This window comes from Lactuca saligna, chromosome 6, assembly GCF_052625555.1.
Source record: "Lactuca saligna cultivar CGN05327 chromosome 6, ASM5262555v1, whole genome shotgun sequence".
In the NCBI taxonomy this organism is placed as follows: domain Eukaryota; kingdom Viridiplantae; phylum Streptophyta; class Magnoliopsida; order Asterales; family Asteraceae; genus Lactuca; species Lactuca saligna.
In genome coordinates this window covers 1084199-1156287 of record NC_136422.1, presented here as the reverse complement: position 1 = coordinate 1156287, position 72089 = coordinate 1084199, and the positions used below count along the sequence as shown (strand labels likewise).

Genomic DNA, 72089 nt, shown 5'->3' with positions numbered 1-72089 from the left:
TTATGCGAAGCGTACTGTAATAGACTTAGTATACTTTTTGTACACTCAGGTTCCCTATAAATAAGGACTAAGGATAGAAGTAGAGGATAACTTTGGAACTCAAATATCCTTTCTGCTTATTCGTGTAATCAGTCTTTATTTACTCTTGGTGTTCTTACTTTTCAATCACTCAAATAATAATTGCTTTCATAATCTCGATAACAATTCGATTCAATTGGTATCAGAGCAGGATTCAAACTGCATCGATCTGATTTTCGTGTTAGAATCATTTGCTTTTTGAGTGGTAACTTTACTCAAAATTTTCCGAGCATTTTGGTTTTTGAAAATCAAATTTGATCTTCAGATTTGAATTGATTCTGTCTTTGAATTGTTTACTCGAGTAATCGATTAGCGATTTGTGATCAATTCAGTTGATCCATTCTCAAATTCATCAAGTTTTTCAAGCTTTCTGAAAATTTCTGTGTTCATCAATGGCGAACTTCAATATGAATACTATGACTTCCTTCTCTCACTTGCTTGGTTCCTCAACGAAAAATTCCAATGTTAATTCCTAAATACTATGATCAGTGGGCTGATAGAATGGAGGATTACTTAAATGGAATTGATGAAGAACTTTGGAATTCTATCGATGGAACAGTGCAAGCTCCTGCTAATGTTCAACCAATTGGACCATCAACTACATCTGCTGAAGTTGCTGAACATCAAAAACGTTTGAAGAATAATGAAAAGAGGTGCATGAGGGAACTAAGAGGTGCTCTACCTCCTGTGGTTAACAATTACATCCGTAGTTGTAAAACAACCAAGGAGATCTGCAACACTCTAAAAGAGAAGTATCAAGGTAGCGAAAAGACGAAGATCAACTCTGTGAAGCAATGTCTAGTTGAATTGAAGGAATTTAGATAAAAGGATACTAAAACTCTTCAAAATTACTATGATCGTCTGAATGAGCTTGTGTTTCACTGCAATAGGTACGGAATCACTAGGTCTCTCATGGAGTTCAATTTAACTTTCATCATGGGATTTCGCAAGGAATGGCGAAGCGTAAGTATGATGATTAAGAATCAACAGAGTTTTGATACAACTCACTTGAATGATCTCTACAACCAACTCAAAACACATGAAAGTGAACTTTCAGAAATGTATGAAGAATCAAAATAGAGTATTGGAGGTCCTTTGGCTCTTGTTTCAAAGGTATCAGAAGTTGATGTTAATGAAAAAGATGGTTCAGATAATGAAGGATTTTTGATGAACTCCGATGATGAAGTTGTGGCATTCTACTCAAATAACAGAGTTAAGAAATTTTTCAAAAAGCCTTTTAATACAAAAGGAAAGGCTAGTGATGCGAAGAGTGGAGTCACAAAAACTGAAGGAGAGGAGAGGAAGAAAATGGAGAAAGCTGATGAGAAACAAAAAGATGCGAAAGATGTGAAGAAGCTGAAAGGTGACTCAGGAATTTATTGTCACTACTGCAATGGTGCGAATCACTTCGCAACCGATTGCATGTTGCGAAAGAAAGAAGAGAAGAAGGAAAAAGTTAAAGACGAAGAATACTATTCAGAAAAGATTGAAGAGTTGTGCGCTAAGACAAAAGGAGTGTCTCTAGTTGCGAAGGGTGAATCTGATGATGAAGATAGTGGAACGTATCAGATCTGATCTTCAGGATCTGATGACGAAGAAATGAGGCATCCTACACATGGATCTATGTTTGCAAGTTTTGAAGATTGCGAAGAGGATATTTCAGGGAGGTGCTTTGTATCCAAATCTATGGACAAATCACCCATGACCACCAAGGTACGTGTTATACTTGAATCTTTTAATATTCCTTTATCTGCTTATGATGCTGAAATCACTTCATTTGATGATACTGTGGCTTATTTTGATTATGTTATTGTGTCTGCTAGTACTGAAGCTCAAAATTTTAATATGCAACTAGGTGAGACACGAAAGGAATTAGAAATAAAAAGGAGCAGAGTAGAAAAACTTGAATTACATATCAAAAATGTAAATTGTGATAGGGATAATCTTACAAACGATGTTAGGTTGTTGCTAGCACAAAGGAACATATACTGTAATTCTGCCAAACAAATGTATGCAAAATTAATTGCTTTACATCATTCTTCTGACATTAGCAAAGAACAACATAGGAAACTTTTACCTTTTCTTGAATATGAACGTGAAAAAATTGATGTTGTTTCTTTTGATTGCGAAAGCACAATTGATCATTTTGACAAAATACCTGATGATAGATATGTATATGGTATTGTCAAAATTGATGAATTTTTGAATGCTGATGAGTTGGTTAACATTGTCAATGAAATTTTGACAAAGAATGAACAAGTGAAAATCTTAAAGAAAAGAGAATCCTCAACTCTTGATTCTCAACTCAATTATGCTGATGTCAATGACAATTCAGATAATGTGAGTGAGATTAGTGAAATCGAAGAGGAAGAAGAGGTTGATTGTTCTAAATTGTCAATCATTAATATCACATCTAAGATCAAAGGTAAAGAAATTATAGTTGATTCAATAGTAAAGGATGAACTGAAAAACCCTCTACTTCGCAACATTGTAATTTTGATAATGTGGAAGTTGAAAGTTGGAAATCTGATGACACTGATGAAAACAAAGAAGATGTGAAAGATTAACATGAAATACCTCCACGAGTTGTGGTTGATCAAGTGTTTGAAAATACAAAAGAATTTGATAAAATTTTAAATGACAAAGGCGCACATTATTTGGAAACCAACACTGTGGTATATCCAAATTTTGTATGAACTGATAAAATCATTTTTCCAAATCAAGTTTTTGTCACTACTGGGAATGCTGAGAAAATTCATTCTGAATTCAAAAAAATGATTAAAAAAGATAATCAAAGATCAACTACTGAAGGTTTTTTCGCAAATCAAAACACAGAAGAAAACAATTTAACTCAAAATCCTTATGTGTTTCAAAAACAAAAATCATCACAAAAATGGATGGTTAAAGATGAAAAAGAAAACAAAGTTTTTGAAAAAGTTGAAAAATCAAAGGCTGAAGTAAAATTAAATTCTCATGAATTCAAATTGATGGTTGGAAATTATTCAACAGAAAATAATGTTTCAAAAAGAAAAGCAAGAAAAGCAATCTTTTGGCAAGTTGTGTCTAATGATAAACCAAAAGTTGAAAAAGAACAAATTTCAAAAACATCATCAAAATTTCAAAGCAAAAATAAACAAATAGATACAAGTTTTCACAAACCAATAAATTCTATTGACAAAATTCCATATGTTCGCAAATATGAGAACAATCGAAAATTTGAGACTTCGCAAAAATTTGTAAATAATCAAAAGTTTCAAAATGTTGGCAAATTCACGAATACTTCATCAAATTTGAAAAATTCAACTCAAGCAAAAGTGAAATTTTCACCAAAGCAACTAAATTTTCCAAATTCTTCAGTCTCAAAACCAACTAAAGTTTCGTATACAAAAGGAAAATCTGATGTAAGTACGATCAATCGTTGTCTTGAAGGGAAAGGAAGACAATATCAAAGGGGGAAGTTTTCAGAGCAACAAATAAAGAATGCATTTGACAAGTTCGCAAATAACTCTTCCACTGCTAATTCATCATCTCATAATTCGCAATTTTCGGTTCAAAAATGGAAACCAATTATCAAAGCTGCGAATGTTGTGAAGGATGAGATTACAATCAATGGAAATCCAAAACTATTGAACGACTATATTTCAATATCTAGATCAGATGATGTTGATATAATGGATTCTGTCACAAACAAAGTGAAAACATGGTTTTTAAATTCAAAGAATTTGTTTCATTCTACTAATGATGGACCCAACAAGTCTTGGGTTCCTAAATTTTTTCAATAAATGCAGGTGATATGTGACGAGCAATATGATGTGAAATGGTATATTGATAGTGGTTGCTCTCGTCATATGATTGGAAGAAAGAAAAACTTGCGAGATTATAGAAGCTTGGAAAATGCAGGAGTAGTCAAATTTGGGAATAATCACAAGTGTCAAGTGAAAGGCTATGGGAAAGTCACAAATGGACAATTCACTGTTAATAGGGTTGCTTATGTTGAAGGACTTTAACATAACTTGATTAGTGTGTCACAACTTGTTGTGGGTACTGGAAACCAGGTTGTATTTAATGAAGAAGGAAGTATCATTTCAAATGCGAAGACAAATAAACTACTTCTCAAATCCAAAAGATATGGTGATATGTTTACACTGGACATCAAACCAATCGTGGGAAAACCTGCTGTGTGTTTACTATCAAAGGCATCTAATGATGTCAACTGGCTTTGGCATAGAAGATTGTCACACTTGAACTTTCGTAATATTAACAAACTTGTCACTGAAGATTTAGTTTGAGGTTTACCTGTACTAAAATTTGACAATGATTCTCTGTGTGCAGCTTGCAAACAAGGAAAACAACATCGCAAAGGTCATCCAATTGTGATATCTTCAAAAATTGTGGAACCATTGGAACTTCTTCACATTGACTTATGTGGACCGTCGACTATTGCTACAATCAATAAAAAGCAGTACATTTTAGTTATTGTTAATGATTTTTCTCAATTCACATGGGTATTTTTTCTTAGGTTAAAATCTGAAGTTGCTCAGACAATGATTGAATTTATAAAAAAGATTGAGCTTAGTCTGAAAAAAAGTGTTCGCAAAATTAAAAGTGATAATGGTTCTGAGTTTAAAAATCAAATTCTTGATTCTTTTCTCACAAGCAAAGGCATTTCGCATAATTTCTCATCACCGTATACTCCTCAACAAAACGGTGTTGTTGAAAGAAGAAATCGATCTCTATGCGAAGCAGCCAGAACAATGTTAACATATGCGAATCTACCTCAATATCTTTGGGCTGAAGCAGTTTCAACTGCATGCTTTACTTAGAATAGATCATTTGTTCATTGCAGTTTCAATGTCACTCCATATGAAATCATCAACAATCAAAAACCTAATGTCAAATTTTTTTTTCATGTTTTTGGTTGTAGGTGCTTCATAATGAATCTCAAAGATAATTTGACAAAGTTCCAAGCTAAAGTTGACCAAGGCATATGCTTACGATATTTGCAAAATTCTGTAGCATATAGGGTGCTAAACAAGCGAACAAGAAAAGTTGAAGAAATTTTCAACTTAACTTTTGATGACTACTATCTTAAACAAATGGATAGTAAATTTGAACATAAACCAATTCTTGTTAATTCAGATGATAACATTGATAATTTATAAATAAATGATTTTGATTATGACTTAATTTTTGGAACTCCTGACAGGGCAATTGATGCAGAAACAAATACTCCTAATAATCAAACATTAGAATCCTCAAAACATAATGATGATTCAACAATCACTACAACATCGATAACTTGCGAAAGTGTGCCTGGAGTTAATGTGGTAGAGCAACCTTTCGAGGGGGAGAATGAAAATATGAATCATCAAGTTAAGGGGGGGCATTCGCAAAATCAACAGGAACATCATTTTGAGGGGGAGCATCAAGATGAACATCATGTTGAGGGGGAGCATCATGAAACAGAGACAATTAATCTTGATGAAAATGATGAGTTTCATGAACTAAATGATAATTTTTCTGTTGCAGGATCTGAAAATGAAGATATGTATGAAGATGCACCATTGGAATTAAATCCAGATTATCCGCCACTTGAGAAATGGACAAGAAATCATCCAAAAGAACAGGTAATTGGAAATCCACAAGATGGTGTGTTGACAAGAGCTCAAATTCGTGCGAAAAATGAGGTACTAAATGCGAACCAAGAACTGTGTATGTTTAATATCTTTATTTCAAAAATAGAGCCAAAGACAGTAAAGGATGCTATGGAACACTCAGATTGGGTGGTTGCTATGCAATCTGAACTGGCTGAATTTGAACGAAACAAGGTTTGGAGATTAATTCCTAAACCTTCTGATGTTTCAATTGTCGTATTAAAATGGATCTTTAAAAATAAAACTGACAAAGATGGCAATATTATTCGAAATAAAGCTAGACTAGTGGTTAAAGGATATTCGCAACAAGAAGGAATAAACTATGAAGAAACTTTTGCTCCTGTCGCAAGACTCGAAGCAGTTCGCATATTTTTAGCTTATGCAGCTCACAAAGACTTTTCCATTTTTCAAATGGATGTTAAATGTGCATTCTTAAATGGAGAACTTGAAGAAACAGTGTATGTTGAACAACCACCTGGATTTATAAATGAGGTACATCCTGATCATGTCTACATTCTTGACAAAGCAGTTTATGGGTTAAAATAAGCACCAAGAGCCTGGTATGCAACACTTACAAATTTCTTGAAATAATCTAAATTTAAACAAGGATCAGTTGACCCCAAATTATTTCGCAAGAAAGTTGGGAATCATCTCATGCTTGTTCAAATTTATGTTGATGATATTATTTTTGGCTCAACTGACCCAGCATTGTCACTTGAATTTGAAAATCTAATGAAAAGTCAACTTGAAATGAGTATGATGGGAAAAATCAATAATTTTCTTGGTTTGAATATAAGACAGAACAGGGATGGAATTTTAATCAATCAAGAAAAATACACAAAGAACTTGCTTGAAAAGTTTGGAATGACCAATAGCACGAAATTAAGAGTACCAATGGCAGTGGGAACAAGATTAACTCCTTCGTTAGATGCTCCTGCTGTTGACTTAACACTTTATCGAAGCATGATAGGGTCTTTATTGTACTTAACTGCAAGTAGACCTGATATTATGTTTTCGGTATGTAATTATGCTAGGTATCAAGCTAATCCCAGAGAACCTCATTTGACTGCAGTGAAAAGTATTTTTCGCTATCTTAAGGGAACAGTTTCATTAGGACTTTGGTATCCTTTGAAAGCGGGATTCTTCATTCAAGCTTTTTCTGATCTAGGAGGATGTACTTTGGATAGGAAAAGTACGAGTGGTGGATGTCAACTATTGGATGGGAAGTTGGTAAGTTGGCAATCGAAGAAGCAAACTTGTGTAGCTATATCAACTGCTGAGGCTGAATACATTGCTGTTGCTGCTTGCACTTTGCACATTATTTGGATTCAGAGTCAACTTCGTGACTATGCAATAAACATGAAAAAGATTCCCTTGTATTGTGATTCGCAAAGTGCAATTCGCATTTTTCATAATCCAGTACAACATTTAAAGACAAAACACATTGCTCTTCGATATAATTTTATCAAAGATCATGTGGAAGATGGGAATATTGAAATTCATTTTGTTAAAACAACTGAACAACTTGCTGATATTTTTACTAAACCTCTTGATGAAAAATCATTTGTAAGAATTTTAGCAGGTTTGGGGATGATTGATGCGAATTCAATTCCAAAATATCAAGTATGAAAGTGTCATTCAGTAGTTACAAGTCAGAATTGTTCAGATGTTACTGTTCATACAGAGGCTTCGCGTGGCTTCGCATCCACATTTCTTCGCATTTGTGATCATAACAACTAAGGTTAGGTTTACGATTCATTTTGTAGTTTTTGTTTTTGAAAAATCAAAAATCCAAAAAGATTTTATTATGTTTTTAATTTTGAAAAATTCAAAAATCACAAAACTATATTTTTTTGTTGTTAACCTTGTTCTTTAAGGATTGTGTGTTTTTAGTTAGTCCAATGCTTAATGCGAAGAGGTCATGCTTGTATGTTTCTATGGGAAGGTACTATTTCTTTCAACTTTGTATTAGTTAGGATGTCCCTAGAAGCATGCTGCAACATGTTGTCTCAAGCCTCATATGACTTTATGTGTACGAAAGGAAAGCCTTAATGAAATTATCACATGAAAATTTCTTCCCAATAAGGCTTATATTCGCATTAGTCAAAAGAGTTACCTTACTATTCTCAAATGAGTTAAGAGTTTTCTGTTTGGTCCACACATAACATAGGTACATTCGGTCTTATAACCAATCTTTTTCATCATAAAATTCTTCACACAAATCACACACAAAGACTTATGTCCCAGAGGTCTCTGATCCAACCTATCGAGACTTAGATATACAAAAATTCTGTGTTTATGATCTGACATCATGAGTCCGTGATGGAAGTGAAACCCAAACATCATAAACCTTGAGGAATTGACGGGGAACATAGTTCCAGATTTTAACGAAACTTTTGTTTCAGTACCTAAATTTCGAAACTCCAAATCATATTCAATTCACATGTGTGGTCTTGATCAAACATTCGCAACCCATGATGTTTGTTACCCAACAAGATCCAGTACCCAAAATTTTTTATGAATATGATTTCTGTGTGAGTTTTATTCGCAAATCCTAGTCGTGATAAATATTTTCAAAAGCCAACTTCCCAACAAGATCCAATACAAAATTTTTTATGAATATGATTTCTGTGTGAGTTTTATTCGCAAATCCTAGTCATGATAAATATTTTCAAAAGCCAACTTGTCACTGACTACACTGGTCATATAAGTAATTTCATTTACAATTTCTCACCTTATGTTAAGGTTGATATGTAATGAAATTTGAAACCAAGCCAAAAATATCTTTTAAAAGAAGCCCTTTGATACTTATCAAAAAGTATTCGGTTGTAATTCACGGGAAACTGCACAAGCTGTTGATCATCTCTCTTGATGATTAATGAAGCAACCTTTGCCTGGGGTTCAACTGCATTTGTGTCAAATTGAATTTTTGACATCACAGAATTCCAAAAAAAAAATTAATTGTTTCTCATCTTATTTCTTTGGAACAATGCACACATGAAATCCTTGAGGTTCTGAGTAATACCAACTCAGGCTGATGATTTCGCAAATCTGGCATATGACTTCACTTTACATCCTAAAAGTGAAAGAGCCTTGTCTCCATGCGAAGGGTTTTAACACTTCAAATTCTATAACGGGAAAATTAACAGGCTGTGTATACGTGACGAATGGTATTCGGTCCGGGTTTCAAGGAGATGTGACAATTGCTTTTTCACACATGGCTAACTTTTGCAGTAATGGTCTGATTTTCAAGGTGCCACATCGGATAACATTAAATGTATCCCGCTTTAATTTCAAATCGATTCGGGTAACCTATAAAAGGGGATCAAGATCATTGTATACGGTTACGCGTACAAAACTCTCATATTCCTAAAAAGCTTCAAACTTTTTCAACCTCATTTATTTCAAACCCTAACAATGGCTGGCACTCAATCAAACACTGATGAAGTTCTCTCACAGTCACTCATGAAGATCCAAAGCACTAACTATCAAGTTGATCCGAATGTTTCTTCTTATCCCGAAGGACTGAAGATGCTTATAGTTGCCTTGAAACGATCATCCCTGTCCACCGCCATGTTTAGTTCTTTCTCAGTTCCGATGACATGGTTGTCATTGGCAGCTTCATCGGCTTCACACAACTACACCACTGATGTGATAACTTTCAACATGGTGAACAACAAACGGGTGAAACTTACCAAGAAGATGTTCGTTGAGTTCATGAAAATCCCTAACAACCCTCCATTTTTCAAACCCATTAATTCTCAAATTATCCACATGTTCAACGAAATGGGCCATCAACCAACACTTGAGAAGATCAGTGAATTCAGAAAGTCAGGATTACCATGTATGTGGAATTTTCTGTTTGGTATTTTTCTCAGATGCTTAACAGGACGAACAGTTGGTCTTGATAGGGGGTGTATGGAAGTTTATGCCATGGTAATCAGCTTATACTATGATATTAATGTGGACTATGCAACTCAGTTATGGAAGGGGTTTGTTAAGAGTCTGGAAAAGACAAATTCGGAAAAAGGAAGTTCATGCGCAAGGTATTGGAGCCTTATTCTGGAAAAGGTATATGAAAAGGAGGGAATTCACGTTCCAGAGGGTGCTGATGTGGCTGAATTTTCATTATATCAATTTCCTAAGGAAGTGAAGGATGATGAAAATATTTTTACTCATGTTGCTCGCATTCCGGATGCGATGCTTCGCAAAGTATCATCCACTCACAAGGTGTGGATACATTACATGAAGACTTTCGATCCAGCTGTGGAGATTGGAATTTTGTTAGAAGTTGCTGCCAAAACCCCAAAGAAGAAGAAAACTACCAAGAATGATGCAACTGCTCAATCTTCAAAACAGGGTCAAGAAGAGGAGGTTCAGGCAGATGAAACCTCGCCAAAATCGAAGAAGGAAACAATACCCTCAAAATCAGGGGTATTGAAAAAGATTCACAAGACTGAAGTGAGCAGTAAGGGGGTGACAGTTCGCGATATTCCATCTCCTGTCTCTCCAGGATCTAAGAGGCAACATGCTCAAGATGTTGCGAAACAAATGCATAAAACATTGTTGAAAAAGCGAAAGCTGATAATTCGCAATGAGTCTTCAGATGAAGAGGTGGTTCCAGACACTCCATTAATTTCTTCACCGGTAATCACTTCTATTCCACCTGTGTCAAATATTCAAGTTTCACAAATTTCTTCACAACCACTTGAAACAGTCACTACCAAATCAGTTTATGAGGAGGTACCTATTTTTGATACAGTTGTCAACGTATCTGCTACGGGGGCACTTATCACAAGTATTGAAACCACTTTACCAATTATCCTACCAGTCACCTTACCCGTTTCTTTACCACTTGTATCATTTTCAACTACTACAGTATCCACAACCTCATCCATTTTTAATCATCCTCTACAAAACCCATTTACAACCCTATTTCCTTCACAATCACCTGAAACTCCTCAACCTTCGCAACCCATGTCTGATAATGAAACTGAAGGAGGAGCTTTTGGAGGAGTATTTGAAGATATTCACTTTGATTCAGAGGAGGAGGATATACCTGATCATATGCTTATGACAGGAAAGCAATTCAAAATCCTGAATCATAAGTTGAATGCCATTATTCAGTCACAAGCTGAGTCTGGTAGAATAGAATCTATCTCAACAATGGAGGTTGATGTTATGCTTAAGGCTGCTGAGAAGCGAATATTGGATAAAGTTGATCAGAATGACAAAAATAATGAGCTTCGCATTACAGCTTAAGGAAGTTCATTCAATGGAGTTGTAAAAGATTTACAATCTGTTGCAAAAGAACGCCATGTTCTGTTTGTGCAGGATGTAAAGAAAGTTCGGGAGGATGTAAACTTCAAGCTTGAAGAGTTAAAGATCGAACTTGCGAAGGAGCTTCAAGATATTCATTCTCAATAGATTGAAGTTCAGAAGAGGGTTGATGTAGTTGTTTCAGACGTCAACAAAATTATTGTTGCTCCTATCATTGATGCGAATTATAAAGAAGAAATGGCAAAGTTTGATCAGTTGATTCAAATGGTGACTGAGTTGAAGGCATTGATTTCGCAATCTTCATCTTCGTCTATTCTTACTCCTGAATTCTTGACTCTCAAAGTAAATACTTGTAACATCCGAAAAATACAACCGATTTAAAACTTTTAATTTAACCCGATTTTTCATTAAAATGTTTACAAAAAGGTTTTCAATACAAATCATTAGAGTATTCCCATAATCACATTGCTATAAAATCATGAGGAGCGGTACGATCACGCCTTCGCCTTGCCACAGTCTCCTGAAGAACCTAAAAAACATTAAACCACAACTGTAAGCCCGAAAGCTTAGTGAGATACCCCCAAAATACCAACCACGTATACGCCCTTCCGGGCTGCGACCTTCCAGTCTAAAACATATAAAACATACATAACATAACAAAACATAGAACAGCCATGCATATCGGGTCTACTGTGTGACTGGTCCGCCGTATCGGGCCTTCAGTCCATCTGATCCATCCTCCAGGTCTAGTCATGTCCTTCGAGTCTACAGTGGGGTTGGTCCGCCCGCATCGGGCCTTCAACCCACTTGGTCCACTCTCTGAGTCTACAGTGTGACTGGTCCGCCCGCATCGGGCCTTCAGTCGGCCTGGTCCACTCTCTGAGCATCAGCACGTCTGGTCCGCCCTTGTGGGGCCTACAGCCTATCCAGACCGCTCGCTGGGCCTTCGGAACAACCGGTCCGCCCTGGGTATCTTGGCCTACAGCACAAAGCAGGACCCGCCTCAACCCATCTCCAGTCCAAACAACCATGTGCACAAAACATACATTCATATAACAATCATAATCAACAAACCGAGCAAGCAGATCACATAGCATATCATTACCCTAACCGGGTTACCGACCTAACCGGTCACTAGCATAGTATCACTCTGTATATCGGGAACTGACCTTAACAAGGTCTCCTAGTATGTACCATCCTAGCTACCAGGATGCAGACACATCAAACAATAACATAATAACCATATCCGAATCTCAATCCAATAAAAGGGCCGACCTTGGTGCCTTAGACCCTGTTGATATAGTGAGGATAACTCACCTCGAAACTGTCGGCTGAAAGGATAAGATCCCGCTGCTCCGAACTCTGACATGAACTCCTCCACTGAACATCAAAACATACAACTCAATAAATACCCTTAATTACCAAAATACCCCTGGAAGACAACTGGTCAACCTTGGATAAGTCAAAGTCAACCCCTGACTGACCCTACTCGCCGAGTCAACCTGATGACTCGCTGAGTCCACATGCTCAGAACTTCCTTCACTCAGCGACCCAACTCGCCGAGTCACCCCAAGACTCGTCGAGTCCAACAACTCTGAGTCCACTCGCACCCAACTCACCGAGTGATCCCTTGACTCACCGATTCATCGACTCAACCAGAAATATTGGGACTTCCTCGACAAGACTCGCCGAGTCCAAGGCAATCTTCAACCTACTCGCCGAGTTGTTCTTCCAACTCGTCGAGTTCCAGGCCATCTTCAAGCAACTCGTCGAGTCGCCCCATGTGACTCGACGAGTACCACCGGTCTGAATCCATACAGAAGCATCTCAGGCCATGCAATTTATCCAAAACGTAGATCCAACCTCCTACAATCCATCCATCACGTAAAGTGGCAAACTTTACGTGAATCTAAAGAGATCTAAGCCTTATTCACCTTAGAACCAAGATTTGGGGCATGGTGGCTTCACTAAGCACTCAAACACAGGAACTTTAATGCACTCTAGGCCTTCAATATTCCAGATCTGAGGTAGCAACCTCAGATCTATCCCCCAAACTCCAAAACATTCCAAGACATACTCCCCACAAACCCCAAAATAATGAAACTAGGAATGCACAGCCTAAGGACGAAGATATTACCTCCAAAAGATGCCTCAATAGCAGCCAAACTCGAATCCAAGCAAAGCCCTTTGATCCAAGCGACTTCTCCTTCAAGATTTCTTCAACCAACACCTTTCCAAGCTCTAATTTGCTCCACAAATGAACTCTCCATGAATTTAGGGTTTCTGGAACTCAAGGGGGGATAAGGGAGGCTGTGGAGGGGTATAATGCTCTTTATATAGGGCTCAACCCCGAAAATTAGGGTTTTCTTCACACAGCACCTACTCGCCGAGTCCATCTTTGGACTCGCCGAGTAGGCCACTTGATACGTGACCATAGTCGCGACCTGACTCGCCGAGTCTAGCCATGGACTCGCCGAGTCACCCTCTAAAATTTGCACTTTTAGCCCTTCAACTCTACTCTTGCGATTCCGGGATGTTACAATTCTCCCCTACTTAAATTAGGCTTCGTCCTCGAAGCCTACGGCATCTCATCTTCAAATTACTTTCCACGACACGCCACCTGACCTTGACCGAACCAAGTCCTTCAAGGTACAATCATAGAAACCTGAAGCTCACTTTCTCCTTCCATACGGTGTCCCCACCACCTACTCAAACCGGGCGCCAGCGGTACCCTCCAATAACCACACTCTACAACCGAGAATTACCCGTGATGCCTTACTGATCCAATTCCCATCTTTTACTTGACTCATATGGCTATAAAGCCACGAACCATCGGATCCCCGATCCGAATCCCACTCTATCCATTCCATGACGACAGAAAGATCCATTCTTCCATTCCGGAGCAACTCCCCCGAGTTCTCCTCTCGCAATCACACACACATGCTGATCTAGCTCTAGCACCCTCAGGTTTGGAAAACCTGATACACTGATGATATCCTCGAACACCCTTCCAGGATGAACCGCTAATACATACCCAAAACCCTGATCAGAATCTCACCGAGAGTCCAAGACTCTTCCTCTGTATCCCTTCCGAACCCCTTTTCCTAGCTCTACGCGCGGTATTCCTCCGCGCCCAGAGCAACATATCAAGCCGAATGAGCTTTTATTCTACCGCCGCAACACCCTACTCACAGACCATCGTCGTACCACTCCAATCATAACTCTATACTGCCGCTTTCACTTCCGTGAATTCGCACTTCCTTTTCGTAATTTCATTCCTCCCTCTTTCCTTACCAAGGAAATCACTCGTCCGCCCAGTCACCATGACAGGCACTATGGTGTTCATCCCACGCTACACTACCTCTTTAAAGCGTACCCGTCATCCATGCATCACCACCACTCTGACTCTCATCGCAGGGACTCTCAAGCCCATGCACTACCTTCACTGCTCAAAATTGCTACCCGGGGCTAGACCTCCCAATGTAATCACACTGCAGCATACACAACCCATAACCTCGAACCGATCCATCAATACTCGCAGAGTCTTCAGCATGACTGGACCGCCTCCCCAGGCCTTCAGCAAATCTGGACCACTCTCAGGACCTTCAGCCAATCTGACTGGACCGTCCTCCGAGCCTTCGGCCTGACTGGTACGCCTACCGGCCTTCAGCCTATGCGGACCGCTCAACTAACATTCATCATTCCGAACTATCCCTTCGGGAAATCCTCCTGTGCATACCGCTCTAGCCCTCTAGGGGTTCCGAACTCTATCTCCATCATACCTACTCGATCCCGGCCTGCTCCCAGGCCTTCCGCAATTAAATGCCCTAGGTCTGTATTCCGCCCCGCACGCCTGTTACTCACCCATACGAGCCTGCTCTTGACTGATAGAAATATCGCTGAATTTCCCAAGCAGCTAAACAACCTCTCAAGCCCAACGATCATCCGGAGAATTTCCAATTCTCCCCCACTTAAAACACTGACAAATAAATCACCGGTCGCCATCACCGATCTCACAAATCAACCTTGCAGAAAATCAACACTTACTCGCAAAATGTTTCTCACCATCGCTAACAACTTTCATAAAAATCATGTTTCCACACTGAACAACCCGCTCGAAAGGAACCCAATCTTCCAATATCCATTCCTCAGACTGCAGAATCTACCCGGCCTTCAAACCAACGCCGCATCCGCCATCAATCCTCACAAAGATAATCAATGATAGCTCGAAGCACTAATCCATAACCATATCGATCCTTTAGGGAACAAAAGATACCAAGAAGAAATCTCGATCACACTCGCCAAACCCTCAAGGGACAACGGATACCACACGAAGACCCGAAACGCAATTCTATAACCAACCAACGAAACTAGCAGATAACAATACTCCACAATAATCATAAATAATCAAAACAATAGAAGGAAACATACCCACAGCAGAATGCTGAAAAACACGTCCCTAAGCCCTTGGGGGCTCCGCTCCACCCTGACCTCCACCTGTGATCCTCAACGTAGCCGGTGCTGGAGCCTGCACCGGTCCTGCAGCAAGCCGTGGATAGTTGACCTTCAAATGTCCAACCTGATGACAATGATAGCATATCCTCAAATCCCGAACCGGCACTGACTGCCGACAATCCCTCGCATAGTGTCCCTCCTTTCCGCACTTGCGGCATGCTCCACCGGACCGACAAACCCCAGCGTGACCCCTTCCACACTTTCCACAGACGTGGCTAACCTGATCTCCCATCCTGGAATCAACGGTCTTAGACCGTTTCGTCGCCAGCTGCGACTGAACCGGAGCGTGCCTCAGCTCACGCATCTGCAACTCAATCTCTAACTCCCACCGCCTGGCGGCCTCCTGCAACTCCAACAAAGTCTCGCACCTCTGCGCAGACACAAACTGTCTGATGTCTCTCTTTAGCATAATCAGATATCGGGACATCTGAGCCTGCTCTGAAGCGAACTCAGGGCAAAACATCGCCCTCTCAGTAAACATCCTGGTGATTTCCGTCACCGATTCCGAATCCTGTTTCAGCTCCAAGAACTCCTGAGCCAACCTCTCCCTCTCGACCTGCGGAACATAACGAGTGCTGAACATCTCTCTGAACCGATCCCATGAAATCGCAGCTCTCTGCGCGTCCGAGTACGACCCCGTGGTCAATCTCCACCAATCCTTTGCCCCGAGCCTTAACAGGTTCAGAGCACACCTCACCCTCTGATAAGCAGGGCATGAACACGTGAAGAAACATCCCTCCATGTCTGATAACCATCTCATAGCAACGATCGGATCCTGAACTCCATCAAAAGTGGGAGGCTTCGTATTATCGAAGTCCCGATATTGAAAACCTCTACTGGCTCCTCCCCCTGCCGCTGCTACTGCTGCGGTAGCTGCCGCGGCAGCCGTCTCCGTGAGAGCCGCATAGCGCTCATCAAAATACTCCACCACGGCGGTCTTGATCGACCCAAACAACTCCGGCAGCTCAGCCCGAAACAATGCAACAACCTCATCATGTAGGATCTCACGAATCCTTGCATCCAACTCGTGCGTACTCATCTGGCTGATAACCTCGGGCTGTACAGACCCACCCGGGACTCCCTCACCTGCTCTTGATCCTGACCCGGATCCACTCCCAGCGTGCCCTGAAATCTCCATACTGAAAATAAAACACCAAAATCTCAGACATATTCCACTAACCCGGGAACCAGCTCTCAACCCAACCTTAGAGGTCATGGTTTCCCTGATACGCATATGGGTCCGTGCTTTCAGTAGTACGGGCCCATACTACCTTCCACACCTACCCATATTTGTATGAAGTACTCCCACAACACCCTAGCGACATACATAACAAAGCTCTATCCTCACAACTAGAGGAACACTAGAAATCTCTCACAAGGAATCCTAGGCTAGCAGGCATCATAAATCAGGCAACTCATCAAGAAATCCTGAAGATCCCTAGCCTAACTCTAGCATGCTGTTCTATCAAATATCAATAAAACAATTGTTATGTATGGTATTTTGGGGCTACTTACTGGCTCCGGCTGATCGTACCTCCGCGTCCTCCTTTACTTATTTTGAAAACCATTTTTAAATTCTCTTTTGAAAACCCTCCTCGATTTGAGACTGGAGTTACACAAGTGTTCCTCCAATTCACTCAAACCAAGGCTCTGATACCAACTTGTAACATCCGAAAAATACAACCGATTTAAAATTTTCAATTTAACCCGATTTTTCATTAAAATTTTTACAAAAAGGTTTTCAATACAAATCATTAGAGTATTCCCAGAATCACATTGCTATAAAATCATGAGGAGCGGTACGATCACGCCTTCGCCTTGCCACAGTCTCCTGAAGAACCTGAAAAACATTAAACCACAACTGTAAGCCCGAAAGCTTAGTGAGATACCCCCAAAATACCAACCACGCATACACCCTTCCGGGCTGCGACCTTCTGGTCCAAAACATATAAAACATACATAACATAACAGAACATAGAACAACCATGCATATCGGGTCTACTGTGTGACTGGTCCGCCGTATCGGGCCTTCAGTCCATCTGATCCATCCTCCAGGTCTAGTCATGTCCTTCGAGTCTACAGTGGGGTTGGTCCGCCCGCATCGGGCCTTCAACCCACCTGGTCCACTCTCTGAGTCTACAGTGTGGCTGGTACACCCGCATCGGGCCTTCAGTCGACCTGGTCCACTCTCCGAGCTTCAGCACGTCTGGTCCGCCCTTGTGGGGCCTACAGCCTATCCGGACCGCTCGCTGGGCCTTCGGAACAACCGGTCCGCCCTGGGTATCTTGGCCTACAGCACAAAGCAGGACCCGCCTCAACCCATCTCCAGTCCAAACAACCATGTGCACAAAACATACATTCATATAACAATCATAATCAACAAACCGAGCAAGCAGATCACATAGCATATCATTACCCTAACCGGGTTACCGACCTAACCGGTCACTAGCATAGCATCACTCTGTATATCGAGAACTGACCTTAACAAGGTCTCCTAGTATGTACCATCCTAGCTACCAGGATGCAGACACATCAAACAATAACATAATAACCATATCCGAATCTCAATCCAATAAAAGGGCCGGCCTTGGTGCCTTAGACCCTGTTGATATAGTGAGGATAACTCACCTCGAAACTGTCGGCTGAAAGGATAAGATCCCGCTGCTCCGAACTCTGACACGAACTCCTCCACTGAACATCAAAACATACAACTCAATAAATACCCTTAATTACCAAAATACCCCTGGAAGACAACTGGTCAACCTTGGATAAGTCAAAGTCAACCCCTGACTGACCCTACTCGCCGAGTCAACCTGATGACTCGCTGAGTCCACATGCTCAGAACTTCCTTCACTCAGCGACCCAACTCGCCGAGTCACCCCAAGACTCGTCGAGTCCAACAACTCTGAGTCCACTCGCACCCAACTCACCGAGTGATCCCTTGACTCACCAATTCATCGACTCAACCAGAAATATTGGGACTTCCTCAACAAGACTCGCCGAGTCCAAATGGACTCGTCGAGTCCAAGGCTATCTTCAACCTACTCGCCGAGTTGTTCTTCCAACTCGTCGAGTTCCAGGCCATCTTCAAGCAACTCGTCGAGTCGCCCCATGTGACTCGACGAGTACCACCGGTCTGAATCCATACAGAAGCATCTCAGGCCATGCAATTTATCCAAAACGTAGATCCAACCTCCTACAATCCATCCATCACGTAAAGTGGCAAACTTTACGTGAATCTAAAGAGATCTAAGCCTTATTCACCTTAGAACCAAGATTTGGGGCATGGTGGCTTCACTAAGCACTCAAACACAGGAACTTTAATGCACTCTAGGCCTTCAATATTCCAGATCTGAGGTAGCAACCTCAGATCTATCCCCCAAACTCCAAAACATTCCAAGACATACTCCCCACAAACCCCGAAATAATGAAACTAGGAATGCACAGCCTAAGGACGGAGATATTACCTCCAAAAGATCCTCAATAGCAGCCAAACTCGAATCCAAGCAAAGCCCTTTGATCCAAGCGACTTCTCCTTCAAGATTTCTTCAACCAACACCTTTCTAAGCTCTAATTTGCTCCACAAATGAACTCTCCATGAATTTAGGGTTTCTGGAACTCAAGGGGGGGATAAGGGAGGCTGTGGAGGGGTATAATGCTCTTTATATAGGGCTCAACCCCGAAAATTAGGGTTTTCTTCACACAGCACCTACTCGCCGAGTCCATCTTTGGACTCGCCGAGTAGGCCACTTGATACACGACCATAGTCGCGACCTGACTCGCTGAGTCTAGCCATGGACTCGCCGAGTCACCCTCTAAAATTTGCACTTTTAGCCCTTCAACGCTACTCTTGCGATTCCGGGATGTTACAATACTTTGGAACATTCAATTCAGAAGGCACTGGCTCCGATTGCGAACTTCTACTCTTTACTACCAACAAGTGCCCCACCTGCTTTCACAGGGGTGCAAGGGGGAGAGAAAAATTTAAGTAAAGAGGATGATGCGAAGACTATGGAAAAAGTAATATCTACTCAGCTCAAATCTACTCTTCCAATACTTACGATGCCAATTTCCTCAACAACAATAACCACAAGACCAATTGCCAAAGGAATATCGATTGGGGAAAAAGAAGGAAGTTCGAGTTCGAAACCTCAATCTGATATTGTGGGAAGAGGAAAAGGAATTTTGTACGAAAAATCAAAGGAGGAGAAGAAAGCTGAAGTGGAGGCTGAGTTGGAAAGAATGAGACAAGTTCAAAGTATTATGAGGCAAAGGGCAAGTGATCCTCCGACAATGAACAAAGGAGATCCTGTGAATCTGTACTCTTATGAAACTATAGAGTCAAAAATTGTGGGAAGGGAAATGTATGAATTCGAGAAGAAGCCAAAGAGAAGTTATGATATTGCGAATTCAGACAATTCTCAGCTAGATTTTCCAATTAACGAAATGCTCTTCACTACAGCTCAATTCAAGATTAGTGAGAAGATTGATAATCCTGATGACTACATACACATGAAAATCAGATTTCATGCTGTATTGGGGAAGAATCCAGATGAAGTATGGTCTTTAATGAAGATCAAAAAGGTGTTAACGATCAAGAAAGATACGAAATTTGAAGACATGCTTCAGAATTTTCGTTACTTTGTTATTCAAGCTGATAACAATCAGTATGACTTCACAATTGCCGACTTCCCTCTGATGAATTACAATGATTTGATTCAAGTGGCTCTCATTTTGAAACATATGGAAGAGAATAAGCTCAAAGGATCTGAGACTGAAGTGTTTAAGATCGGGTTCGCACATGTCAAGACGTATCTTGTCAATTACTTTGATTGTTTGGCTCTAACTGATGAAGAATTGGCAACTATTTTGAGAAGGGAAGTGAACGTTCCTTGGGAAGAAACCTTAACCCAGTCAGTATTATCAAATTATGTTGTTGGGAAAATATGCCTGAAACCTTTCGGCATGGTGTTTTCGGGAAGAGATACGAAGGGAAAGCCTAAGAAATTTTTGTTGAAGGTCTCAGAGGTTGAAAGATATACTTCTTCGCAATATACACACTTTATTGTTCGTATGAACAACTGCAAGAAGAATAATGAAGGAGACAAGAAGGAGCTCAAGAAGGTGATTACCTAGTATGGAGAAGTGCAAAAGACAATTCACTCAGCTATTCAAAGGCTTAAGGATTGAATAGCTTTGACTGTTTACAAAGAGGGAGATTGTAGAGGTTAAATTGTAAAAGTCGAAATGAGTCTTTGTTTAGTTTCACATTTTAGTTATTTTACTAAGTCAGTTTTATGCGAAGCGTATTGTAATAGACTTAGTATACTTTTTGTACACTCAGGTTCCCTATAAATAGGGACTGAGGATAGAAGTAGAGGATAACTTTGGAACTCAAATATTCTTTCTGCTTATTCGTGTAATCAGTCTTTATCAATATAAGATCTGATTAATATTTACTCTTTGTGTTCTTACTTTTCAATCACTCAAATCATAATTGTTTTCATAATCTCGATAACAATTCTCTTCAAATTGTTATCACTGTATTTAGGGTGTTACACAATTTCGAAGTTGGGGGAGACCGAGAATATTCCTTGGTTATCTACAAGGGAAAAAAAACATATCGCATATTTGACATCAACGATAAGAAAGTTATTATATCCAGGGATGTGAAATTCATTGAAAATCATTTCCCTTTCATTCATTTGAAATCGCAAATTGAGAATACACAAATGTATAACGTGGATTTTGTTGGATAAGGTGTCTAAGTCCATAACTATTTCTGGTATGTACTTGACCCGACCCGGCATGGTCCATTTGGGTTGCATGGCACCATGCAATTGGATAGACTAAATGAGAGAAATAACACTTGGAGATTATTAATATATTATAAGTTCTAATATATTAATAATATTATTTGATTAGTTTGATCAAGAATTAATTAAGTGATCAAAAGATAACTAATTAAATATATGGGTTGATTAAGTAAATCATCCATATCTTGTATAGTGGGCTAAAAGGCTCCATGGACCATCAAGTTGGGTTCCACCCATAGGATGCTCCATGGATGCTCCATGGGAGTTACAAACCCATGGGTCATGGAAATGAAGAGTCATGACACATTAGGGTTTAACCCTAGATGTGTCAACACTATATAAGTAACATATTCTCCACCCAAAATCGGTGACACTAAGAATCAAGAGGGCTTGGTCAATTTTGAAGAAGTGAGTATTCTCTCATAAGTTCTTCCAAGAGCATTTGGTGTTGTGTGAAGCATTTGAGGCATCACACTTGGGGTGCTTGGCTCACAAGGTTTCAAGGAACACAAACAACAACAAGGTAAGTTATTCTATCTACACTTTATGTTAAAGTTGTTCCCCATGTATGCTAGATAGGAATATAACCTTGGAATTCAATTTTGCATGACAAATAGATAAACATAGATCCAAGGTTATTAGGGTTGCATGTACACTTAGGAAGTGTTAGAATGCTCAAAACCCATAAGTGGTATCAGAGCCTAGGCTTGTTTGTTCTTATTTGTGCTTAAAAGTTGAAAACAGAATCGGAAATTTGCTGTCTGCGAATGGACTCGTCGAGTCTATAGGGGGGACTCGTCGAGTCCATGAGTATCTTCAACCAACTCGGCGAGTCATGTTCATGCACTCGGCGAGTAGGGTCGAATGAGTGCAGAATTTCGATTCAGTTGCTGGAAAATGAATTAGAAACATTACCCTAAACTGTTTTGGAAATTGTAAACTTGTTTTTAGTGGTGTAATGTCTTTGCTAATTCATTTACAACAACTAGTTATCAAAATTACAAAGTTTTATGTAATTTTTGATTGTGTTCATATTCATGTTCTTGTTCTTATGATGTTTTAGATGATCATAGGAATTATTTGTAACCTATTTGGTAGTTTAATTCTTGATCATAATGTGTTTTAATGGAGTCCATAACTTATCCTTAAGTTATGGAAAACCAAGAGTCACACTTGAGTTAAAACCATTAAGAAAACACAAGAGTTATAAAAATGAAGAGTCTTCATTTTATTACTCTATTAAACTCATAAGTTACAAGAAATGAAAAGTTTTGAAAGTTACAAAACTTGCCCTCAAGTTTTGGAACAAGTAAAGTTAAGTTAAAACTTTAGTTCCAACCCCTAGAATTTTAAAAGTTAAAATTCAACCCTTATACTTATATTATGATAATTTAATAATTATATATATATATATATATATATATATATATATATATATATATATGTATAAGAATAAAGTCGTCTTACCGCTAGTACGCCTCATTCACGAAGCCGGTCTATAAGGTGGGTATAAGGTTGTTGCCTATAAAATGGTGACTTAATGGGTGAATATTCTCACCCACCGCTTGCTTGACTGGTGGAGGGTCGTTAGCCGAACGGGTAAGACAAGGACTTATAAATTCTCATTCAAAGTATGATGAATATAATAAAGTAACTAAATGTTTATTAAATTCCCAATCTTATTTACTTTAGAAAAAATGTGAATAAGGTGCTAATCCATGAAATTACACTTTACACTTTGTCAAAGTCGTTGGTGGAGCGTGTGTGGTTAACCGGCACACTAACTTGGACTTAACAAGGTAGGTAAAGGGTGACTTAAGGTTTATTATAGTATCGGTGGAGCGTGTGTGGTTTACCGGCACATCGATTGAGTGATAAACTTTAAGGGTACCAAGTGATTTGCATGGTTACTTCACACCTCGTTTTGTGATCCTCGGCATCCCAGTCACAAAACCTAGAGGGCACTCCCGAGATTGAAACATGCCTTTGAAAAGTTCATTGGATCTCAAAGAATCTAGGAATTTCTAAAAACCAATAAAAAACTAAATATCTAATATTTCGGTTTTCGTGGTGGAAATTGGTGAATCGTCATTCACCTACCTTTCAAATATGGTATAGCTTAGATTACGGCATACCTCTTCTAAGTTATATTATATTGTGATTGGATCCTAGCCTTAATATTGCATTTGGGTGTTTTATTAAGGACTCTCTTAAATCTAAACTAAACTTGTTCTTCTTTTTCAGATGTCTTCAAATAATGCTTCTGGCTCGAATCCTAATGGCTCCTTTACTCTTATGAGTCTATGTGGGAAAGTCACCTTTGATGGATCCAACTTCAATAAGTGGATCAGAAACATCAGGATGATTACCCGCTACGAGGACAAAGAATATGTCCTTGACAAGGAGCTTAAGGAAATTGACGAGTCCACTGCAACTCCCCAGGAGATCGCTGACTTTCATACTCATGAAAGAGATGCAACCAAGGTGGCTTGCATCATGTTAGCCACCATGACAGCTGAACTCCAAAAGTCTTATGAAGATTTCTACCCTTATGAAATGCACCAAGATTTGATGGAAAGATACCATCAAAGTGCACGACAAGAGAGGTACGAAGTCATCTGCTCCATGATAACAACCATGATGAAGGACGGAGAGTCCGTCACGAGCCACATGCAGAAAATGCAAAGGTATGTGGATCGTTTGCTGAAGCTCAATGTGAACTTCCCTGAGGAGCTTGCAATAGATATCATTTTGCACTCCTTACCATCGTGCTATGATCAATTCCGCATGACATATCACATGAACAAGGAAGAAGTCACCCTCAGCAAACTTCAAGGACTTCTCAAGACCGCAGAAACAGGTCTTAAGGGGAAGTCGGTTGCTATCACTCCTACTCCAGACTCAACTCCGGTCTTGGCAATCGGGCAAAGTCGAGGGAGGAAGAGAAAGAGATCTTCGAAGGGTACCAAGGCTCGGACCCTTGATGGCTCTTCTTCAAGTGGAACCAAGAAAGGTTTCATTACTCCTTCTTCTGACCCAAAAGAGGCTGAATGCTTCTATTGCCATGAAAAAGCTCATTGGAAGCGGAACTGCCCAAAGTACCAGCAAGATGTGAAGGATGGGAAAGTCAAACCCAACCATGCAGGTATTTACACTATCATTTCTAATAACTCACCCCATTCGAAATCTTGGGTCCTTGATACAGGTTGCGGTATTCATATTTGTTGTGACTTGCAGGGACTAGGAAGAAGTGAGAATGTGGAGCAAGGAAGAATAAACTTGATCATGGGGAATAGGAAAGTTACACCTGTCACCAAGATTGGAGTTTATACTTTATCGCTAAGTAGTGGGTTAAATTTAGATTTGAATAAATGTTGTTATTCGCCAGAAATGGCAAGAAATATTATTTCCTTTCATGCATTGTACAAACAAGGTTTCACCTTTTCGTTTGATAATGAAGTTGGTTCGATTAATGATTTCTTTAATAATGTTCTTTATTTTAAAGCATTACCTTGTGATGGTGTGTATGAAGCTGTATCTATTGTAGATAACTTAGGAAATAATGTTTTGTGTATTGATTCTACTAATAATAATAACTTAGATAAATCATCATTATGGCATTGTCGTCTTGGACATATAAGCAAGAAACGCATAGGCCAACTCCAAAAGGATGGAGTCTTGGAGTCGTTTGACCTAAAGTTAAATGATAGTTGCGAATCATGCTTACTTGGAAAAATGACAAAGTCACCCTTCACAGGCTCGTGTGAAAGGGGTGAAGGTTTGTTGGATCTTATACACACGGATGTGTGTGGACCATTCAAACATGCCACAAGGGATGTTAATCGTTATTATTTGACTTTTACCGATGATTACAGTAGATATGGATATGTCTACTTAATCAAGCATAAGTCAGAGACTTTCGAGAAGTTTAAGGAATTTAAACAGGAAGTCGAGAATCAATTGGGCAGGAACATTAAGATGCTTCGATCCGATCGAGGTGGTGAGTATCTTAGTTTAGAGTTCCTCGACTATCTAAAGGAATGTGGGATTGTCTCACAATTGACACCTCCCAGGACACCGCAGTTGAATGGTGTGGCTGAGAGGCGTAATCGAACCTTGTTGGACATGGTTCGTTCCATGATGAGTTGAGCTTCGCTACCAATCTCATTCTGGGGGTATGCCTTAGAGACTGCCGCCCATATCCTTAATCTAGTCCCTACAAAGAAAGTTGCCAAAACTCCTCACGAGATGTGGACTGGTAAAGTACCTAAACTAGACCACATCAAGATTTGGGGATGCGAGGCTTTCGTGAGACGCGAGACTCATGATAAGCTCGAACCCCGAAGCGAGAGGTGTATTTTCATCGGCTACCCACAACAATCCTTTGGTTACCTCTTCTACAGACCTAGTGACAATGTGGTCTTTGTAGCAAGAAGAGGAGTCTTTCAAGAAAGAGAGTTTATAAGCCAAGGAGACAGTGGGAGGCAAGTTGATCTTGAAGAAATTCGAGAGTCAAGTGGTGAAGGAACTTCAAACTCTAGCCCTCAACTTGAGGAGGAAACTCCTGTTGAGCCAATTGACGAATCTGTACCTCTGAGGCGTTCCACGAGAGTTAGGAGTGCACCTGAGCATTACTATGGATTCCATATTACTGCAGAAGGTGAGACACTTATTAGTGATGAGACACTAGTATGTCAAGATGACCCTAACAGCTACGAGGAAGCCATGGCAGGCCCCGAGTCTACTAAATGGAAAGAGGCTATGGATAGCGAGATACAATCCATGTATGACAATCAAGTTTGGAACTTGGTTGAGAATGTACCAGGTCGAAAGACTGTAGGGTGCAAATGGGTCTTCAAGAAGAAGACCGACATGGATGGTAAAGTACACACTTATAAGGCTAGACTGGTTGCAAAGGGCTTCTCTCAAATTCCTGGAGTGGACTATGATGAGACCTTTTCTCCGGTAGCCAAGATTAAGTCTATTCGGGTTCTGTTAGCCATAGCTGCATTTCATGACTATGAAATTTGGCAAATGGATGTCAAAACCGCTTTCCTTAATGGGAAGTTGGCTGAAGATGTTTACATGAGTCAGCCAGAGGGTTTTGTCAGTAACGAGTACCCTAATAGAGTGTGTAAGCTTGAGAAATCCATTTATGGATTAAAGCAAGCACCTCGCAGATGGAATCTTTGCTTTGATGAAAAGGTCAAGGAATTTGGCTTTTCTAGGAGTGAAGATGAATCTTGTGTATATGTCAAGGCTAGTGGGAGTATAGTTAGCTTTTTGGTATTGTATGTGGATGACATACTACTCATAGGAAACGACATTCCAACCCTGCAGGAAGTAAAGTCCTGGCTTGGAAAGTGTTTCGCTATGAAGGACCTTGGTGAAGCTGCCTATATTTTGGGGATAAGGATCTTGAGAGATCGGAGTAAAAGACTAATTGGACTTAGTCAAAGTACCTACTTGGAGAAGGTTCTGAAGAGATTCAGAATGCAAGACTCCAAGAAAGGAGAGTTGCCCATCCAGAGTAACGCCAAACTGAGTAAGACACAAAGCCCTAGCACTGAGGCTGAGATAGCAGAAATGAGTCGAATACCTTATGCTTCGGCTGTAGGTTCGATCATGTATGCTATGACGTGTACTCGACCTGATGTAGCCTTTGCCTTGAGCATGGTTAGCAGGTTTCAAGGGAACCCTGGCAAGGCACACTGGACTGCGGTAAAGACTATTCTCAAGTACCTACGAAGGACTAAGGACTGGGTCCTTACCCTCGGTGGGAGTGATGACTTGAGAGTTGTAGGGTATAGTGATGCTAGCTTCCAGACTGATAGGGATAACTTCCGCTCTCAGTCGGGCTGGGTCTTTACCCTAAATGGAGGAGCAATTTCTTGGAAGAATTCCAAGCAAGAGACAGTGGCAGATTCTACTTGTGAATCAGAGTATATTGCAGCTAGCGAAGCGGCAAAGGAGGCGTTATGGCTGAGGAACTTCATTGGAGACCTTGGAGTTGTACCAGCTATTAAAGAGCCAATGGAAATTTTCTGTGATAGTGAAAGTGCTGTTGCCTTAGCCAAGGAACCAAGGGATCACGGGAGATCCAGACACATCGATAGAAAATACCATTTCATCAGACATCGGATCGAAGAAGGACTCCTCGTGGCAAAGAGGGTATCATCAGATGAGAATCCGGCAGATCCCCTCACGAAGGGACTGACTCGGGTTAAGCATCTCCAGCATGCTCGGAGCATATGGCTGAAGGATGATATTAGATTTAGTAGTTAGATAACCTCGAAATTTGTAAAGTGTAATTGACATTTGATGATGAATAAAAGTGTTTTATTTATGAGTAAAGTGTTGCTATCTCTTGTCGATCGTTTACTATATTTCTTTTGCATGTTTTGACTTCCAGAATAATTTTGTTAGGTATAACATATTATTCAAACCTCCACAGTCGGTCATATGTCGGAAGTAGGTATGAATCAAGACTGTCATGTTTGATTGTAGAGGTCTGGGACAAGGCTACAACAATCATGAGTGCTCATAAGTTCTGAGCATTGGACTCAACCCACGCTCACTGGAATCACTTCATGGAATTCTATCTCGAGTGATCGTGAGACGGTAATATCATATAAGTCTTTAAACCTAGAGATATGATTTGTTACTTACAAGTTGGTTATACATTGATTGTACGAAAAACACATTGGTAACTCAATGTTATAAAATCGCGCTCTTATGTGTAATTCAATGAGTAGTAGAACAAACATATGAGTCGAAGTTTATCTGTTCCTTCTTGGATTAGAAGCTGATATCTGGGCCCCTCGATGATTTTGTTTTGACCTATGTACCGGGCCCGGTCAGAACTAAATTGATGTGTTCAATAAAGTTCTTTGTCAAACAAATCGGAAATCGGGAAACAAATGTTGGACAATAAGTAAGACATTGTTCCATGTATTTGTCCGACTAATATCTAGAACAGAGGATTATATGATCACTTATCTTAAATGGCGTACCATCATCTTCTCAAGTTTCGAGAAACCTTGTAAAGAGCTACGATTGCCGATCGGTTCCTGAAGTCATACTTGCAGTAATAGTTATTAGACTTATCCAAGTGGGAGACTGTTGGATAAGGTGTCTAAGTCCATAACTATTTCTGGTATGTACTTGACCCGACCCGGCATGGTCCATTTGGATTGCATGGCACCATGCAATTGGATAGACTAAATGAGAGAAATAACACTTGGAGATTATTAATATATTATAAGTTCTAATATATTAATAATATTATTTGATTAGTTTGATCAAGAATTAATTTAGAATTAATTAAGTGATCAAAAGATAACTAATTAAATATATGGGTTGATTAAGTAAATCATCCATATCTTGTATAGTGGGCTAAAAGGCTCCATGGACCATCAAGTTGGGTTCCACCCATAGGATGCTCCATTGATGCTCCATGGGAGTTACAAACCCATGGGTCATGGAAATGAAGAGTCATGACACATTAGGGTTTAACCCTAGATGTGTCAACACTATATAAGTAACATATTCTCCACCCAAAATCGGTGACACTAAGAATCAAGAGGGCTTGGCCGATTTTGAAGAAGTGAGTATTCTCTCATAAGTTCTTCCAAGAGCATTTGGTGTTGTGTGAAGCATTTGAGGCATCACACTTGGGGTGCTAGGCTCACAAGGTTTCAAGGAACACAAACAACAACAAGGTAAGTTATTCTATCTACACTTTATGTTAAAGTTGTTCCCCATGTATGCTAGATAGGAATATAACCTTGGAATTCAATTTTGCATGACAAATAGACAAACATAGATCCAAGGTTATTAGGGTTGCATGTACACTTAGGAAGTGTTAGAATGCTCAAAACCCATCAGATTTCCTCATAAAAGATGACCAGTGAGACAATATAGAGAAAATGGTGAATGATGAACCACAAAATAATACAGAAGAAAATACGAATGAACAAAATGATGAAGAAGATAGTATTGAAATTAATCATAACCTAGGTTTCAAATATGGGCATCCTAAAAATAGTGATGAAAATAAAATCGACAACAGCATAGAATTTCCAAGACAACAAAGAACTTAAACTCAACCAAAGAACTTAGAAGATTTTGTTGTTGATCTACCACCATTGGTAAACCACACACCACCAACAACTAATCGACAACCTTCAATGGTAAATCCTATTGCTAAATATATTTCTTATAATAGTTTCTATGAGTCACATAAAGCGTTTCTGGAGGCAATTGGTTCCAACAGTGAGCCAAAATATTTCAATCAAGCCATGCAAGATGACAAGTGGATAAAAGCAATGAAGAAGTAGGTAAAGGCACCTGAAGATAATGAAACTAGACTCTTGAAGAACTACCAAAAGGAAAACGTGCCATAGACTCAAAATGGGTCTATAAAATCTTATACAATCCTAGTGGAGATACAAAGCACGCTTCATCGCGAAGGGTTTCACACAAAAGGAGTAGATTTTCATGATACTTTTGCGTCGGTTGCTAAGCTTGTCAGGTATGAAGTCTTCTTGTTGTTTCCACAAAGAAATATCGGATAATTTATCAACATGACGTCAATAACTCCTTTTTGCATGGGATCTAAGCGAAGAAGTGTATATGAAAAATACCTTAAGGCTTCATAAAGAAAGGAGATACAAGGGTATCCAATTACAAAACTCCTTATATGGACTTAAGCAACTCTCTCGCAATTGGTATCAAAAGTTTACACAAGCTTTTTTTATGATCAATTTTAAGTAATCTCGTGTCGATCATTCCCTATTTATTTGAAAGCAAAAGGAAAGTTTTGTTGTTGCACTTATATACATAGATGATGTGATAATAGTCAAGAATGACCCGATAAAAATACAAGAGATAAAAGACCATCTCAACAAGATGTTTAGCATCAAAGATCTTCGACTATTAAAGTACTTCTTAGGAATAGAGGTGGCAAGGACTGGTGATGGCTTGGTTCTAAGTAAAAAAAAATATGTTTTAGACATCCTTAAAGATAGCAGATTGGAAGGTTGTCGACTAAGCACCTTTTCCATGGAGCGGATTCTAAAGTTAGACAAATATGAAGATAACCCACTTATTGATGCAAGCAAGTATAGAAGACTCATAGGGAGATTACTTTATCTGCAAGTCAGAAAACCTAATGCAGCCTATGTAGTGAATATCTTAAGGAAATTTGTCTTAGATCCTAGACATAAACATTTGGATTTAGCTTATAAGGTTAGCACTATTTAAAGGTAACACCAGGACACAATGTTTTCTTTCCAAAAACTAGGGGTTTAGAACTTGTCACTTATTGTGATGCAAATTGGTTAGGATGTGCATACACATGACGCTCACGGACTGGGTACCTTGTTCTTATAGGAGGAGTACTTATCTCTTGGAAGACAAAGAAGCATTCTGTAGTTTCCCGTTCTTCAGCTGAAGCAAAGTAAATGGAAATAGCTACTACAGTTAGTGAAATCATCTAACTACGATGGTTATTGAAGGATTTAGATGTCTATCCTGCTGGACCCACACTTTTACATTGTGACAGTTAGGTTGCCAGAGATATCGCTAATAATCCAGTCTTCCACACGAGAACCAAGAACGTGGAAATGGATTGTTATTTTGTGCATGAACGAATAGAATCTAAAAAAACAAAACCATTATTGTCAACACCACTGATCAGATTGCTGACCCTTTTACCAAAGCTTTAGGAACTCAGTGGCTTCAAGTTCTACTAAACAAGTTGGGCATTCAAAATCTACATGCTCCAACTTGAAGGGGAGTAAAGGAAATATAATACTCCTTATTTAATTAGCCTAAGTCAGTCCTGGTTTCTTTAATAGATTAGGACTCTTTTAATTTTCTTGTTGATCAATGTCTCTTCTTATATATAAACGATTGAGCTGCTAAATAAAAAGTTTTTCTGATTAAATCATCAAAACTTTTACACTTTTTACTCTTTGAAAAAGGGAAGAAACAATAACCCTACTTATGTATTTATTTGGTTATGCGTTTTATGGCAATTTTAGTGTTATGTATTATTTGTTGAACGTCCTTTCAGTTATCGTAATTTGTTTGTCATCATCAAAACAAGAGATATATTTATTTGTGGGGAAAATGACTTACCAGGATAATTATAGTTTGTCTCTTTGTTCATATTTAGACAACTTCCTTTTTTGTACACATAATACCATTGTTACCGGCTAGAGCAGGTGACAATGGTAATATGTGAACATATTTAACAAGTTAAATGGTCAAATGTATACAAAAAAAAGAAAATTATCTAAATGTGATCAAAACGAAAAGTTAATTACCCTGATAAGTCATTTTCCTCACTTTTAATAGCGATTTTATTTTTCATATTTGTTTGTATTATTTATTTTAAACGTTACTTTAAAGTATCCATAATATCCTAAATATTAATTAAATATTGATTAATTCTAAACTTTACTTTTTAATTAATAAATATGTTTTTGTTTTGTGAAATATTTTATATAGTCTCTTATATTTTTTATTTTGTTTTTAAGCATATACAATATTTTTAAAGTAAATAGTATCTAATAATAAAATTAAATAAATTAAATATGTAACAATAAATATGAAGATTCTTTTATAAAAAATATTACGTAGCAAATAAAAAATTGAAGAAAAATCAATATAATGTAAATGTTTTAAAATTATTACAACTTTTTAATACTTCTTAATTAGAAGTTTATAAAGTTTTAATTTTTTAATACAACGTTTTAAACATATTGTAAAAGAAACTATTTAATTGTCTTACAAAATCTGTAAAACATATTAAAAATGTTGTAAAAGAAAATTTAAAAATAATTAAATGAAAATTATAAAAACAATTTTAAGAAAATATAAAAAAAGTTAAAAACTTGTAAGAGAATTTTAAAGCATTTATTAAATATTTGGTATAAAAGCATTTGTATTAAAATTATACGAAAGTATAAAAAAATGTTGTAAAAAAACTTATAAGCAAAATTTAAAACATTGTATTAGAAAAATCTATAGGAAAAAAATATTATAAAAATGTTTTAAGAAATTATAAAAAGTTTGGAATTTGTAAAAAAAATTGTTCACATTTAGGAAACTTTCTTTTGTTGTATATATTTGACAATTTAATTTTTTAAATGTATTCACATATTACCGTTGTCACCAGCTACAAAAGAAGAAGAAGAAGAAGAAGAAGAAGAGAAAGAAGAAAAAGAAGTTGCCTAACGTGAACAAAACGAAAAGATAATTACCCAAATATAACACAGTTTCACTTTGTTTGTGTATTTGAACATTTTAGTTACAAAGGAAAAAAATTGGAGTTAAGTAGGTTTAAAGTTCTAAAAGAAATTCAAACACTTCTAACAAAAAATGGGACAAAGCTTTTTTTAAAGTTCAGATTTTATCAACAATGATTCAAAATGTTTTGACAATAATTTACCCAAATATAATACAATTTTTATCGAACAATTATTCAAAATGTTTTGACAATAATTTACCTAAATATAAAACACATTTAAAGCATCTCTAATGGTTAACCTATATCATAATATAAAATAATTGACAACTCAACATTTTATAAAAAAAAAATAAGCACTAATAAAATGATCTCTCCAATGGTAAACTCTTTCAATAGTTTTTTTTTTCTTAAATTTAATTAAATTATCCTTAGTTGTTTAAAGTATTCTATACATAACCCTCTCATTTAATTTATCATTTTTAAATATACATCATACCTAAAATGTCATTACAAATGAAAATATTTATATGATCTTTATGAAATTTATATTTCATAAATAAAATATTATTAAATATTTGATAAAAATAATTAATTAGTAAAGAAACAAAAATAAATTAAAACTAAAATATGGTTATGGGGATGAAATGATATATAACTAAATAAGGGATTAGATGTATAAAATTTATATTATATTGATCATTTAATATATATTAAATGTTTAATAAGAAAAAAAAAACTATTTGCTCTGTTGGTAATAAATTTCAAATTGATAATAATAATAATAATAAACTAATAGTAATAAGCTTTACTTACTCATGTATTCCTTATCTTTAATCTTAAATAAGTATGATAATTGTTCATAAATAAAATTTTACATTTTTATCTTTTAATAATTATGATAATTGTTCATATATGAAGTTTTAAATACAACATAAAATACAAATAAGTATGATAATTGTTCATAAATAAAATTTTACATTTTTATCTTTTAATAATTATGATAATTGTTCATATATGAAGTTTTAAATACAACATAAAATACTAATTTACTCTTTGTTCAATATTTATATATTATTGGCGATCCTTCTTTTTGAACAGTAAAGAAATATATAAAATAGAAGCTAACGAGGTGGTAAGGAAAAAGGATAATGATTTGAAAATGTAACGAACTTTCAACTTTTGTCACATTTAGTTACGAAACTTTTTTTCGTTATCTATTTGTCATTGAACTATTGAAACTGTTCACATTTTACCCTTATGATCGGCTATTGCCGGTCATAAGGGTAAAATGTGAACAGTTTCAATAGTTCAATGACAAATAAATAACGAAAAAAAATTTAATGACTAAATATGAACAAAATCGAAAGTTCGTTTCCCTCTAAAAAGTTCAATGAATAAATGTGAACAAACCTCCTCTTGTATTATGTTTTAGCAAATTATTTATTTTTGTTAAATTGTAGCAACATTTGTTGATGAAGAAATCTATGAAATAATAATAAAAAAAACAAAACAAAAACAAAACCCTGAGAATATATTTAAAAAAAAAAAAAAAAAAACCAAAACCGAAATAAAAAATCAATGGTTTAACATTTTCCAAAATAAAAAAATCAAAAATTCCAATCTGATTTTGGTTTTACAAAAAAATGAATCATTCTCACTGATGTGAATTATGACCATTGGTTTGACATGCGAAATTTGTGACATCCCATGAATATGTAGTTACAACATCGTCTGAACTCGTAATTCATAGTAAGGGGTTAGAGTATCATCACATGAATACGTAGTTACAACATCGCCTGAACTCGTAATTCATCACCTACAGGTTATGGGCCTGCTGGTGTTCCCACTGGGTTGTCTAGAATAGTCCGTGGTCGCCATTTATACTCTGGTAGATGACTACATCGCCACATTGCTGGTTAAGGTTATGGTATCTCCTTTCATCCTACATCACATATTCATCATCATCTATTTACCTAATTATCACCACCTTTCTATCATCACCTATCTCTCATCATTTTATTTCATCACACACCAATTATTTCATCTACCCATGTTTCATCCGCAACATGTTTGTAGATATAAAATAAATATACCGTTTAAATCTTTTAAAACATGTATAAAATCGTTCATCCAACATAGACAACAAGTATTCAAATAATATGCACACATAGCATGTAATTTATATAAAATACATCATATCTATGTGTAAGATGAAAGTAACTATATATACCATAAATGCTTCCTAACTTTGAACCCCAAGGTTTACTCTACGAAAGTTTCATATTCTCGGCTCTCAGAACCTAGAAGGGTCCAAATCTATCACACCAAAAATGTAACACCCCCCTCTGCCACATATCACAATATTGTCCGCTTTGGGCCACTCGGCACGAGGACTTCCCGGGGGGCCACCCATCCTGGTACTACTCCCGCCCGAGCACGCGAAACTGCAGAGTTCTTATGGGATCTGCTACCCTCACGGCTTTAAAACACGTTGTGTTAGGGAAGGTATCCACACCCCTTATAAGGAATGCTTAGTTCTCCTAATATTTTCTGGTTGAGTCGAGAATCGGTGAGTCAAGCGATGACTCGGTGAGTTGGGTGCGAGTGGACTCAGAGTTGTTGGACTCGGCGAGTCTCGGGGTGACTCGGCGAGTTGGGTCGCGGATTGAGGGAAGTTCTGAGCATAGGGACTCGGCGAGTCATCGGGTTGACTCGGCGAGTAGAGTCAGTCGGGGGTTGACTTTGACTTTGTCCAAGGTTGACCAGTTGTCTTCCAGGGGTATTTTGGTAATTAAGGATATATATTGAGTTGAGTGTTTTGGTGTTCAGTGGAGGAGTTCGGAGCAGCGGGATCTTATCCTTTCAGCCGGCAGTTTCGAGGTGAGTTATCCTCATTATATCAACAGGGTCTAAGGCACCAAGGTCGACCCTTATCGGATTGAGATCTGGGTAGTTGTTGTTATTTTGTTGCTGTGATATGCTTGCATCCTGAGAGTTAGGACAGTATATGTTAGAGGCCTGATTGAGATCGATATCCTGAGAGATAGGGAAATGCTATGCTAGTGACCTGTTAGGTCGGTATACTGCTTAGAGTATGTTATGCTATGTGATCTGTTAGATCGGTTTGTTTGAATGAGAACTGTTATATGATTATATGTTTATGTGCACATGGTTGTTTGGACTGGAGATGGGTTGAGGCGGGTCCTGCTTTGTGCTGTAGGCTAAGATACCCAGGGCGGATCGGTTACTCCGAAGGCCCATCGAGCGGTCCGGATATGCTGTAGGCCCACACGGGCAGACCAGACGTGCCGAGGCTCGGAGAGTGGACCAGGCCGATTGAAGGCCCGATGCGGGCGGACCAATCATACTGTAGACTCAGAGAGTGGACCAGGTGAGTTGAAGGCCCAGCGCGGGCGGACCAACCACACTGCAGACTTGAGGTACGTGATTGGACACAAATTGTGGACCAGGGGACTGAAGGCCCGACCAGGCGGACCAGTCCCACAGTAGACCCGATATGCATGACTGTTCTGTGATTCGTTATGAGATAGCATGTTAGGTGTATGGTATATGTGGTTGGTATTTTGGGGGTATCTCACTAAGCTTTCGGGCTTACAGTTGTGGTTTAATGTTTTTCAGGTTCTTCAAGAGAATGTGGCAAGGCGAAGGCGTGATCGTACCACTCCTCATGATTTTGTAGCAATGTGATTTTGGGAATACTCTAAATGATTTGTATTGAAAACCTTTTTGTAATAACTTAATGAAATCGGGTTGTTTTAGAAAAATTTAAATTGGTTGGATTTTTCGGTCGTTACAAAAAAGCTTAAGATAGCTCTTCCTCTCACTCTACACACTCAAGCTCGCTTGGGTTCTCACTTATGGGAAATGTAGTCGCAATTGCAGGCCATAAAGTGCCTTTAAATATGGCTCGAGCCCAAAGATTTAGGGTTTCTGCCAACAGCGCGAACTCGTCGAGTCGCCTCACCGACTCGTCGAGTCCATTCATTAATCCGAGTCATCAGTCGCGACCTTACTCGACGAGTTGAGGCGTTAACTTGTCGAGTCTCTCTTTTTAACTCAAAAGAAAAATACTTAAATGATGATACATGGAAATCCGGATGTTACATTTTATTTTTTTATTTCATAGATTTCTTCATCAACAAATGTTGCTACAATTAAACAAAAATAAATAATTTTGCTAAAACATAATACAATAGGAAGTTTGTTCACATTTAGTCATTGAACTTTTTAGAGGGAAACGAACTTTTGATTTTGTTCACATTTAGTCACTAATTTTTTTTTCATTATCTATTTGCCACTAAACTATTGAAAGTACTGTTCACATTTTACCCTTATGACCGGTAACAGCCGATCATAAGGGTAAAATGTGAACAATTTCAATAGTTAAATGACAAATAGATAACGAAAAAAAAGTTTAGTGACTAAATGTGACAAAAATCGAAAGTTCGTTACCGTTTCAAGTCATTATCCCTAAGGAAAAATACAAAGTACAAACAATGATAACATGATCACTGGAGACCTCTCAAACTCCCTCTTTTGCTTTACATTTACATTATGTTGCATAATTTAGCTTATTTTTTGTTATTATTGCAATTTAACATGTACTAAGATCATTAAAACTTGTTTATCAACTAGTTTATTAGCTCAATTTTCAATAAATTAGTCGAGATAATTCATTGATAAATTAATTTATAACTAAAAATTAGTTTTTCAACTAACATTCCGGACACAATCCTACGTTATTAAAAAAGAAAATAATTAAGACTGAATTATAATTCTATTTAACGATACGATACGAGTAATTTAATGCTATCATAAATATAAAAACACATCTAGAGACTCATATATGTGACAAAATACGTGATGTGGTGGAATGGCTTATTATTTGTCATGTAACCATATTGTATTTGGAAAAAAGAATAACGATAATATTAGCTATGAAAAGTTGAAAATACGAGTATCCTAAAATACAATGAAAAGATGAAAAGAAGAAAGAAAGAAAGAAAAGATGCACATGGCAATAAAAGGACCATGAATACCACTACCCATATCTCTGACTATAGGAACTTGGATTCACAGAAGATAAATAAATGCTTGCACTATCTCTCTTTTTTTTTTTTACTAAAAGAACCCCAACAACCTTCCAATGAACAAAACAAAACAATGTATGATTTAACAATTCAATTATAATTAACATCAATCAATACATTCTCTAATAATTAACATCAATTAATATATGTTTGGAATTTATGATTTATTTCCTCTTTAACCGTAAAGAATTATACAAAAAATAAATGATAATTCTTTTTGTATCAACTATGAAAATGAATTTTGACCTTTTATTATACATAATGACCACTAAAACCTTTTTATTAAGTCATTATTATACTTAAATTATTAGGTTAAAGCTGTATTTGGCACGTTATATTTAGTTTGTCAGCTTATTTTAACTAAACGTTATTTTTTATCTGTTAATTTATAAGTTTAAAATTAGTTTTCAGTTAGTAAATCAAACAAAACTTAAATATCAAATTTAAAAAAAAAAAAAAAATGATTGGAATATCTTGAAATTGTTACTTTTTTATCAAAATTTTAGACTGGTGTAAATGAGTATGATAAATATCGTATATACTGATTAAAAAAAAAGTAAAAAGGGTAACAAGAAAATAACAAATAAAAGAAGAGAATGTATTTTAACAGTGACAGTAAAAAAGAGAAAGGAAAAAAGAAAAAACAAAATAGGAAAATGGAAAGACTGAGAGGGTATCGCTATCATAAGTTGGGTGGTGGCCGGCGAAAACTATCGGCGCCGGAGACGGGTGTAGAACTGGATCCACCGGAGAGAAGGTTAACGAGAGCAGCCATGGCTCTAACCTGCATCTCAAGAGCTGGGATATAATCAGTCGCTTCTTCTAATACAACCGGCAACGATTGTTTCCGGCAACCGGGAACTAAGCCTCCGAGAACACGCGTTTTCCGTTGAACGGCCGGCAGGTTCTTTGTTTTCAACCTCAATATACTCACTCTCGGTTTCTTTAACCGGCTATTGCCGGTCGCCGTCGCAACCATTCCTCTCTGTCTTCTGTTACTCTTCATGAATTTAAGTTTGAGTTTATTTGTGAGGATCGCACGGCTCCATCGTGTACGGCCTTTCGCCGTGACGGCAAGGACTCGGTCAGCGGCCTCACGGACGGCGCGTCCGCGGCATGGAGATTTAGTAGGAGAAGCGCCGGTACCGATACTGGAGGTCTGTCGGACTTGACGGAGAGCTTGAAGGAGTTTCGAGCTGTAAACTTGCTGTTGAACTTCTGATTTCCATGGCGTAATATGATTGTTACAGGAATTCAAGTTCTGACTAATCTGATCTCTACCATTAACACTAGATTGCCTTTGGATTTTCTTTCTCTTTCTCCTTTTCGATGAATCACGTGCTCTGTCTGTGTTGTTCGTTACCGGATTCGGAATCAACGTTGACGACGCCATAAACAGAAAAACCGTTTTTCAATTGTTCTTAATCTGGATCAGTTATAGCACAAACAGAATTTAACCTCCGCTGACCACAATCACTTCCTGTAGATTAGATTCAAACTAAATCATGTCAGAAAACAAGAATAAGCCATTCGAATCAACAACGAACATACAGATTCGCACCGGAAATAAATAAACAGAATCCATCAGATATATATATATATATATATATATATATATATATATATATATATATATATATATATATATATATATATATAAAGATCAATCTAGATCCTTCAAAGTTCATAATCAAAAAATCAAACATAAACTACGATTAAACTGATAAACACAATCAACAGTCAATTATTAAAATCGAGTTATCAAGAATTATTACCTTTAGGAAGTTGTCTGAGAGCAATTGGAGTATTGAAATGAATGGATTATGAATTTACAGACGTATAATTGGAAGAAAGATACAGAGAGGGGAGGGGGTGGTGGGATTTAAAGGAAGAGGAGGGGGAGTAGGAATCACATGGAAGCACGCCTTGGCCAGTTCTTTAAAATCCCATATGTAAACTTTCAGTTCCACCCCTCCCACGTTCGTTGCTCTACGTTTTGGGGCCCTCATTTTTGTTTTTTTATATTTTGGTAGTGGTGACATGGACCCCATTTCGCATTAGGTTGCCTAAACGACCATCGTCTTTATACAAATAATATTATATTAAATCGAATGCAAGGTTTTTTCATGACAATGTTTGAAAATTATTAATAAATCAAGTATTATTTCGCACTAGATTGCCTAAACGACCATCATATTTGAAAATTGGAATTTGTCACAAACTTTTTATAGTTAATATGGTTAGTAAGATTTGAGACGTAGATTTAGAAGGTTTCAATTTATGTTATATTCTTTTGGGGTTATTTTTGTTCACCAATTTATAACAACAAATATGATTCTTAAAGTTATAGGAATTAGAGAGATTTTAAGCTACATGGTCATACCATCAAGCTATAGCAAAAAACTTTAGAGGCTAGGATGTGTAGTGTTTTAAAAAGCCTATTTAGTTTTATTACTCGAAGGTTGATTACTGAGACGATCGACCTTCTTAGACGTCTTATAGAGAATTTTAAAAAATAAAGAGAAATTAAATTACCTTCTACCTTTTATTCCTACAATTATTCCTACCCACTAAAATTATAACAAATCACCATTCAATTTAATTGTATTTGATATATTCCTAATATAATCTTAATGATTTAGTTTAAAAAATATGGAAAGATGACACTTGTCATAATTTTATTGGGTAGGAACATTTGTAGGCATAAAAAGTAGGAATCAATTTAATTTCTCAAAAATAAATATGGTTCTACATATAATGTTCATTGACATACAAAAGACATGTGATATAGTACCATGAAATGTGATATGTCATGGTTATATGTGATTTATATTGTCGATCTATGACTTGTGTTCAGACCCCAATTAGAGACATTGAGTTGTCCAGCTATATATTAGGCTTGATCAGTGTTTGGCTCTCACCCAATATATATTTGCCTTGGTCTTAGGCAAGATGTCTCACCAAAACCAAAGGAAGTGCCTTCATGTATGTTTTTTTGGCCAATAACATTGTCTTGTTGACCGAGTCTATGATGGAGTTGAATGTATGGTTGGACAACTCCAAATCATTACTCGAATACAAAGGGTAACGGATCAAAATTGATAAGCAATTTATCTTTAGCGCAAATCTAATGGTGAGATGAACGATGAAGGAAAATATTTAAGTATATAGGAGCAAACTTGTGACATCCTCTATTTTCCAAAACCAAAAAAAAAAAAAAAACCCTTTAAAAATCATAATATCTTTGTTTGCAGAAAATCCCAATATAAAAAAACATTTTGCAGAAATTGTCTCGTTTTATTAAAATATCTCGAGTAAAAGATGTTTCAAACACAAAACCTTAAGGATGTAATAATCAATACACGAAATATGTTACACCGTAGAGACCTAACAATCCTGAACACTATTGTAGGTTGTCTCTTAACCACTCGACATCCTAATCAAGTTCCAACAACTTTAACTCTATTACATGTTATGCATATAGTTTGAGTGTGTCAGGTTTGAAAAAAACCTGGTGAGATACATAGGGTTTCCAATCCCATGATACCAAATTATAATTATCAAACCTATAAAATCAATTGTTACAAAAAAATATAACATAGATATCTTATAAGACAATCTACCCTTAGTTATCTATCTCGTCGATCCCCACATACTGATCCTATAACAGTGATGTTATGAGATCTATCCAGATGGATAACTATAACCAACGAGTTGACTATACTACTTCGAGAATTCCTTGGAAGCGAATGTTAGTCAATAAAGGAAACTATGGGGGGGGGGGGATAGAGTACATCGAATGAAAACAAAATCCTTTTAGATCAGTATGATTTATTAACACCACAAGACACTTAAAGTCAGGAGTGGTCATCTATACGCCACTCGATGACTTAGACATACTGATATGTGCATAATTAGCCATATGTTTAGTATAGATTTTTATTCATTTTTAGCTAATTATGTGCATAATATGGACAAAAGGTACTTAATAATGTCTAAATTGTGTTTTCAGTTCAGAAGACATGCTTGGAAGCAAAAAGGAATAAGGAGAAGCAACTAGAAGCCAGAGAATGAAGAAAAAGAAGAATTCTGGAGATACTCGGCGAGTTCCTGAGAATTTTCCCGAAGAAAAGTCAAGAATCCTTGCCGTACACGGATTTTCCACATCTACTCGGCGAGTTGGGGACCTACTCGCCGAGTTGGCCCTGTTTTGTGATAAGTATAAATATTGAGTCTTATTCCGAATTAGAGACCTTTTCTGGCTTTTGGGAGATACACCTGCGATTGAAGAACCCTTTGGAGACCTGAAGAACCCTAACCTTTGATCTTTTGAAGACTCAAGACGAATTAGGTTATATTTTCCACTTAATCTTAGGATTGAATCATGACTAGCTTAGTTAAATTCGTTTTTGAGCTTGTTTCCACTGTAATCATGAGCTAAATTTGTGTTGTTTCTGTTTAGGAAAAACCAAGTTACTCCTATAGTTTGATTATTACTTTTATTGATTGTTTATTGGTGATTTTATTAAATTAAGTTTGTTAAAGAACCTTATGCATTAACCATAACTATTTTCTATTAATTGGAAGACAATTAAGCTGCTTGAACATCTCTTAGTTGTTAACCTTATATGTTTATGTGAGCACTTTATCATATGCCTAGGATTAGTGAATATGAAACTAGGATTAATTAGAGAATGGGTAAATTAATGTGTGAGCTTGTTTGAGAAACCAACAAACAAGAGGTTAGTTGAATCACCAACTTGATTAACCAATTACAAATCTTATTTAATCCAAATAAATGAACTAGGGAATTAATTAGTTTAAACAATTAGCCACTGTTTGAATTGATTAATTGTCTAAGGGTTAGTAATAGTGAACATGAATCTAATCACTATAGTTGGTAACCAATAACAATTAAATTATCATTTTATTATACAAATAACCATAGGAGTGAATTGGTTGGACCTAAACAAAAACTCTTTATCAAATTTGGTGAATTTTTACTTGTTTTTAGTTGTTTAGTTAATCACTTGCTAGGTGGTGTGTTTAAGTTTCTAGTCTTGTAAAACTAGAGAAAAACCCTTTACCTTTATTACTTGTTTAGTTAAAATTAGTTATTAGTTTAATTTCCGTTCCCTGAGTTCGACACTCTACTTATCCAACTATAACACTAAAAGACAGGTTCACTGCCTTTGTGTGCTAAATTTATAATTTAAAAGCAGGAATAAAACCAGTGCATTTTACACACATCAAGTTTTTGGCACCGTTGTCGGAGAACGGTTCAAAAATTAAGTCTAACTCCTAATTTTATCGATCCTTTTTGTGAGTTTTTCTTGCACAAAGTTATTTTTTTAGTAATTCAGTAAGTAGGTTAGGTTTTAGAATTTATTAGTTTTTTTAGAAGTTTTTCTTTAGTTTTTAATTTTTTTTTGAGACAGGCTACTCGCCGAGTGCACTCGCACCTACTCGGCGAGTACCCTACTGTTTGGTAGTTACTTATCATTCAGTTCAGTTTCATTTTTTTGTTCTTTTTATGTGCTTTTCTTGTTTTATTGCAGGATTTTCATGACCAGACGATCCAACACTCTGCTGGTACCCCCTTTTGAAGACCCTGAATCTGCGTTGAGAAAGAACATAGGAAAAGACGTGGAAAGCTCGAATACACCTAAGAAGTCGCCTTTGTCTAACTTAAAGACTGTTTTTGGGAAGAAGAATAGCAGCAAATCAGGAGCATCCAATGCCTCTTTAGCAAGCTAAGACCCGATCAAAAAAGACACCGAGTATGAAACCGAAGAAGAAGAAGAACCTACATACGGGCATGACTCCGATTTCGGCGACGATTTAGCTATTACCATGGCTAACATCGATGAAATTCCCATGGGAGAATGGAAGAATAGGATACGTGATGACACTGGCTCGAGACTTGTGTAACCCGCAATTCCCGCAACTGCTACTTTTGAGCTTAAGGGTCACATCCTTGCTCAACTTAAGGAGATCCCTTTCACCGGAAAAGACCACGAAGATGCTTACAAACACTTGGACGAAGTTAATGATGTAGCTGATTATTTCAATGTTCCAAACGTGTCTCGGGAAACTCAGTTACTTCACATGCTTCGAGTTACATTGAAGGGTGCTGCAAATGATTGGCTCAAGTCATTATATGTGTAACATCCGGATTTTTACCAGGTATTTTGTAAAGTTAATTTTGTTGAATTATGAGGGGGACTCGGCGAGTTGGAGCTCAGACTCGCCGAGTAGGGACGCGGAATTGGTCAATGGATCGCGCCTGGACTCGGCGAGTCTGCGCTGTGTAGAGAAACCCTAAAATCCCGGGCTTGAGGCCTATTTAAAGGGCCTTATGGCCGTCATCTGTGCTCACCCAACCCTTAGAGAGAGACCCTTGTGTTCTTGAGTGATTGTGGAGAGAGAGGAGCATTTCTTGACCTTGTGTGTGCCATTTAGCAAAGAAGAAGGAGATTCTAGGCAAGAGGAAGCAAAGGAGGCTGCTATTTCGTGGATTTGGAGCTTAGATCATCAATCTAGAGGTATGATTTCGGTCCATATTCTGTTTGGTGAAGCATTATGCGATTTAGGGCTTAATATGGTCACTTATGGGATGATTTGATGCCCAATGGTTCCCTCCTTGTGTTGAGGTTATGGATCTGGATCCATAGAGGTCCAGAGAGCCTCACTCATCAAGCTTTATGTATAACAATGGAGTCTAGGACCTTGTGTTGTGGTATTTGAGTCAAAAACATCATATATGGTCATATAGAGGTTGTATGTGCATCAAGATTGTAACTTTACGTGCTAAATGAGCTTGGAGGGACTGGATCTATGGATTAATGGACTGGATCTGACTTTATGAGCAAGATTGAGTCATTGCATGGCACGGACTCACCGAGTCTGAAGAACAGACTCGGCGAGCAGCATGAATGTTGCCCGACCACACAGTGAGTGGTCTTGCCGAGTTGGGGAGGGTGGACTCAGTGAGTCAAGGGGGAGTCAGAATGGACCGGTGGACTGAGTCAAACTGGACTCGCTGAGTTGTTTTGAGACTCGGCGAGTTGAGTCGTGGTGGCCCCACAACTCATGCCAGGTGGAACTCGTCGAGTTGAGCGAATGCTCGACGTGTCAAGGGAGGATTCCAGGGAAATTGGTGTATACGCTCAGACTCGCCGAGTCGCTATAGCGCACTCGCCGAGTCCGGTCAAAGTTGACCGTTGACCGTTGACCAGCGTTGACCTAAATTGAATGGTTATAGTGTGGTCAACCCTAGTTGGGAAAGTGTTAATTAGGGATGTATTGTGCTATAGGGGGACTACAGCTCGGCAGATCGAGTGATTAGCAATTTCAGGTTTACAATTTACCGAGACACACGAGGTGAGTCTTCTCACTATACTTTACCTTGAGTAGGTAACCAGAGTTATGTGATAAAGTATTTGTATGCTATGTATGTTATGTGTTGTACTGCATTATTTCTATGTGATTTATGTGGTGCATGCCTATCAGAGCTAGAACCTGAGGGTTCACAGAGTTTGGGTGCACGGACCCACAGAGTTATAGCCTAAAGTGGCTAATAAGTGTTGTATGTGGCATTTTGGGGAACTTACTAAGCCTTGTGCTTACAGTGTTTGATGTTACTGTTTCAGGTACTAGTGACGACCGCGGGAAGGCGCCGGCTTGATCCGTACACACACACGTTCGGAGCTTGATATTATGATCTTGGGATTTTGTATTGTCTTGTTTGGATAATTAAAATGGTTGTTTTTATGAATATTGATGGAATTATGTTTTATAAAAATTAAAAAATTTGTTTTGAAATCTATGGTGTTACAAATTGGTATCAGAGCCTTGGTTTGAGGGATTCGGGTACACCTTCGGGGGTATTTGAACTCAAACTGAGGAACTGAAGAGATATTTTCAAAATAAAAACCAAAATCTTCTAAGAGTAAAAGATTTTCCAGGAAGAAACGTGTGTACGATCAGTCAGCGCCCGAACGGTGAATTCCCAAAATACCTTTATATTACGTAATAATTATTATTAATATGATGTGTATGTATGCTAGAGTAGGCTAGGTATTGCCAATAGGACTAGAGTGGCCTGTGTTGTGATGCTTTAGCCTAGGGAGGGGTGAGCTGCTATGAGATGCTGAGAGTAATTTGGTAGCAGCTAGGGCTTTGTGTGAGATCTGTTACAAAGTGATTTAAGTATAATAGAGTACTTGGGGATTGGGATCCGAAGAGGAAGATTTGGGGTGTGTACTGTAACGTTGCGGACAGTAGTATTGGGCCCGTACTACTGAAAGCACCGGTGCGGTACACAGTCCAAATAAGAATCTTGGGATACCAAGAATCAAGGAGGGGTGGATTGTCGAATGTAAGTGTGTTCAAGTGAATTCTAATTGTCGCATGTTGTATTTCAGAGGTTGATCATGGTGAGGACACGTCACATGCTGGAGGATGCCGGAGCCAGTGATGAGGAGATTCGACAGATCATTCATGAGGAGGTGGCTGCAGTCATCAGAGCTGAGATACCAGAGATGTTCGGGTCTATTAAGACCGCATTGATTGAGACATTTGACGAGCACTATGCCGCTCTTTCGGAGGCTACTGTTGCAGCGGCTACCGCAGCGATCGCTGCGGCAAGACCCCAGGGAGGTGATGCGTCATTGTTTAGGGAATTCAGCAACACCAAACCACCAGAGTTTGATGGTACACAGGATCCGGTGGCAGCCATGAGGTGGATATCTGATATGGAAGGATGCTTCTTCACTTGCTCGTCCCCTGAGCATTTGAAGGTTCGGTTCGCGCTGAACCAGCTTCGCTTGGGAGCGAAGGACTGGTGGAAGTTTGTGACGGCGCACTTCACACCTACTGAGCTTTCGGCAGTGACCTGGGAGAGGTTCACTACCATGTTTCGAGATGAGTACGTTCCTCAGGTGGAGAGGGAACGTCTGGCACAGGAGTTTCTGACCCTCAAGCAGGGTACCGAGTCAGTTGCAGCGATTACGAGGATGTTTCATGAGAGGGCGATGTTCTGCCCTGAGCACGTGTCCACCGAGCAGGCACGTATGAGCCGTTACCTGAGTATCCTGAGACGGGATATTCGGGAGTTCGCTGCGAACTCCTCATATCGGACATTTGCTGAGCTTCAGGAAAATGCTCGGAAGAGGGAGATTGAGCTTGAGACTCAGGCCAGGGAGGAGGCGGAGTCTCTAGGGAGGGATCGGCGGCCGACACAGTCCCAGCCGGCAGCCAAGCGGGCCAAGCCCGCTGATCCCAGACCCGGGAGCCAGAAGGGCCGCACTTGTGGGAAGTGCGGCAAGGGTCACGATGGAGTCTGTCGAGCAGGGTCTTGCTACAAGTGTGGCAAGGAGGGGCATATGGCCAAGGACTGCCCCAGGGGGTTTGCAGTGTGCTTCCACTGCAACCAGACCGGACACCGGAAGGCAGAGTGTCCGCTACTGCGCGGAGCATCTCAGGGGTCTGCTCCCGCCGCCCTCAGAGCTACAGAGAGTCGGCCCGTGAAGGCCGAGGCACCGAGGGCTCGAGGGAGAGCCTTTCAGCTGACTGTGGAAGAGGTCCGCGCTGCACCCGACGTTGTGGCTGGTACGTTTCCTTTCTATTATTTATTTATAGAGTTGAGATATTATGCTTATATCATACTATGCATAGGTACCTTCCTTGTGAACTCTGTACCTGCTTTAGTGTTATTTGACTCGGGTGCGAGTCGATCTTTTGTATCTTTGACATTTAGTCAGCATATCAGTGTTAGTCGTGGGGCACTGAGTCGGCCCCTGCGGGTTTCCATAGCCGCTGACAGAGTGATTTGTGCCACGGAGGTCCTCCGGGGATGTGTATTGGAGATTTTTGGAGTTGAGTTCCCGATCGACCTGATTCCTATTGCGATGGGTGATGTCTGTGTTATAGTGGGCATGGACTGGTTGAGCCGATTCGGCGCGGTTATCGATTGCGAGCATCAACTGGTGACTATACGAGATCCTAGTGGGGGAGTTCTTTCAGTTTACGGCGAGGGTACACGTTCTGGATCAGCCTTTTGTTCGGCTGCTAGGGCAAGGTAGTGTTTACAGCAAGGCTGTAAGGGTTTTGTGGCGTATGTGATGGATACGCGAGTGATCTCCGAAAGACCGAGTTCAGTGGACGAAGTTCCGGTGGTGCGTGAGTTTCCAGACGTTTTTCCCGAGGAGTTACCAGGTGTGCCTCCCGAGAGGCAAGTGGAGTTCGGTATCGATTTGGTTCCGGGAGCCGCGCCTATCGCTAAGGTGCCGTATCGCCTTGCGCCTCCAGAGATGCAAGAGTTATCCTTGCAGATTTAGGAGCTGCTGGGGAAGGGGTTTATTCGGCCGTGTAGCTCGCCGTGGGGAGCACCCATCCTGTTTGTGAAGAAGAAAGATGGCTCGCATCGCATGTGTATTGATTACCGGGAATTGAATAAGCTGACGGTCAAGAACCGTTACCCGTTGCCGAGGATCGACGATTTATTCGATCAGTTGCAGGGAGCATCTTGGTTCTCCAAGATTGATTTGAGGTCGGGCTATCATCAGGTGAGAGTGCGGGACGAGGACGTCCAGAAGACAGCATTCAGGACGCGTTATGGGCATTATGAGTTCGTGGTGATGCCTTTTGGGCTCACCAATGCCCCGGCTGTGTTCATGGACCTCATGAACAGGGTATGTCGGCCGATGTTGGATCGGTCGGTGATTGTGTTCATTGATGATATTCTGGTATATTCGAGATCTAGAGAGCAACACGAGGAGCATTTGAGGGAGGTTCTTGGAGTTTTGAGATCGGAGAAACTTTATGCAAAGTTTTCCAAGTGCGATTTCTGGTTGCGGGAGGTCCAGTTTCTGGGACACCTCGTTAACCAGAAAGGGATATTGGTCGATCCGGCCAAGGTTGACGCAGTGATGAGGTGGGAGGTGCCAAGGTCACCTTCTGAGATCCGGAGTTTCCTTGGGTTGGCAGGGTATTATCGGAGGTTTATTAAGGATTTCTCCAAGATTGTAGTTCCACTCACCAGATTGACCCGGAAGGGTGTTGCATTTTTATGGGGTCCCGAGCAGCAGACCTCCTTTGAGACGCTTCGCCAGAGGTTGTGTGAAGCTCCGGTATTAGCTCTTCCGGAAGGGATGGAAGGTTTTGTGGTATTCTGTGATGCATCGATTTTAGGACTGGGAGCGGTACTGATGCAGAAGGGACATGTGATAGCATATGCATCGAGGCAGTTGAAGCCTCACGAGACGAGGTACCCCACACATGATTTGGAGTTGGGGGCAGTGGTGTTCGCCCTCAAGATTTGGCGGCACTACTTGTATGGGGTTCGTTGTACGATTTACACAGACCATAAGAGCTTGAAGTACTTGATGGATCAGCCTAACCTAAATATGCGGCAAAGGAGGTGGTTAGATGTGGTCAAGGATTATGATTGCAAGATCTTGTACCACCCGGGCAAGGCTAATGTGGTAGCCGACGCGTTGAGTCGCAGGGCGGAGAGTACTCCACTGCGAAATGTATGTTTGAGATTGACCGTGATAGCTCCAGTTCTGGACGCCATTCGTGGGGCACAGGTCGAGGCTGTGCGTCCGGAGATGCAGAAGAGAGAGCGGGTCGTTGGGTTGGTTTCTGAGTTTGTATCGGATAGTCGAGGGCTTATGACTTATCAGGGCCGGATCTGGGTACCGTTTGTGGGCGGTACGCGTACTATATTGATGGAGGAGGCTCATAGATCGAAATTCTCGATCCATCCCGGGGCTACAAAGATGTATTTGGACTTAAGAAAGGAGTATTGGTGGCCTTGTATGAAGAGGGATGTCGCATGGTTTGTCGAGAGGTGTTTGACCTGTCGAAGGGTAAAGGCCGAACACCAGAGACCGCATGGCAAGTTGCAGCCATTGGAGGTTCCCGAGTGGAAATGGGAATAGATCACTATGGATTTCATCACCAAATTGCCGAGGACTGCCAGAGGAGTCGATGCAATTTGGGTGATTGTGGATAGATTGACAAAGAGCGCTCACTTTCTTGCCATCGGTGAGAGTTCTTCAGTGGAGAAGTTGGCGGAGATTTATGTGAGGGAGGTTGTATCTCGGCATGGGGTGCCGATCTCGATTGTTTCAGACCGCGATGTGCGTTTCACTTCCCGGTTCTGGAAGAAATTTCATGAGGAGTTGGGTACTAAGCTGCATTTTAGTACCGCATATCACCCCCAGACCGACGGCCAGAGTGAGCGGACGATTCAGACACTTGAGGACATGCTTCGAGCATGTGTATTGGACTTCGGGGGTAGTTGGGATACGTATTTTCCCTTGGCAGAGTTTTCCTACAATAACAGCCATCATTCGAGCATCGGTATGCCGCCCTTTGAGCTGTTGTATGGTAGGAGGTGTCGGACTCCCATTTGTTGGGGAGAGGTTGGGCAAAGGGTAATGGGCAGTACAGAGATCGTGAATCAGACGACAGAGCAGATTCAGCTGGTCAGACAGAGGTTATTGATTGCTCAGAGCCGACAAAAGAGTTATGCGGATAGACACCGATCCGAGCTGGAATTCCAGGTCGGCGACTTCGTTCTCCTGAAGGTTTCTCCTTGGAAAGGAGTGATCCGGTTCAGGAAGAGGGGCAAATTGGGGCCCCGGTTTATAGGTCCATTTCGTGTGATTGCAAGGGTAGGCCGGGTAGCCTATCGGCTGGAGTTACCAGCAGAGTTGGGGCAGATTCACAACACTTTTCATGTATCGCAGTTGAGGAAATGTATAGCCGATGAGTCGGCAGTGGTTCCATTAGAGGATATTCAGGTAGATGCAAGCCTGAATTATGCTGAGAGACCAGTGGCCATTAGGGATCGGAAGATCAAGATTTTGAGAAACAAGGAGGTACCTTTGGTATTGGTTCAGTGGCAACATCGGAGGGGATCAGAAATGACCTGGGAGCCGGAACGTATGATGCGGAAGCAACATCCGGAGCTGTTTTAGAGCGAGACTTCGAGGGCGAAGTCTAGTTCTAGTGGGGGAGAGTTGTAACATCTGGATTTTTACCAGGTATTTTGTAAAGTTAATTTTGTTGAATTATGAGGGGGACTCGGCGAGTTGGAGCTCAGACTCGCCGAGTAGGGATGCGGAATTGGTCAATGGATCGCGCCTGGACTCGGCGAGTCCAGGATATGGACTCGGCGAGTCTGCGCTGTGTAGAGAAACCCTAAAATCCCGGGCTTGAGGCCTATTTAAAGGGCCTTATGGCCGTCATCTGTGCTCACCCAACCCTTAGAGAGAGACCCTTGTGTTCTTGAGTGATTGTGGAGAGAGAGGAGCATTTCTTGACCTTGTGTGTGCCATTTAGCAAAGAAGAAGGAGATTCTAGGCAAGAGGAAGCAAAGGAGGCTGCTATTTCGTGGATTTGGAGCTTAGATCATCAATCTAGAGGTATGATTTCGGTCCATATTCTGTTTGGTGAAGCATTATGCGATTTAGGGCTTAATATGGTCACTTATGGGATGATTTGATGCCCAATGGTTCCCTCCTTGTGTTGAGGTTATGGATCTGGATCCATAGAGGTCCAGAGAGCCTCACTCATCAAGCTTTATGTATAACAATGGAGTCTAGGACCTTGTGTTGTGGTATTTGAGTCAAAAACATCATATATGGTCATATAGAGGTTGTATGTGCATCAAGATTGTAACTTTACGTGCTAAATGAGCTTGGAGGGACTGGATCTATGGATTAATGGACTGGATCTGACTTTATGAGCAAGATTGAGTCATTGCATGGCACGGACTCGCCGAGTCTGAAGAACAGACTCGGCGAGCAGCATGAATGTTGCCCGACCACACAGTGAGTGGTCTTGCCGAGTTGGGGAGGGTGGACTCAGTGAGTCAAGGGGGAGTCAGAATGGACCGGTGGACTGAGTCAAACTGGACTCGCTGAGTTGTTTTGAGACTCGGCGAGTTGAGTCGTGGTGGCCCCACACCTCATGCCAGGTGGAACTCGTCGAGTTGAGCGAATGCTCGACGTGTCAAGGGAGGATTCCAGGGAAATTGGTGTATACGCTCAGACTCGCCGAGTCGCTATAGCGCACTCGCCGAGTCCGGTCAAAGTTGACCGTTGACCGTTGACCAGCGTTGACCTAAATTGACTGGTTATAGTGTGGTCAACCCTAGTTGGGAAAGTGTTAATTAGGGATGTATTGTGCTATAGGGGGACTACAGCTCGGCAGATCGAGTGATTAGCAATTTCAGGTTTACGATTTACCGAGACACACGAGGTGAGTCTTCTCACTATACTTTACCTTGAGTAGGTAACCAGAGTTATGTGATAAAGTATTTGTATGCTATGTATGTTATGTGTTGTACTGCATTATTTCTATGTGATTTATGTGGTGCATGCCTATCAGAGCTAGAACCTGAGGGTTCACAGAGTTTGGGTGCACGGACCCACAGAGTTATAGCCTAGAGTGGCTAATAAGTGTTGTATGTGGCATTTTGGGGAACTCACTAAGCCTTGTGCTTACAGTGTTTGATGTTACTGTTTCAGGTACTAGTGACGACCGCGGGAAGGCGCCGGCTTGATCCGTACACACACACGTTCGGAGCTTGATATTATGATCTTGGGATTTTGTATTGTCTTGTTTGGATAATTAAAATGGTTGTTTTTATGAATATTGATGGAATTATGTTTTATAAAAATTGAAAAATTTGTTTTGAAATCTACGGTGTTACAATATGAAGCTTGGGAGAGATATAAGAGCCTACTAAGGAATTGCCCACATCATGACCTTAATATTCAACAAGAAGTCTCCATCTTTTGTGATGGAGTAAATGTTACAATAAGGCAATTACTTGACTCGCAAGGTCTACTCACGAAGAAGGCACCTCTGGTGATAAAGCAACGAATTGAAGAATTCTCTAAGCATTCTAGAGAATACCATAATCCAAGAAATGATGTGATAAGGGGGGCCGCCTATGCAGCTTCAGAAGATTTGTCAGCAGTCATGGCTATGTTGAAAACCATGGATAGGAGGATGGACAAAATGGATCAAACGATACATGCTATTCGAGGGGGGGGGGGTGTGAGAATTGCAATGGACCTCATCTTACTAGAGATTGTGACTTGGATGAGAATGGCAATAAGAAGGTACAAGTATGCTACTCAAGTGGTGACCGATATGATGAAGATTGGCGAAAACAAAGAAAGAGTGGCTCCCATATGATGAGTACAAGAAGGCTAAGGAGGAGAAGTATAAACAAAAAGGAAGAGGTTTTTACCAAAAGGAGGAACCGGCACAAGAAAGAAAACCAAGTTTGGAGGAGATGCTTACCAAGTTTGTAGCTGCTTCAGAAAAGAGACATAATGATCATGATGCTGCAATCCAAGAAACAAGAACAATGCTTAGAAACCAACAAGCATCTATCCACAACATTGAGACACAGCTGGGGAAACTTGCTCAACAAATTAATCAAAGATCACCGGGAGAACTTCCTATTAAGACCGAGAATAGCCCACGATGCGCGCACATAAATATAGTAACAACAAGAAGTGGGAAGATAATTACTCCTCTAGCCCCTATTCAGAATGAAGTGCCCAAGGAGTTGCAAAAGGAGGATGCAGAAAAACAAGGCCAACATCAAAATTTGCATGATACAGAAGCTACTCGCCTAGTCCATTGCCTAATCCGAAAAATCAGATTCCTGAAAAGCCCTTTCAGCCTCCAATGCCATATCCAGTCCGAGCTAAGCAAGAAAAGCAGGAAGAGGAATACCATAAGTTTCTTGACCATATAAAAGCTCTTCAAATCAACATACCATTCATCGAAGCAGTTGCGCAAATGCCAAAATATGCCAAATTCCTCAAGGAGCTTCTAACCAATAGAAGGAAGATGGGGGAAGTAAAAAAAGGTAGTTCTTAATGAGAACTGCTCAGCTGCCATGTTAAACAAACTACCAAAGAAGAAGGGTGACCCGGGAAGCTTGACTTTGCCTTGCCAATTTGGTGACTTAGCCACCATTCATGCTTTGGCTGATTCGGGAGCAAGTGTGAACCTCATGCCTTATTCATTTTTCAAGAAATTGGATCTCTCAGAACCATGGCCAATTTGAATGGCAATTCACTAAGCAAATAAAATAGTCACATTTCCAAGAGGACTGTTTTTAATGACCACTCTTTTATCAAGTATTTGTTTGCCAAGCAGGATGCCAAACCAAGATTGATACGATGGGTTCTACTTCTTCAAGAGTTTGACATCGAGATATGCGACAAGAAGGGAATGGAGAACGTAGCACCCGACCACTTATCTAGTCTTGAAAACCCGCAATTGCAAGAAGATAGAGTTGGAGATGACTTCCCGGACGAATACATCATGGTACCACATGAGAAGAGCCATGGTTCGCGGACATAGCTAATTACTTAGCTAGCAAGTACATCCCAAAAGATCTTACCTGCGAACAAAATAAGAAATTCTTTTCAGAAATAAAATATTACTTTTGGGATGAGCCTTATCTTTTCCGAAGCTGCGCGGATGGAATCATACGAAGATGTGTGTTCGGGAATGAAAGCCGAAAAATCTTGGAGCATTGTCATAGCGGGCCCACCGGTGGACATCATGGAGCACACTACACTGCTAAGAAGATCTTTGATATTGGGTTTTATTGGCCCACAATTTTTAAGGATGCAACTCAATTTGTCAAAGAATGTGATGCATGTCAAAGAGCGGGAAACATTTCATCCCGAAATGAAATGCCACAACAAAGTATTCAAGTGTGCAAGGTGTTTGATGTTTGGGGGATTGATTTCACGAGACCATTTCCCGTGTGAAAAGGCAACAAATACATATTAGTGGCGGTGGATTATGTATCCAAATGGGAGGAGGCACAAGCATTACCAACTAATGATGCCCGGGTGGTGGTGCGATTTTTGAAGAAGCTATTTTCAATATTTGGAGTCCCAAAAGCCCTTATAAGTGACCGAGGAACTCATTTTTCCAATGATCAACTAGAGAAGGTGGTAAGGAAATATGGGGTAACTCATAAATTCTCTACATCTTACCATCCACAGACGAGTGGGCAAACCGAAGTGACCAATAGAGCCTTGAAGAGAATCTTGGAAAGATCGGTGGGGAGCAACCGGAAAGAGTGGTCGGACAAGCTAGATGATGCACTTTGGGCCTTCCGAACAGCTTTCAAAACACCTATTGGTACTATACCATATAGGCTAGTTTATGGAAAGCAATGTCATTTACCGGTGGAGATCGAGCATAAAGCTTTTTGGGCTTTAAAAATGTACAACTTCAACATCGCGGAGCTCAAGAACAACTGGTTGATGCAAATGAATGCTCTTGAGGAACTTAGAGATGATGCTTATACTAGTTCTTTAATCTATAAGGATAAAAAAAAAAGTTGGCATGACAAGAGGATCAAGAGTAGTAAAGAGTTTAATGAAGGGCAAAAGGTTTTGCTTTTTAATTCAAGACTAAAACCTTTTTCGGGCAAACTCAAGTCAAGATGGGATGGTCCTTTTCTAGTAAAGAAGGTGTTTCCACATGCTGCTATAGAATTATTATCAAAATATGGTACCCCTTTCAAGGTAAATGGACATAGAGTGAAAAGTTATGAAGAAGGAGTCCCAAGGAACGAAGACATAGAAGAAGGGCTGCTGCTGGAGGGAATGGTAGAAACATAGCATGGGAGGAGTCTTGCTAATGACTCTTTCAAAAGAAGCGCTTCCGGGAGGCAACCCGCGTTTAGAGTTTGCATTTCTTTTCCCTTTATTTTCTTTTTAATTTCATAGGTGCTGTTTTATTTTCATTCTTCCTCTGAAAATATGTTTTAAGTGATTGCTTCAGGGAAAGCAATGCCTAGAGTGTGGGGTGGTGTGTTAAAAATAAAAAAAATTAAGTTTTTCTTTTCAATCTGCAAGACTTACTCGCCGAGTTTATACGCATACTCGGCGAGTACATCTTAATAAACCCAGAAACTCGCGAATACGTGGACCTACTCGGCGAGTAGGACTTTTCTACTCGGCGAGTAGCAAATTTACACAGGTAGTTTATAATCTATAAATAAGGGTTTTCACTCATTCTAAACATTACCCTCATACTCGCCGTGCATATCTACTCTCAAGCCACTTCTTCCATTTTTTGTTGAATCTCCATCTTTGAAGCAAAAAGGTATGATCTTTACTCCAAATACTTGTTAAAGGTTAAATCTTTATCAATTCTTATCCCTTATTTCACCCAAAACTCGGATTTGGGGTTTCCTCAATTTTTAGGGTTTTGTATGAATTAGGAGGTTTTAGGAATTTTTTTTTTTTGGATTTGTGTTTTATGGACTTAGTACATCAAACCCCAATGAAGTATTAGATGTTTTAACTGACTTATAATGGTTCGATGATAATCTGGTCCTGAAGTTCTTCCTACTCGCCGAGTAGTTCTTTAACTCGGCGAGTAGGTGTTTTGACAGATCTGTATTATTGAAATTTAATTGTTGGGTGATGTTTGTTTGTGCTTTCTTATTGTTATTTTGCAGGAACCATGTCTAGGAGAGGCCAAAATTCACATGGGGGAAGCCAAGGAGACATCCCATGGCTTTCTTTTTGCCAAATAACCTCTAAATCATTACAAGCACGCGCTAAAAACAAGCTGGAAGCGTTAAAGCAGAAGGAGATCCAACTCCCCAATGCCATAAACTGGGACTGGGTGGGAAAAGTCGGTTTGGAGGAGGAATTAACACCATACTTGATAAAGGCTTGTGATGTGGGAGATTCCACCATCATTTGTGATGGATGGCTACAATTGTTCAAAATCCACGAACCGGTTTACGTGGAATTGTGTTGGGAATTCTTTGCTACCATTTCATTCCAGGGTGGTAGTGAGTATTATAATCCCAATATTACTTCATTTTCACTTGGTGGGGAGCTGCGACAATGCAGCATGGCTGAGCTTTCATGGAGGATTAGCATTTATGATCAAAGTGTCATGCTATATGAAGACTTTGAAAGATTTTTGGAGTAGTACCACAAAGACCTCCCTGAAGAGGTTGTTGCTTCCACTTGGTGGAAAACTATTGCCAACTGGGTGTACATTCTGTTGGATTAGTGTCTAAATCCATAACTATTTTGGTATGTACTTGACCCGATGGTGCATGGTCCTTTTGGGTTGCCTTCACCAAAGCAACTTGATAGGATGAATTATGGAGAGAAATCATACTGTTTAATTAATATTAGTCAAAAAAATTAATAAGAATTAAGTTTGTGGCTAAAAGAGACTAATTAAATTTAAGGGACTGGAATTGTAATTATAAGATAATTGCAATTAGGCTATGGATTACCTTATATTATAAGGTTGGACGAATTCTACGGGAAAACCCACTAGAAATCGTCCAAGGCCTTTAAGAAAGGAGTTCATGGGTTGCTTAGGGCTTAAGCATCCAAATTAGGGTTTCTTTGTTTGATAACCCTAATAGCCTCACTATTTAAAGAACCCTTATGCCCCAAAAACGTGGTGAACTTGTTCTCTAGGGTTTCCACATGTTTTGGGCAGCCTCCTTCTCTTCTCCTCTTCATCCTCTTGCTCTTGGTGTTTGTGAACCATTAGAGGAGTGACATTTGTGACTCTAAGCTTTCTAAAGTCATTACAAGGAGGATTTGAGATTGTTATTGCTACATAACAATCAAGGTATGATCTAAACCCAAATTCATATGTTATATTGATCCTCATACACTAAACTAGGGTTTATAGTCTTGGATAAATTGCATGTACAATAGAGAAAAATAGATCCAACCATTAGGGTTTGTATGAGCATATAGGATGTTCTTATGGCCAAAACCCATCAATGGTATCAGAGCCTTGATTGGTTTCTATTGTATTGATGCCTTGTATGTTTGTTCAAGTTGCAAAATCAAGTTTTGAGCTCCTTGCCTGATGAACTCGGCGAGTACCACAGTGTACTCGACGAGTAGGCCTCAACTCGACGAGTACAGTGTGGTACTCGGCGAGTTCAAGTGTCAGATGGAGCTATTTTCGGGATTTCTTTTAATTTTTTACTCATGGATACTTGCCTTTTCTGTTCTAGATCATTAAAATCTGATTTTAAACATATTTATGAGTATATCCTTGATTAAACAAAAGATAATTACCAATTGATTAGATAATAACTTCCTTATATGATTAAAGTTGGATTATTTGTATTAATTGGGTAACTTATTTTGCAAGAAATTGAAATTAGGTCAAATATAGATAATGATGAAATTAATTGTTTAATTTTTATTATTTGTTATTTGCTCCTTGTGTTATGAAAAGTTTCATTTTTTCCCTTTAGGTTTTATAGTTTAAATTTGAACTCAAAAGTTTGTTTTGAAATTTAAATAGTTGAAACCCTAATGTTTTGAAAAGGTTTCAAAACTTGCCCTCAAGTTTTGGAATTTAAATTTTGATTAAAAAGTTTGATTTTGAAATATTTAAATTCTAAACCCTAATGTTTTGAAATGTTTCAAAACTTTCCCTCAAGTTTTTGGAATTTAAAAGTTGATTAAAAGTTTAATTTAGAAATATAAAATTCTAAAACCCTAGTATTGTTTTGAAAAGTTCAAATCACACCCTTATGGTTTTATTGATTAATTAAGGTGTATAATTAAAAGAGGTTTAATAAATCCATAAAGTTTTGGTTTACAGTTTAATTGAATTAAAAGTATAATTGTTAAATTTGACCACCTAGTATTTTAAAAGTGTAAAATACACCCTATACTATGTATAACATTAAAAGTCTAACATTATATATATGTATGAGTAAAAGTCAGTCTTACCGTTAGTAGGCCTCATTCACAAAGCTGGTCTATAAGGGGTGTTTAAGGAAATTGCCTATAAAATGGAGATTGAATGGGTATCTACTCTTACCCACCACACTCTTGACTAGTGGAGGGTCGTTAGCCGAACGGGTAGGATAGGACAAAACCTTCCATTATAAGTATAATAAAGTACAAAAGTAACTAAATGTTTTTACAAATTTCCAATCTTAGTTACTTTAGGCAAAATGAATTCATGCAATTCCATGAAATTACGCTTCGTGCCCTTGCGAAGACGTTAGTGGAGCGTGTGTTGTTTACCGACACACTAAATGGTTCTAAGCAAAGGTAGCAAAGGGTGACTCAATGTTTGTCATAGTTCGGTGGAGCGTGTGTGGTTCACTGGCACATCGAATAGGTAATTGTAACATGTGAGGGCAACATGTAAGTTAACCCGCTTTGTGATCCTCGACATCCCAGTCACAAACTAGAGGGGCATATCGAGATTTAAACATGCCATTGAAAAGTTCAATGAATCTCAAAGGATCTAGGAGTTTTCATAGATTTTAAAAATTAAATTTCTTTTTCGTTTTTCATGGTGGAAAATTAGTGAATCTTCATTCACTTACCTTCAAATATTCTGCAACTAGATTACGACATCCCTTTTCTAGGTTGTGGCGTATTGTGTTGGGTCCTAGCCTTAATATCTCATTTGGGTGATTTATTAAGGACTCAATCGATCAACTAACTTGAATTTGTTTTCTCCCGTTTTGTAGATGTATGACAACTATGGTCTTCCCAAATCCCGTGGAACAAGCATTCCACATGAAGATGATGTTTCACGATTCGATCGAGGAACAAGAAATCATGCTTCACTTCCTCCACCTCCTCCAATTAGTCTCCCTAACCCACAAGATCGAAGAATTGAAAGGTTCAATGTCACTAAAGCCCTATTGGAAATGAAAGATGAAATGGTAAACCCGTGTGTTCCCACGTTCTAGGAATGAAATCACACATTGATAGGTTGAAAATATTGGGTGTGTCATTCCCGGATAAGTTGGCTGTAAACTGGGTTCTGCAGTCACTTCTCGAATCATATAATGAGTTCAAAAGAAAGTATTATATGATGGATAATGACGAAAACCTCATTGACCTAACTTACATGCTCATTGCTGTTGAATCAAAAATGATTTGGCAAAGCAATAGAGCGTATTTGTCGGAGAAGTCAACCAACCATGCTTCCAAGGATGTTCTAGGAGAACCGACCTGCGTTTGCTGCCAAGAGAAAGGGCGTTGGATACAAGTCTGTCCTAAGAACCTAAAGAGTCCAGAAGATGGGAGAGTCAAAGAGTATGGCTGTGCTTCAGGTAAAATCCACTAGCTAACTCAATTAAGTTCCTATTCGTTAATTCTTAATGTGATAAGATTTCATTTGAATGTTTTGCAGGATCAATGAAAAGAGAGGAAGCTTGATGAAAGAGCAAGAAGAGTCTAATAACGAAGAAATGGATCTTGATCGCATGGATTCGAAGATTATATTTGATCTTAGAAAGTTATGATAGAGTAGTTAGGAATATTTGATTACATAGTTTTTCAGTTGATTTTGCATTGTAAGGACAAATGTTTTCCGCTGCTTTTATGAATAAAATAAATTTTGGTTTGACTCATTTATTTATTTATTTATTTCCTTGCAATGAAATTGTAATGAAAACTTGGTGTTTGCATATTTCTACAATGAATGGATGTGATTCTTAATTATGTTATTTGTGGAAAAGTCAAGAATTTACCAAATAGCGAAAGTTTCTCATTGCCCAAGTTTCAATTGGATAGAGATTTGGAATCATACAACAAGTATTACATGATGAATGAGAAGTTTCATATTTAAAATACTAGACTAATTCATTGACAAAGTGTCAAGTGAAGGACTGGGAGATCGAGTACACAAGGTTATGTGTTGATTAAGTCCACCGCAAGAGTAACAAAGATATTCGTCATGATATACTAAAGGTTTAGTAAATATGATTATACTTATAAGATTAAGTGTAATTCTAAATTGATTGGAAAAGGTTTAAATGAATAGCAAAACGAATAAGAAGAATCAAGTAGGTAGAAAGATAAAAGTTTCTCTATTCTAAGAAGAAGGGAGAGTACCTTTTATTATGTTTTATGATAAGTCTTAATGATTAAGAACCATATCTCAATTGATCCTCTAAGTAAGTCTTAGTGCAATTGTATATCTAAGAAGAGGAATCGAGAATTGAAGAAATGGTTAAATCACAAAGTCAATCATACTTCGTTCCAAAACAAGTCTTAAAGTTAAGATTGTGACATTGAGTGACAAGTATTAAAAAGGTTTATAACATTAACCGAATGTGGAAAGTTTTGATGTCTTGGATAAGACAAAGACCAACTAGTACCAATTTTGTGAAGTGTTTTGTCTTGATAAAAGCTACACTCACTCTTAAATATTTGTTTCTCGAGTAATGTTTACTGAAAAGAGAATGTTATATGTTGAGGAGTCAGTGGGAGTCTTAATGGTCTTGAAAGGTTTCAAGAACAAATCAAAAATAAACCTTATCGATCATCACTAGCACACGAGTTGAGGTTTACACCCTATCGTGTTGACATTATCTTGTTTCTGCGCCGTTCCAATTGAGTTAATTATGCATGGAAGCTCTATGAGTTCTCATTTGAATGCATAAAAGGCAAGCACCTTGATCAATGAAAAGTACATTGATAGGAAAGAGTGAGTTCCTTAACTACTTGGAAGACATGGTGGGCAGCCGTGTTAACATAACACAAGAAATCAAGATTGAGAAAGTTCGGTCCATATGAGCTTGAATTTGCCGTAAACTTTGACAAATTCACATGGATAGGAACACATACACCGTTAAAATCTAAGTGTCATAAGATTTCCTCATTCATGAAGATGGATGTGTGGAAATGCTTTCGCTAAGAGAGATTTTAAGAAGATAGAGATTGTAATATTGTATTCTCAAATTTGATTATGGTTACGGTATCCCTTTCCATAATTCGAATTATGAGATTTGGCAATTAATCTGAATTGTTTAAGACACACATATGAGCTATCTTGGATAAAGGTGTTTGAGATTAAAAAGCTTAGATAAAAGATTATCAAAGCATTAAGTATTAGAAATATGAACTTAAAGAAATTCAATAGGCATTGTTTTTCTGAAAGTTAAGCTGTTTCAGAATACATGTCAAAACTAGTGGGAGCATAAGTGTTATGTTTGTAATAATCATCATGATAGTGGGAGCATAAATGTTATGATTGTATGATTATTAAGGCGAGTATTGCAAGTTAGCAATGTTAATTATAGAAAACAAGAGTCATACTTTGTAAAGTTGTAAGGGTTGAATAGTTGTTTTGCTATAATTAAGGGAGAGAATATTATGCTTCATTTCAAATCTAAAGGCTTAGATTGTGGAACGTTGATAAATTTAGTCAAGAGTACATAGTGCGTTCTCAAAATTTTGATTATGATTGTGGCATTCCTATTCATAGTTCGAATTATGAGAACGTAGCACATAAAATATTATGGCAAAGTATCATATCTTTATGTAAGACATTGTGCATCGTGTCACATACGCTTCGGATATAGGATCGATTGTAAATGCTATAATATTTGACCATTCTAAATTTTCCAAATGTCCAGGACATTTAGAGGGAAAAGGACAAGAATCGGTTTTGACTAAGACAATTAAACAACTATTAAAGGACAATCCAAAGTTCTCCGAGGATTGGTCGCTTGTGAGTAGTTGGAAGTATAATACTGGATAGAGCATATCGACATTATTATGAATAGATAAGATTCTACTAAGAATAAGCTGTCATATGGAAAATATGGAAACGTTTCCATATTGGGAGTTAGATATTGAAAATCTATGTCTAGATTAGAAATTTTATGCAAAAGGATGTTAAAAGAAATGTACTTTGAGTGAGAGACATCACGTCTATGGAATTGTATTGTAACAATCATAGAGAACTTTGTAATTTCATTGGCAATAGTCATTGTGACCTATGTGCAGTGACATTACAAAAGGATCATTTCATAAAATGTTAGAATCTAACATATTCTATAAGTGGCAAGAAGTTGATATTCTTACACTTGTGATATGGATTGGGAGTTGTGAAATGAGTATGATTGGAAATGTGTTCATTTTCACAAAGTAAGAACCATAGGTAAACATTGTGTGCATGCTGAGAGCATGGGACAAGTGTTGTAATTCAAGTAAGAAGTTGATTACCCGAAACAACAAATAATGAGTAATCGATATGGTGATAAATAAAAGGTGTTTTATTTATACTTAAAGGTTTGAGGCCATATGGGATTAGTATTATTCTTGTGTTTCACTTTGCATGTTTTGACTTCCTGAATAATTTAATGGGTTAAGAACTGTCAAATTATTCAAACGGGCCACGATCGTTTATATGTTGGAAGTAGGTCTGAATGAAGACTATCATGAATTAGTGTGTGGATTGCCTAAAGAGCATTAGACACAAGCAATTGTTGGCTGCAACGTTCATGAATGCTTATGAATATGAGTTTGAGCATTGGATTAAACCCACACTTAGTTGGATCACTTCATGGATTTTATCACAAGTGATTGGTGAGACGATAACATCTTGTATTCTTGAAACCGAGATGTGTGAGTTGTATCTTGAGAGTCGGTTGCACATTGATAATATGTAAACGCACCAGTAACTTGGTGTTATAAAACATATTGTTGTGTGTGATTTGGTGAGTGAGTGCAAGCGAGCATTGAGTCAAAGTTTATCCATTCCTTGTATCCAAAGTAGGATAAAAGAGATATCCGTGGGCCCCTTGATGATTTAGTGATGGCACCTAAGCGCTTGGCCAAGTCGGGACTAAATTGATGTGTTCAATTGTAGTCTGTTGACAATCGTTATAAATCTGAATTCGGGTAACAACACAGAGACAGAGAAAATGATTTAGATCCATGTCTCAGTCTATACAATAATATCTAGAATGGAGGAATATATGATCCCTTATCTAAAGGACACGCGTTTCTGATAAGATCAGAGTTGACAGCGGCTTTAGAAAGCTACGATTGCAGATCAGGATCGGAAGTCATATGCAGAATAGTTATTAGACTTATCCAAGTGGGTGACTGTTGGATTAGTGTATAAATCCATAACTATTTTGGTATGTACTTGACCCGATGATGCATGGTCCTTTTGGGTTGCCTTAACCAAAGCAACTTGATAGGATGAATTATGGAGAGAAATCATAATGTTTAATTAATATTAGTCAAAAAAATTAATAAGAATTAAGTTTGTGGCTAAAAGAGATTAATTAAACTTAAGGGACTGGAATTGTAATTATAAGATAATTGCAATTAGGCTATGGATTACCTTATATTATAAGGTTGGACGAATTCTATAGGAAAACCCACTAAAAATCGTCCAAGGCCTTTAAGAAAGGAGTTCATGGGTTGCTTAGGGCTTAAGCATCCAAATTAGGGGTTCCTTGTTTGATAACCCTAATAGCCTCACTATTTAAAGAACCCTTATGCCCCAAAAACGTGGTGAACGTGTTCTCTAGGGTTTCCACACGTTTTGGGCAGCCTTCTTCTCTTCTCCTCTTTATCCTCTTGCTGTTGGTGTTTGTGAACCATTAGAGGTGTGACATTTGTGACTCTAAGCTTTCTAAAGTCATTACAAGGAGGATTTGAGATTGTTATTGCTACATAACAATCAAGGTATGATCTAAACCCCAATTCATATGTTATATTGATCCTCATACACTAAACTAGGGTTTATAGTCTTGGATAAATTGCATGTACAATAGAGAAACCTAGATCCAAGCATTAGGGTTTGTATGAGCACATAGGATGTTCTTATGGCCAAAACCCATCACATTCCATCTTCCGCGCAGGAGGGCCACATCCATTCACCAGTTCACCGTCTTATGCACCGCCTTATTGCCAACACAATCAACATGCGGAAGGACGATGACAAAGTCTTGACACTTGATATCTTCTATCTTTGGAGCATCATTACTCCCGATGTTTTTTGCAACCTTCCTTAATGCCTGGCTAAATATCTCATGAACGGGACAGTCAAAGAAAAAGTGACCTCCAAAATCAATGGAGGGATGTTCGTTACTAGACTCGCGAGATCATACGGGATCTTGGATTTGCAGGAAGCAAGGGCATTAACTGTCATTTCTCCCCCTCCTTTCAACACTACTTTATATAGGAGGGCGCGAATTGTGGAAAAATTTAGTGATTCTTATGCCATTCGGCATGAGGACGAGTTGGTTATTCCCGAGGTGCCGGGGCGGCGGGTGAGGCAAAGGAGCGAAAGGGTCTGAGAAGATCCACCGGTTATTCCGATGGAGAATGAGAATGACGGGTGGAACCATGTTGAGTACCTTCGATACTTGGATGACATTGGGAGAGGCGTAAATTACAACAATCAATCGTTTGAGTATCTCTTCCAACAAATGAATATCGCCCCGAGACTCGGACCTGGTTATCCTTATATTATGAATTGGGAGGAGAGGATGCACAGGAACAACGAAGAGGGAGGAAGTGGTGCTGGGAGAGCTAATATGGATGAGGAAGATTGAGATTTGGTTGTTTTGTGATTTTATTTATTTTTATTGTGTTTGGTTTTGAAACATTGTTGAACTTGGATGATCGTATTTTTAGGATTTTTGTTTGGTTGCTTTCACTCGCGGTTGCATTTTTTTCAGGTTTGAAGGTTATGATGCATTTATAAGTCTTAAGGGTCAAGATTCAAGTGAGGAATGTTTTGAAAGAGAGTATGGCGTTTTCCTATTAAGGTCGAGTCCCTTAGAGTTAGGAGTGATGGAGTGTGTTATTGCTGAAGAATTTAGAAGAAGAGTCACTGGATTACCCCTATTTAGCACCTCAGTCGAGAAGTGAACAAACATGAATTTTTTCTCAACTCAGTGCCTACTCGCCGAGTGCACATAGCCTACTCATCGAGTACATGGGTAATTACTTGACATTAATGCGAGTTGGCAATATACTCGCTGAGTACACGATATACTCGCTGAGTTCAACTACATTTTTCGAACCCAATAGTTGTTTTGGGCATATTAATGGTAGTGTTATCCATCTTTTTCGTAAAGATTCACTTCTGAAGGTTTCTAGAAGCTTTGTCCTATATATTTGAGTCGTCTGCAAGTCTACCACACGTGACATGACACCCAAGACATGGATGGGCTGTTCCTATGTCCAAAGTCATTCAAGGTTGGAGCTTAATTGAAGAAAATCACCTTCGCGACTACTACCCCAGGGGAGTTTGTTCCAATTCTCTTTATATTTCATGTTTTTTTCATGCATAACATGCAATGGGGACATTGCATGAATTAAGTGTGGGTTGGGGAGTTGGTTACATCTTAGTAAATTTAGAATCCTAATATCCTAATTTAGGTCTATTTTAAAAAATTTTGCATGCCAAAAATACTTAGGATTTAATTTAGAAAAATTTGGTAAAAAGTAATTAGGATTCCATGTTAGAACTGTGTGGATGATTGCATGAAAACCCAAATGTTTAGTTGAGCCTATATACGTTCTAGTGCATTTGTGGCTTTCTTATTCTAGTGAAATCATGGGACAAAAACACGACCTCGTTTAGTTTGAAGGATGCAATATGTTTAGTATCGTGTACCAGAAATGTATCGAGGAAAATTATTATCGTTAACCAATAAAAATTGAAGTTGAGCGTCCCTGCTTAAGCATGTAGGGTTTTGAGTGAAAAAAGTGAGTACATGTAAAAAAAAGAGAGAGAATTACAAGAAAAGTTTGAAGAATTTATGGAGCATCAAAGTTAAATATGAAGATCAAAATTCTGGAGAAATTCAAAAAGTTGAAGATACCAAAAATAAACAACAAGGTGGTGAATTCAAAGAAATTAAAGATCAAATGTCAAGGAAATGAAGAATTCAAAAGGGATCCATAGTGGTATCAAAAAGTTGTAATTTTTTTTCTAGATTATGTATGCTTGGGTTGCTCAACCAAAAATACCTTGAGGTTAAGAGGTTTTTTGGGGATGGATTCGGAGGGATGCATAAAATGAGCATTATTTGGAAAAAGTGGGTGAATGTTTATGAGGATTGTGAGTATTTGGAGTATGGGGGGTTATTAAGAAAATTTTAGACACAAATGTATGCGTTGCGGTCTTGGCATAATGGTTGGGTTCGATTGGAGTTGTCCTATGTGATTCTAATGTGCTAAAATTCAGTTTTGCTTGGGGGCAAGCAAAAGTCAAGTGTGGGGTATTTTGATATTTGCATAATTAGCCATATGTTTAGCATATATTTTTATTCATTTTTAGCTAATTATATGCATAATATGGACAAAACGTACTTAATGATGCTTAAATTGTATTTACAGTCCAAGAGACAGCTTTAGAGCAAAAAGGAGTGAGGAGGAGCAATTAAAGACCAAAGAATGAAGAAAAAGGAAGAATCATACATCTACTCAGCGAGTCCACGCACCAACTCGGTGATTTCGTAAGAAAATTCCCGAAGAAAAGTCAAAAATCCTTGCCGTACACGGATTCCATGCACCTACTCGGCAAGTCCACGACTAGGGGTGCAAACGAGCCGAGCCGAACCCGAGCTTGGCCAGGCTCGGCTCGGGCTCGTTTAAGTTATATAAGGCTCGAGCTCGAGCTTGGCTCAATTCGAGCTTCCTTCTACTGAGCCCGGCTCGAGCTCGTAAAGAATTATACAAGCTCGGCTCGGGCTCGGGCTCGACTCGTTTTTTATATGAAGTGTCTAAATAAGCTTAAGCTCGGCTCGAGCTTGTTAAGAAGCTCGTTTACTAATACCCTAAATCCATAATTACCCTAATATGTTTTTATTTTAATATATATATATATATATATATATATATATATAATATTAAATTATATTATATAAAGGCTTGAGCTCGAGCTTGTTTAATAAACGAGCTTAATATTAAGCTCGAGCTCGACTCGGGCTCGTTTAAAATCGATTTCAAGTCGAGCTTTCAATGATCCGATCTCGAGTAGTCCGCGAGTAGCTTGGCTCGTTTGCAACCCTATCAACGACCTACTCGCCGAGTAGCCCCTGATTTGTGATAACTATAAATATGGAGTCTTAATCCGAATTAAAGACTTTTCTGGCTTCCTTGGAGATAGATCTACGATTGGAGAAACCCTTGAAGACCTGAAGAAACCTAATCTTTGATCTTTTGAAGTTTGGAAGCGAATTAGGTTATAATTTTCCACTTAATATTAGGATTGAATTATGTTTTGCTTAATCAAATTCGTTTTTAAGCTTGTTTTCCTTGTAATCATGAGCTAAAACTCGGATGGTTTTTGTGTTTAGGAAGAACCAAATTACTCCTATGGTTTAATTAATACTTTTGATGATTGTTTATGTGTAATTTCATTAAATTAAGTTTGTTAAAGAACCTTATGCATTGATTACAACTATTTTCTATTAATTGGAAGACAATTAAGCTGCATGAACATCTCTTAGTTGTTAACCTCATATGTTTATGTGACTACTTTATCATATGACTAGGAAAAATGAACATGAAACTAGAATTAATAAGAGAATGGGTAAATTAATGTGTGAGCTTGTTTGAGAAACCAACAAACAAGAGTTTAATTGAATCACCCACTTGATTACCTAATTACAAATCTTATTTAATCCAAATAATTGAACTAAGGAATTAATTAGTTTAAACAATTGGCCACTGCTTGAATTAATTAATTATCTAAGGGTTAATATTAGTGAATATGAACCTAACCACTATATTTGGTAACCAATAACAATTAATATATAACATTACTATAAAAATAACCATAGGAGTGAATTGGTTGGACCTAAACAAAGACTCTTAATCAAAATTTGGTGAATTTTTACTTGTTAGCTTTTAGTTAAATCCCTGTTAGGTGTTTTGTTTAATTTTCTAGTCTTGTAAAACTAGAGAAAAACCTTTACTATTATTACTTGCTTAATTAAAATTAGTTATTAGTTTAATTTCTATTTCATGAGTTCGACACTCTACTTATCTATCTATACCACTAAAAGATAGGTTCACTGCCTTTGTGTGCTAAATTTATAACTTAAAAGTAGGATTAAAACCAATGCATTTTACACACATCACATATCACTAACATAGCATCATTCTCTATACCAGGGTACCAACCTAATATGTCACTAAGCATATCATGCAATCAATTACCCGAAACACGGCTCCAAACACCAACACTTATAACCACCGTTGATCCAATTCCGTAAATTCCCAAATTACCAAAATACCTTCAGAAGTTAAACTGAGTCAACCTTTGGTCAAAGTTAAAGTTAACTGTCAAGGTCAATAGTCGATGTTGATCCAACTCGTCGAGTGCAGCTTACAGACTCGTCGAGTTCCTTCAGAACTCAGAAGTCGTGAAAACCCTAGTCAACTCGTCGAGTCCATGCATTATCCAAAATATCAGGAAAAACGCTAACAGCTCGTTGAGTGATCTCATTAACCTGCCGAGTTCATGCATAATCCAAAAAGCGGGAACCCTCATCCAACTCGTCGAGTTGGCTATGCAACTCGTCGAGTTTATTCATTACTTTTATCATTCATACGCTTTTAAGCGAAACCAAGGCTCCGAACTGTAGATCTAACCTCCTAGGGTGTAGTTACCACGTAAAGTTGCTAACTTTATGTGCATGCAAGACTTCAAGAAGCTAAAACACCCAAAACTAGACTTAGGAAGAGGTTTAGGGAATGGAGAAGGCCCAAAGCTTCATAAATATTGAGGATCTATGTCAATGAGGGCCTAAAGGAGTCCAGATCTGAGGTTACAACTTTAGATCGTGCTCAAAACCAGAAATGCTTCAAGGATAAGCTAGAAATGTCCCTAAACTCTTGAATGAGGATATCTAACAAGAAAATGATTAAGGTAATGACTTTTTACCTTCAAATTAGTGCCAAAACTTTATAGATGTTGGATCTACAATCCCCTTCTCATTCCAAGCTTCTAAATCTTCAAATCCCATCAAGAAAGGCACCAAAGACAGACTTTTAGCCTCACACACACACACACAATAAGGTTATATCGATTAAGGTTTGCATATGGACATGAAAAGGTAATAATGAGGATGCAATAAGCTGATGCATTCTCTGATCAAGTAAAGCGCATGTCAAGTGGTGGATATAAGAAGGAGGACTTAAGGTCCTTTAAATAGGATGCAAACCCTAAAAATTAGGGTTTTCCTGCACAACCTCTACTCGTTGAGTTGGGATCCTCCAACTCGTCGAGTAGGTACCATAAACCACACGGCCTGATCAGTCCCTACATGATGAGTTGGGGCAGTCAACTCATCGAGTAGGTCTATGATTATGAATATAAAGCTTTAAAATTTAGACTTGGGATTCGGGGTGTTACATACATAGGATCCATTAAAATGGTTAGTTAATAATAAATAATCGACGAATACTTGAATATCTTTGATTTGAAGATCTTTGGCTAGTTGTAGTCCCATGATTAGTGTCTCATGTTTTTCTTCGTTGTTGGTTTCATTGAACTCACACCTGATTGTGTGGGGTAGGATGCCTCCTGTGAGGATTTTAGTATGATCCTCAATCCAACTCGTCTTTTGTTTGATGCTCCATCTATGAATAACGTCCATCTTCCCATGTTCTCTTCTTTTAGAATTTGTTTGGATTCTATTTCGACTTCGGATCTTAGATCATCACTAAAGTTAGGCACAAAATCTGCCAATGCTTGGGACTTTATAGTGGATATTGGTTCGTATTTTATGTCATGTGTTCTTAACTTCATGGACCATTTTTCCATCCTTCCTGACATTTATGGTTTTCTCATAACACTCTTAATGGGATAGTTAGTTCATACAATTATAGTGTGCCTTTCGAAATAATGTCTTAACTTAGTAGAAGCTATTACTAATGCAAGTATATGTTTTTCACGGTGGGAATACATAGTCTCAGGATCCAGGAGACTTTTACTTACATAGTATATGAGATGTTGGTCCCCATTGAGATCCTTAGCTAATACTGCACTTATCGCATTCAAGGATAGTGAGAGGTAAAGAAGGAGTGGTTTCCAGTCTAATGGCTTTACTAACAGGGGTGGTGAACTCAAATATCTTTTAAGTTCCTGGAAATAATCTTCATGTTCCTAGGTCCACTCAAATCTTTTGTTCTTCTTCGAGATATCATAAAAAGGCTTGCATCTTTCTAAGGATCTTAAGATGAACCTGTTTAGGGTTGCCACTCTTCCTGTTAGTCTCAGAATATCTTTTGTCAAGGATGGTGATTTTAGATCAAGGATGGCCTTGATTTTCACCGGGCTTGCTTCGATTCCTCTTTTGGTTACCATGTATCCCAGGAACTTACCCGATCTCATCCTAAAGTGGCACTTGGAGGGATTCAACTTGATGTTATATTGGTCAAGGATGTCAAAGGATTCTTTAACATCCTTGAGGTGATCCTCAACTTTTTTGGACTTGACCACCAGGTCATCAATGTAGACTTCCATGGTGTCCCCCAGTTTCTCTATGAACATCTTGTTGACTAGTCTTTGGTACTTTGCCGATGCATTTTTAGACCAAATGACATGGAAGTTTAATAGTAGATAATTTTTGGAGTTATAAATGTTATGTTCTGTTGGTCAGAGGGTTCCATCTGGATTTGTTGGAATCCTGCTGATGCGTCCATGAATGTTAGTAATTCATGACTCCACTGTCGTGTCTATCATGAATTCTATGTTTGGTATAGGGAAAGGAACCTTGGGACAAGCCTTGTTAAGATCCGTGTAATCTACACATACTCTCCATTTACCATTCTTCTTTTGTACCACAACCACGTTAGCTAGCCATCTTGGGAATTTCACCTCCTAAATCATGCCCGTTTTAAGAAGTTTTTATACTTATTCTTGTATATCTTGGTTTCTTTCTGGTACAAATTTCTTTCTCTATTGGTGTATTGTCCTGAAATATGGATCAATGTTAGTTTTATGTGTTATTATGCTTTTATCAATACCTTTCATGTCCTCATTCTTCCATGTAAGTGTATTGCTTTTAGCTTTGAGGAACTTTATAGGATCATATTTGACTTGTTCGGGCATTTAGGATCGTATGAGAACTTTGGATATAGGATCCTCAAGGTTTAGGGGAACTTCTATTATATCTTTCACTCTTACTTCTAGCACGTCTCATGCCCTTCTCTTAATTGTTATGCTTGTCATGGTACCGTTGCAGGCTTAATCAAATTCTTGTAGCATTCCTTGGATTCTTGTTGGTCTCCTATGATATTCATTGTCCCCCATGGGATGGGCATGTTTACGCATTGATGATACGTTGATAATGTATCAATTACACAAAAAAATTGTACAAAATTTATCCCCTCTATGTAGATTGGTAGCTTTATCTCGCCGATGGTATCCTTGGCTTCGCCGTTGAATTCGATCAGCATTGAGGATCTTGAGACTATCTCAGACTCCGGGATGTTCATTCTTTTCAATGCGTCCTGGAGTATGATGTTAACCGAGGATCCTCCATCGACGAGGATCATTCTGATTAAAT

General features: G+C 38.7%; 1 protein-coding gene across 1 annotated transcript; it reads right to left on the bottom strand.

The window, feature by feature from the left end:
* Positions 1–38288: 38288 nt before the first annotated feature.
* On the bottom strand, positions 38289–39626 carry LOC145001910 (transcription factor bHLH148-like). Its single transcript, XM_078961239.1, has 2 exons — positions 39487–39626; positions 38289–39191 (listed from the first exon to the last, which is right to left on the bottom strand). Exon 2 carries the CDS (start codon positions 39102–39104, stop codon positions 38394–38396), a length of 711 nt encoding a protein of 236 aa, XP_078817365.1. The 5' UTR covers positions 39105–39191; positions 39487–39626; the 3' UTR covers positions 38289–38393.
* Positions 39627–72089: the final 32463 nt, after the last annotated feature.

Excerpts from the sequence above, each read along its gene's own strand:
- LOC145001910 (XM_078961239.1), bottom strand. The coding sequence starts at position 39,104 with ATGGCGTCGTCAACGTTGATTCCGAATCCGGTAACGAACAACACAGAC.